Consider the following 72,089-nt stretch of genomic DNA (forward strand, 5'->3'; position numbering starts at 1 on the left):
TGTCATGCTGGTATCCTGGTATCTGGTGCACCAGGAGACATGTTCTTTAAACATTGGGTGGGGGAAAAGTAAAGTGTTTTCCCAATGTGCCATGATGGCATTCGCAAAGCTCCCGCCACATGGGGAGCCCATAGCTATGCCAGATTTTTGCAAATACAGATCTCCTTCAAACATCATAAAGTTGTTGGACAATACTACTTTGAGCAGTGTTTCAATTGGGTAAATAGTATTGTCCATTACCTTTTTGGAAATTAAGTAGTCTCTAATCCATTCCATACCTAAATGCTGGGGGATGACGGTATAGAGGTCCTTGACATCTATGGTTAAAAAGTGTGCCTCAGCATGGTATTCTACATTGTTAATGTTATGTAAGAAGCTCCATGAATCTTTGCAAATTTGCAATTCAGATTCAATAAGGGACTTCAACAAATTGTCTACTTGTTTGGCACATGCATATGTCACCGAACCTCTCCCATCAACTATTGGTCTAAATGGTGGATTACTGATGGATTTATGTAGTTTAGGAACCCCAAAAAGTGCTGGAACTCTAGGTGCTATCATTAATAAATATTGGTACAAGTCTAGATCTATGTATGCTTCTAAGAAGAGATCTTCTAGTATGTTCTTAATTCTTCTATAGGCTGTATTGAGCTCACTAACTGCTGCTTTTGTATAAACATCTGTGTTAAGATGACTAAGCATGGCTTTAACGTATGCCTCTTGGTTCATTAGAACTAACCCACCACCCTTATCTGGTTTCATTGCATGTATTTGACATATTTTCAAAAGGTTAATTATTTCATATTCTGATGTTTTAGTATTAGTATTGTTATCAAACTGGCTGTCGCTAGTTTTTTGCAAGTCCCTAAGGTCCATTTCACACATTCTTTTGAATAACCCAAGAGTGGGGTGCAATACAGGGTGAAATACACTAGAAACTCTTCTGAGTTAACTAAAAATGTGCTGTTACCTATTAAAACATCTAAATTAAGTTTGCAAACAAACAATTTTAAATCTATAATGGTTTTAACTAGGTCCATCTTTTTACTAGGAACAATGGATAGGCCTATGGAAACAAAGTCGACCCATTCTTGTTTGATGTTTAGTTCTGTAAAGTTATAGACACTAAAATCGCCACCTGTGCTTTTAAATATTAAGGGATGTACATTTGGCCTTAGTCCATTGATGATCTCCTCCTCTGTCTCCTCCTGTTCCTGGGTGGATATTGTCTCTTGTTCGACTGGTGGTTGTTCTGGGGACCATTGGAGTTCCTGTGAAAACCCTAAGTTGACCCATCAGTATTGTTGTTATAGTTATTGTTAGAACTTCCCTGTTGGTTGTTGTTGTTACCCATATTGTTGTTTCTGTTATTTTTGTTGCTGTTTAATCTTTCACTACGCCTCAGTTGTTGTGTTTGTGGCTCATCAGGGATGGGGTCGTTGTTAGTTCCATTGTCTATTGGTTCTGAATTGTTTTCACAAATTCACAAACTCTTTAGGCCCTCTGGCCACCTCCTGTTATCTTACTCCATAGCCAAACTTTGGAACTCCCTCACACCCTCCCTTCGAAGCACTGCAAATCCCATCAACTTCAAATCCCTCCTAAACTCACATCTATCCTGCAAGTGGATTTGCCCCTGCTCTTCACCTACGAGTTCACACTTTTTAATTTATCTTTCACATAACACACCACTCTTCTCTTGCATCCTCTATTCTACTAACATATTCTCTGTATAGACTATACTATGTTCACTCTGTATATAGAATGAATTTTCACTACCACTAGACCAATACTACTATTGACTTATGCTAAATTCACTAAGTTGTAATGTAATATGTACAAGTTGTAATGTAATATGTACTATATGTCTGTTGTTTTGAACAAATTGTCCTCTAAATGATGGATCTAACTTGCTTTGATAATATTTTGACATTTTTTAATTGCAATTTGTCTTGTTAGTGTAACTGTGTCATGGAGCTTATCTCCCCAGGCCTCCACTGCAAATGGGCCTTTCTAAGCCCAGTGGATTTCCCCGGACATCAAGTTGTAATAAATAAATAAATAAATCATTGAAGATTTATCATATGTTATCTATATACATGATAAAAACAAGAGAGACCAGCTCAGAAGAAAGGTTATTAATAAAGAAAGAATGAAAACTAGAAAGAGACCTAAGATACAGCTTTTGGGCACTCCAGTATCCCATTTTTATGAGGCAGAATCATTGGCATTAACTTGAAAAATTCCTTGTTAGAGGTATTATTGAAATCATTTGATTATGTTGTCTCCAAAATTGAACTTTAGTAACTTCCTGAATAGTATGTTATTGTTAATGATCTGTGATGCTCTAGTCACATACACAAACAAGCAGCAATGACAACTTTGTTAATTATTGTAAATTATATATGTAGCAGTCAGTAAGGCTTTCGGACTGCTGAAGTCTTATTAAAGAGAAGTTCTCAGTCAGAAATTAGGATGCATTTACATATGTGCTCAGATAACTTCTTCATGAACATTTTTTTAATCGATTTCTGGCAGGGCACAAATTGGAAATAGGCCTGAAATACTTGAGTTCATTGGTAGAGGGCACTTTTGGGGGTGGAATAATAATGCGGTATTTTGCTGAAGTGGCACTGTTCCACATGTAAGTGGCAAAATAAGAATATGTATAAGGGACTTAGTGCCTTTTTTCAGCTGTATTTCTAAAGTTGAATAAGATTTTAAGCTTTGAATTCAACTTTGTTTTTATGACAACAATTTCATAAAAAAAAAAAAAAAAACTAAAACCATGGAATATTCAGTATTCAGCCACTGTGCATAGCTGTGATGGAGTTTGTCTGGTCGGGCCATGTGTTTTAGAGGCGATAGCAAACTTTTCAATAGATTTTTGTATTGTAGAGATTAGAAAGAATGTCTTCTGTTAATATGTGCTTTTGCTCACAGGGCGTTTCTTTGGTAGTTAGAGTGAGATTTGTAATTTGCCTCCTCATTTGCTTTATTTCCTTCTAGAAACTTAGGTTTACTAGTGAAGGTAATTTGTATTTGTCTCAAGTATGTAGAAATAGTACTGCTGGTGGCTATCCTAGCTAGATTTCTATGCTCCCATACTTTCCATGGATTGTCTCTCTGCTTTATCACATGTTTAATATTGGTGGTAATCTAGGCAGAGAGATGATTCCCAAGCCTTTTGGGTATGAAGAGTGGAAGGTAATCGGGTACTGTGGTCAGGGTGGAGTCTAAGTTTGAAAGGGAAAGCATGGACTGGCAGAGTATAAAGGGGCCTGATGATGCCACTGAGGTGGGGATAAAGTACAGCTAGTTTTTATTGGGGTAAGTGGACTAACTGTAACAATTTTAGGAGGAGGTTTTATTTTTCTGAAGGACCATGACAATAGGGTAGGGGAGTGACTATTCAGGGAATCTGGAAGTATTTTGATGTGTACGCACCTATGCTTTATGTTGGTTATAGGAAGATACAAGGTAAAATATTTCACTGTTTGTGAATTTATTCTAGTGCGGACATTTACTAATTTCTTCAAGAATGAGCTGATATAATGTTTTGTGCAGTTTACTGGCATCTAGCCCTGTGTTACTGAAATTGAGCTCACCTGGTACAACTGCATGTTTGGAAAATATTTGGAGGTTATTTTGGATAGATGAGAGTAAAAAAAGAAGTGGTATATACTTCACTCCTATAAAAAAGACAAACATATCTAGCAATTGGCAAATGTCATAATGTCATACATGGAAATGGGATTTCTATTGTTTCCTCTATTTGCTTTGTAGGCATGAACCATGTTAACCAATACTTTGTTTTAGATTAGGAACAATGATCTACCACCACTTCTATTTTTTGCCTATGGTCACTAATCATACAATAGTATGTCATCTATAGATAGTGATTGGTAGAAGTCATCCTTCACCTAGGTTTCTGATATGGCTTTAATGTGAGGCTATTCATTGGATAGCCATGTTTCTATGGTTGTCTGTTATTTAAGCTGCAAGCACTATTGCAGGTTATTTTCACATCCTCATTTCTAATTCTAAGGCTTGTATTCTTTGGATTGTTACATATATTGTAGCTGGTTTAAAATGGATATTACTTAATCCAAGAACTTTATTCAGAAGTAGATATAGCTCAGACAAGAATGGGTTATAGGACTGCATGTGTCTTGTAGCACCATCCTTTGTGTTAGGTATCACTTCAATATGTCTGGTGGTACTTTTGCTATTGTAAACTGATGTTGGCATGCCTATGTGGAAGCTAAATGAAGTTATATTACTTAAATTGGTGTCATATGAACTAAAATGGTTATGGTGTCAGAGATCCAATGACAAGCTATAAAGATGGATAGACTGAGGAGAAGAGCTAGCAAAATCAAATATGAGACACACAGAGAAGGGTTACAGATAAAAAGGGGAAGCTAGATGGTAGAAAGAATAAAGCTTTGTTGTATAAAGAAAGTGAGATGCAATGGCGCAGGAGAGATATTTGAAGAAATAGCAAAGTGTGATAACCTTAAAATGAAAACTGAGGACCAACAATATGTACTCTGGTTTTTTGATTGTGTAAGAGGTTGTTATGAGCCATAATACAGGGATCAGAGGAATTGCAGAAATTTTCTTGTTTAAGCTTTTTATTAATATTTTAACAACAACAATAAATGGAAACAAAAACAAGATATTAAAGCATAACAACTATATAACTATGTACAGTAGTCCATATCAAGATTTTCCTTATAAATAATTTAACCGTTAATAGTTTTCAAGTATGTCACTTAATTTTTGCCAAGATATATATTGATGTATGACATTAGGGGCTCTCATCTTAATAGTCGGCAATTATTTTTTACAAACACTTTTAGCTAAATATATAGGATAGTTTTACTTTTACATTATTTGTGATTACTTTCTTTGCTATTGCTAAAATAGACCATATAAGAGGCACTTGCAATATTGGAATAAAGTCTAGAATTGGAGCATTAAATAAGATCAAATAATTCAAGATTATACATCTGTCTGACCAAAATGCTTGAGTGAAATTTTTAAATTCTGTCCATAAAGGAGATATTATTTTACACTCTAACACCATATGAATCCACTCCACATCCAATGTTTCATGACATCTCCAGCTACTGTTTGTTAATTTATATATAAATGCAACCTTATGAGGAGTTATAAAAGCTCTATATAAAAACTTCCAAGTGAATAGTTTCCATTAAAATTAAGATGTAGATTTACCTGCCAGTTTTAGTAATAACTTTTTATTTACATCTTAAAAATCTTCATTATTAAACTTTGAAGAATAATTCCAAAATGTCAGTTCAGAAAAAGAAAAATTGATTCTAATAATTGTATATATTCTAGATTAATATGACTTACTGCTTATTAAATTACTATTAATATTGAATAAAAACTCTAAAATTTTTGGAACAGATTTGATAAGGTAATCAAAGGATAGGTTTATTTTACCGCGTACAAATTCCTTGCAGATATGTAAAGTCAAACAATTGTTTTTTCCTTAATTATATCTAGCTAGCTGATTATCTGCTGAATGTATTTTATTGCCAATTAGAAACTGATGCCAAAAGATTAAACGATTATCTTTAAGATCTAACATTTTACTCAAATTATGTTTATTAACATTTATTTGCAAATGCTATTGAAAACAATAGAAATATAAGACTTTTAGCCTTATAATTAGTATTCATATATTTCTGAAATTTGAAAAGGATATACTTAAAAGGAATGGAATTAAAGTTATTAGTACTATTCACACAAAACTCATTTAGGATCCAATAAAATGTATTAATTACAATTTGAGTATGAGTCTCTACTGCCAATTTAATATTAGCAAGTAAAATTATTTCATTGGTCAATTTCTGTTTGGAATCATATGAAGAATTAAGCAATTGAGCTAAAAGTTTAATGATAACTGACTTAGCATATAATTCAATATTTGAAAAACCTATACCATCTTCATCAGGGCTTTTTCTGTGCCATTGAAAAGATATCCTTTGTGTATTAGGATACCATAGAAATTTAAGAAGAATAGAGTTTATTTCTTTTAAAAAATGGAAGGGGTTAAAATTAGTGACTGAATATTAAACAAGATTTTAGGTAGAATTACCATTTTAATTAACATAAGATGATATTCCCTAGCATAAAATAATGTATTCAATTTCTGGTTAATTCAGTAACTATAATAATTATATTTTTTATAATTTACTAACACTACATCTTTGCGATTAGACATTGTAATAATTTCAAGGTATTTGATTTGTCTATTATCCCATTTAAAATTAACACATCTTTTTAATGAAGAACTTCATTTCTTATTGATTAGCATGTATGAAGTATGAAGTATTTGTTTTACAATGATTAAATGTCAAGCTTGAAATCTTTTCAAAATATTTCATAGAAATAACTCTATGTTTTAAATGTGTTTCTATATTACCAATAATAAAAAGTTGCATTTTAGAGGTATATTTCTCATCACTTGAAAAACCCTTTATATTTTTATTTGATCTAATGTGATTAGCAAAGGCATCTATAGTTAATGCATATAACAAAGGAGACAGTGGACATCCTTGTTTTGTGCCTTTTTGGGTTTTAAATTATCTAGAAAGAAAAGATCCCATTTTGACAAATGAAAATGAGTTATTATAAAACTTTGTAAATAAATGTATAAACCCCAAGGACAGATTGTATTCTTTAAGGACTTTATATAAATAAATCAAATTCACTGAATCAAAAGCTTTATCTGTATCCAAACCTATGATTAAAAGTTCTTTTTGTTCTTATTTGCAAAACCTATTCTTATATTAAGTCTAATAATGTTATCTTGAACTCTTCTATTTAATATAAATCCAGTTTGATCATTTATTATTCCTGCCAAAATAATTTTAATCTGTTCACTAGAATAGACATAAATATTTTATAATCAACATTTAGAAGTAAAATAGGATGATACAAAGAACATAATTTACAGTCCTTATTTCATTTTAATATAGTTGCAACAAGAGACAATCTCCTAGATGGTGATATATTGGAAGGAGATTTAATTTCTTCAAATGCTTTTAACAAAATTGTTGTTACATTATCAGGAATTAACTTGTATTCTTTGGAATTATACAATATAAACCTGGAGCTTTGTTAGTTTTAAGATTTTAAATTTGAACTTTTAATTATTTAAATGAAAATGGTTTATAGATTATATTTATTTGTTCATTAATTACTTAAAGTGTATATTATCTTTTAAAATATTATCTTTAAAAATATCAACTAGGCTACTACTTACAAAAATGGCAACACATTCCAAATATTTAATTAACAGAGTGAACTGGCACCACACATGTGTGCCCTGTGCAATCACAGCCTCACCTCAGGCTTTGTCCATACCAAATGGCACACTGCTACAGTCATCCCTCTCCACAAAGGAGAAGTGACTACAGACCCTGGGAACTATCATCCCATTAGCATGACAAGTCCTATATGCAAAGCTATGGAACACATCATCATGGACCTAATAAACAAGGATATAGGGAATCTCCAAATTCTGGATCCCACATATTTAGTTTTGTGAAGGGTAGATCATGCCTGCTCAACCTGGTCGACTTCTTTGAGTCAGTCACCAGAGCTGTGCATAAAGGCAAATTGGTTCATAAAGCCTGCCTTGATCTGGCCAAGGCCTTTGATACCATTCCCCACTCAGGAATCATAGAGAAACTCACTAAGTTAGGCATCCACCCCATATCACGAGGTGGGTTGAAAACTGGCTCACAGATAGAACTCACAGTGTGAAAGTAACTGATGCCAAGTCAGACTGCTGACCAGTCACTAGTGGAGTCCCACAGGGTTTGGTCCTGGATCCTCTCCTGTTTGATATCTACTTCTTTGAAGTCCAGGCAAACACAAAGGGACTTTGGCTGAAAAAGTTGGCAGAAGATTGCAAGTTGGGAGCTATTATTATATCCCCAAGTGATATTGGCATCCTGCAGAAAGACCTCTCTGAGACCAATGACTCATATCAGAACCATGGCCTTGAGCTCAATGTCAAAAAAAGTGTCATCATCCCCTTTCGGAAAAACTCAGTTCTCATGAATTACCACATTGATGGTAGTCCATTGAACACAGAAGGCATTATATGAGATCTAGGAACACAGGTTGACAGCAACCTCTCTTTGACCCCCACATTGCCACTGTGGTCAGAAAGTCCTTCTATGTGGCACATCTCATTACTAAGGGTTTTACATTCAGGAAGAAAGCGGTCATTGTCTCCCTCTACTCTTCCCTCATTAGGCCAATCATCGAATACAATACCCTATTTGGCATGTACCTCACTAGACACCTCCAACAACTGGAAAGGCCACAAAAATACCTCACAAAGATGATCCTAGGCCTTAAACACTTGTCCTATATGGACAGACTTAAAAAACACCAGCTATTCTCTGTCTTATATCACCTATTTAGAAATTATCTCTGCTTGACTTACAAAGCTATGTCTGACCCAGCTCTGTTAGAAATGCTACATCTAAAGAAATCCCAATCCCTTTCCACCACACACTCTAGAAACCTCAACCTCATCACCACAATCAACAGAACATGCTGGAGGGACAGGTTCATAACCCAGAGACTGCCCATGCTATGCAATAAACTTAACATACATGTCAAACAGAGCACCTCACTAGCCCTCTTCAAGAGAAATCTTGATGAGTGGATGGGAAATAGAAAATTCAACCCAGGGATCACTCCAGTGGCTCTACTCAACAGAAGCACTGGGAACTAATGTTGGGTGGCATGATGCCAGGGTAATCCTATGGGCTAGGCTTGTAAAGGGTCCAGGTCCATTAGCCTAGTACACATCTATGAACATATGAACCTATAAATACTTCAAGTGAAATCTAAACAGCCTAATATTAAACCCCCTTGATAATGCAGCTCAGAAAATTGACCACATCCATCAATAATATGATGTCTTATGAATACAAAGTTTATGTACAGACCTAAACAAAAGTCCATTTAAATTACACCATAGCACAAATTTTAAAATAATAAATGTTAATCATGAAACAGTTTACATAAGTCCAGAAGCTGATATTTAAAATGTATATAAAATGAAGCCTTTAGGGGGAAAAACAACACTTATCTATTACTTTTTTATGTTAAACACATTTCCCTTTTGTTTTTATTATCTGTCTTAATTCCATCTCATTTGTGGTTTAGTGTCTATCTTTATTTCTTATGGAATACAGAGATTAAACTTCATTTAAACCATTTTAGATTTTTCCTCTCATTCTTCCTAAAACACGGAGACAATGCTTCATTTACCCTTGTTGATCTATCATTTTCATTATTCTCAAGATTCTATTTGAAACTCTTCTTATTTAATAAGATGTCAAAGGTCAAGCAACTCTTCTGCTAGCAGCTCTAAAATGTCGTTGATCTACTAGTGTAAGTAAAACTAGCTCATAAGAACTTTTAAGAGCAATTTTTGTATCAAACATGCTTTGAGAGTGAAAATACCTCTGATAACACACATTTTAAGAGAAGGAAGTTTGTGACCACACTGGGTGAGCAGTATTAAAAAAAACAACGTTTACTTCATTATAGAGAAAACAAACTTATATCTACAAATTAAAAGAAATAGCAATGCAGTAATGGGCACACAATATTTAAACCCAGCAAGAACCCCAGCCAATAACCGAATCAAACTAATTTTTGTTGAAAGAGTCAGATAAAAAGAACAGCTATCATCTAACACAACAACTTAATAGATGTTTTGATTCTATTAAACATCCCATTTTTTTGCAATAGCTATCCTGTAATGAATTTTTCTAATAACATATTATTAACTCTTGAAGCAGTGAAGTTAAAGCAACTAATGTTCAAAAAAAAAAATATATATATATATATATATATATATATATATATATATATATATATCCATAATGAAAAGAAAGCCAATAAAATAAAATAAATAAAGATGTTTACCTTATAGTGGATGACACTCACATGAATATATTAAGTAAAACAGCTGTATAATTACAAGCGTACTAGTCCTCAGATATAAATATTCACTTGTCTCTGAGTTTTTTTACTATTTTATTTCCTTTATAGTCCATCTACTGTTAATGGCTTGTCTCTTCAAATTAGTGAAGAAACAGTCCATTTCTTCAGGTTTTCCAAAAGTTTGCTCTTATGGGTGAATTCCAAGGCATCTTCTAAGGTGTTAACAGTTTTTTGTCCATCAGATAAAAAAAATCGTAATTTTTGTCAGAAAAAACAAGTTGAGACTTAATGTTCACTTCCATTATACTGTTTTATAAATGGGATATAAACCTTTCTTTTTGTCATAGTAGATGCAATATAGTCATTATTAAATCTAATGGTATTTTATCTTATTATTATAACAGAATTTGCCCATGCTGTCTTCAAAACCTAATCCTATCCTATCTGGAAAGAAATTTAACAATTAATGGCCTTGGAAATGGTGGATTTTTTTAAAGAAGTGTTCAAAAGGGATATATGAGCTGTCCCTGTAGCAAAAGATAAAGCTTCAGGTAACTTCAAAGTCTTAGGCAACCAGTTATTTAAACTCAGTATCATATTGCCTCCTTCTGTTTTCTCTAGAATTGCATATATCCTGATGTTATTTCTTCTAGACCTACTCTCAAAATCTTATATTTTATCTAGAAGTAAAGTATTTTGTTATGAACAAATTAAATATGGTTTTCATTTTCTGCCATTCTACCATCCATTTCATTAACTGATTCTTATATTGTTGAAATCTGTATCAACTGTTGTTTAATACCACCATTCAACAAGTCCATTTGTTTCTTGCATTCATCTTTTACATTGCCTATTTTATTTCTCATCTATCCATTTTCAACAGAAGATCCTGAATGCTACTTAAAATAGACTGCAATTCTTTCTTTCTTGTGTTTTTCTGTGAACATCCTTTACAGTAGGGCATTTTAACAAAGAAACTAGATGGTCTTCTGACAGGAAAAAGACACAAAAAATTACAACTTGATTTTTCTAAAATATACTTTTGTAAAAATGCTTAAATATTAGAACTATCACTCATAAAAGACTATTACTTGAATTTTAGATATAAAATCTTGTTAGAATGTTTGAAAAGAAGCAGAGCAAAAATTCAGTGCTGCCAACTGCTCACCATCTTAGCCACGCTTTCTTAAAGAAATTTTCAATATGTGTTTTGATCTGCATTTGAGAGAGAAAGAGCTTATCTGCCACTACAATCAATTCAGTATAAAAAAATGGAGTTGGTACTGTAAAGTTGCTATTAAATAACCATTAGGTATGCCATGATAATGTAGTTCAAGTTTTAAGGACAGTTTCTTCTGTGGGAATTGGTTTATGTACTTATTATCTTGATATTTCCATAATCTCGATAGCAAGAATGTAAAGCTGCACCACTGAGGCCCCACCTTATTCAGAGTCAAAAGATTATAGGTTGGAATGTTTTAATCAAACTTCATATTAAATATTCAAGTTAGGGTTAGTATAGATGGACAAAGTCACCTTTACAGAGTGTAATTAATTCACGTTGATGTGTAATTTGCAGTAAGATTAATCAATGAGGCTAAATGCTGTTTTCCCTTTGTTAGTTATTTAAACATTAACAAAGTTGGAGCATAAAATTTAAAATTTAGGATTCATAACAAAGTACATTTTAGGAATATTGACTAATTAAATTAAAGACAAAATCAGTCACTAATATTGTCTAGATAAGCAATCATGATTCATACTTCATGCATAATGATTCTTGACGCTTCAATTTGATTAACTATTGAACTGTTTTTCATTGTGAAAATAAACCCCTTGATAGAAAACTATATATATTTTAATTAAAATGCATGTATTAACAAAGTTATAACTTCCTGACAAAATATAAGAATCATGTATTCTAGGTTGCATGTTGTACTGGTTAAAGCCAACTGTAGGAAGTATTGGTTTCTGTTCACCTTTTGACATTATACTCAATAAATTTAGGTATGATCTCAACCAAATGTAACATATATCCTTTATTTTTTAGATTGGACTGCATAAATTACCTTCTGAAGAGATGATAGCAAGTTGCAGTGTATATCCTGCACAAGAAACCTAATAGAAAATATATCAGCCTGTTCGCTAAGGCTGGCTGGGGACTAACTCTGGATACTAGCATCAAAAAATGTTCCAAGATCACTATTTATTGCTTTTGTCCAATGACACACTGTTATATTATTTTTATTAATGCTGACTTTGCTACTTTGTTAGTCACCCAGCTACAATATCCCTTGCCTGTCATCATTCTCAGTCAGTCGCAATTATAGTTTATCAAGTGTCGACCAAACATTCACAGAAGTAGTACAAAGTTAAAAACAGTATATATATATATATATATATATATATATATATATATTTTTTTTTTTTAATATAAAGTATGGTAGCAAACAATGCTTTGCAGTAGTCAACCTCCCTGATAGCAGTGAGTGAATCCACAATGATATGACCATATGGTTCTTAGCCTGAAGTCACTTTTGGAAAAACTGCCAATGACTAGAAAATCTCCAAACTATTGCTCTACAAAATGTAGCATTCTGAATCAGCAGTATTGTGAACATCCTTTCACTGACTGAGGTGGACAGCACTGGGGCAATGAAAAATCAGGGTTTATTTAGGTTCAAAGGTTCAAATGTAGGTACTAGGTTATCGGCTCGAGGGCCTTCTTAAGCCTAGCCAACTAGGTTCCCTGGCTTATGCCACCCAAGAAAGTTATTTTCCTGTGCTACTGTCGAGCAGACACAGAAGTGATCCCCAGGGTGTATTTCCTATTTCCCATCCACTCGTCAAGATTTTTCTTGAAGAGTGCTAATGAAGAACTTTGCTTGACATAGATGGATAGCCTGTTCCAGAGTATGGGAAGTCTGTGGGACAGAAGTCTATCCCTCCAGCATGTCCTGTTTATTGTGGCAACAAGGTGTAGGTCCCTAGACCATGTAGCTTGGAGGGATTGGGATTTCTTTAGGTGTAGCATGTCCAACAGCTCTGGGTTTGACATAGCTTTATATGTTAGGCAGAGATCACCTCAGAGTAGGTGATATGCTACGGAGTAAAGCTGGATTTTTTTGAGACGGTCAGTGTATGGCATCTGTTTGAGGTCAGTAATCCTCTTTGCGAGGTACTTCTGTGGCCTTTCCAGCTGCTGCAGATGTCTTGTGAGGTACATTCCAAAAGGGGCATTGTACTCTATAATGGGTCTAATGAGTGTCGAGTAGAGGGGAACAATGACCTCTTTTTTCCTGGAGGAGAACACTTTTATGATGAGGTGTGCCATGTAGAAGGACTTCCTGACTACTGTGGTGATGTGACTATCAAAGGACAGACTACTGTCCACCTGGTTCCCAAGGTCTCTTATCACACATTTGGTGTTAAGTCAACTGTTGTCTATGTAGTAGTTCATGGATACAGAGTTTTTACCAAAGGGGATGACAATGCCCTTATTGGCATTGAGCTTGAGGCCATGGCTCTGACACCAGGCATATGCCTCAGCGAGGCTCTTCTGTAGGATTTTCACATCATTTGGGGACTCCACTATGGTTCCTAGTTTGCAGTCATCTGCAAACTTTGTTAGCCAGTGACCTTCTGTGTTAGCTTGTACTTCAGAGAAGTAGATACCAAACAGGAGAGGACCCAGGACTGGACCCTGTGGCACTCCACTTGTCACTGGTTTGAGGTCAGATTTGGAGTGTGCAACTTTTACAGTGTGGGTTCTGCCAGTAAGCCAGCTGGCAACCCATCTTGTGATTTAGCGATTTATATCTAGTTTAGTGAGTTTAGCTATAATTCCAGAATGGGGAATGGTGTTGAAAGCCTTGGTGAGGTCAACATAGGCTGCGTGAACCACCTTACCCTCATCTACGGCTTTGGTGACTGCCTCAAAGAAGTCGATCAGGTTCAGGAGGCATGATCTGCCTTTCACAAACCCGAACTGGGTGGGATCTAGAGTTTGGAGGTTACCAATGTCTTTGTTTATGAGTTCCATGATGATACGTTCCATGGCCTTGCAGACCAGGCTCGTCAGGCTAATAGGTCGATAGTTCCAGGGATCAGTGGTGGCTCCCCCTTTGTGGAGTGGGATAAGTGTTGCTGTATGCCATTCAGTAGGCACAATTCCTGATCTGAGGCTATGATTGAACATGGTGCTTAGGTGGGGAGTCAGTTAATTCTGAAGTTCATGTAAAATGCAGCCTGAGATGTTGTCCGGTCCCATGGATGCTGTGTTTTTGGCTTTAGAGAGCGCAGCTTTTACCTGCATAGTTGTGATTACAGGGACTCTGCGGTCTTCTTGTACAGATATGGGCCCTTTAGGGTGTGGGGGGTAAAGTTAGCATGGAACCTATCTGCCAGGATGTTGGCAATATCAGTTGGTTCTGTAATTTTCGTGTTGTTGTGCTGTAACTCAGATCAGATCTGGGTGTGGCCATTGAGATTCTTGACATAGCTATAGAATGCTTTGTGGTTGTACTTGGAATTAGTGGCCATTTTGTTTTCATAGCTAGCTTTGGAGGATCTTATAAGGGATCTCAGCTTCTTACTGAGGCTGACCAGGGAGCTCCACCGCTCATGGGATTTTACTCTCTTTTGCATTAATTTCTTCCTTCTGTTAGCAAACTGAAAGTGCTCTTCTCAAGGGCTGTGTCACCACAGAGTTAGTATATATAAGATCAAGGAGCATTAATGCTAAAATCCCAAAGCAGTGATTAGTCACTTTGTTGATGTTAGAGTTAGTTGTAGTTGCATTCATTGATATAACTCCCCATGATCCATTCATACTATTGCCGTTATACTGTTGTTGTTCTTCTACTGCTTGACTGACGTTAGTGGGAAAGGTGCATTTGACTGTTTTACATGGAATTACACAAAGTGACTGCATGAAAAGTCTACAGAATCAATCTGTCTAATCCTAACACAATGATGCCATCACTTTGTGGAATGGGAACGTCAGTGTAGTATATACACAATGACAAGTAGCTGTCATTCAAGCAATGGGCATAGACAGGCATGCACTGACAAGGGTACAGCAGTAGTCAGTGCTGTACTACACTGCCCACAACCTCATTCTCGCATTTAGTCATGTGTCTCTTAACGCATGGGAGTATTTAAGGGTGCAGTGTTATATAGAAGGGGACATGGAAGGGGACTTTTTGTAGTACACAGCTTATAGAGTGCATCACAGTTTGTAGTGCTGCACTGATGCTCAGAGAAAAATGGATTCCTTGCCAAATACGCACTACAGTTTTATGCAGTGGATAACTTTATTTAAACATAACCAAAAACATTGATATTTATATAGTGTGATCTGAGAGAAGCTACTTAGCTATGTTCAAACAGAATATACATATAGTATAACTACAGGTGCTTATACAAAATGCATTTTATACAGCTATCATAAAACAAGCTTCTGTGAGCAGTCAGGAATCTTTTTATCTAACTTCAAGGTTTCAAATAACAGTTTCCATAATTTGTCATGTATATAAATTAGGCAAGCTAGGTAAAAATCTATCTACTACCTACAAAGCTATTCCTGTGCATTTCTGTAGTTCTGTTCACAGCAGATTCACAGGGATACAGGTGATATAAACATGAGCTGTTACCACCTTACCTCTCAAACTCTTAGTGTAAGAAATGTAGTCAAAGTCTAAAATAATGGGGGAGGACAAAGGGCCAAAAATAGTGACAGATTTTTAAATATTGCTCTTAAAAACTTAAGTTGTTAGAATGACTGGATGCATATTATCATACATCTCTTGAAGGGTATGAAGTCTGGAACTCAAACGTATGTCATAATTTAGAGACTTCAGTCCTCAGTGATTTGCCAGAAAACCACAAATTGTATGAGAAACAAAACAAAAATATGAGGCAAAAATCTGGACAGTTGAGAGTTATGGTTACCACCATGCTAAAAATAGACTGTATCTGCAAACCACACATAAGCTGTGCTACATGATTCTCTTTTCATGGTCTTATGCATGCATGTCTATGTACTCCTGTCTAGTGCAATTTTGTAAACCGGCAATAAAATCTGTTGGACTCTAGAAAACAAGATGAATAGGCTATGAGTGTTACTGATAATATAGCTGTTGAGTTTAGGTGTCTCAGGTTCAGTAGGCTATGACAAAAAAATTGTAAGATTGTACTAAGAGAAGGCTGTGCATGATTTTATCCCACCATGTCAGACGTTCATAGCTCAAAAGAGGTTACTAGGCTAATGGCCAGCCCTAGGGGCTTTACAAGCCTAGCCATGTAATAACCATGTTCCCTACTTGACCATTGTTAGATGGCTGTTGTTTGCAAAGTGAATCTATGATCAGCACTGGCTGCCCCTGTCCATGACGGACACAGATTCTACCACAGGGATGAATTTACAGACTCCCAGGTTGTGCTTAATAGGGTCATGTCATTGAGGAGCAATGCTTCATGTGAATTGGGAGTTTATTCTAGAAATTTGGCAGTTTGTGGGATATATATATATATATATATATATATATATATATATATATTTATCTATCTTTCCAGCATGTTCAAGTTACAGGACAGGTTGAGATCTCTTGAGTGGGTGACTCTTGTCCTGTTTGATTTGCAGACGTTCAGCATTTCCATTAGGGCAGGGTCAGAGACTGCTCTGTAGGCCAGGCACAGGTCAACTCCCAGCAGCCTATAGGACACAGAGTACAGTGACAGGCCTTTAAGTGTTCCCATGTAGGTCATGTTTTGAAGTCCCTGAATTCTCTTTGTTAGAAACCTCTGTGGCCTCTTTGGCTGCTGCAGGTGTCTGATGAGGTATATGCAAAAGGAGGCATTGTACTCTTTTAGTAGTCTGACGAGGGTGGGGTACAGAGGAATTTTAACACCCTTGATCTTGGATGTGATGCCCTTACTTATGAGGTGGGTAATGTAAAATGCTTTCCTTATCACTGTGGACACATGGAGATTGAAGTTTAGATTATTATCAACTTGTTTTCTCCAGTCGCATACCACTGGGTTTGAGCTTAGGGGGATGCTCTCGATATTGTAATTCGCAGGGGGGCTACCTCTTTGCTGAAGAGGACAGTGATGCACTTTTTTGCGTTTATCTTTAGTCCGTGGCTTTGGCACCAATCATTTTGTCTGTGTTAACCCCTCTTGTAATAAGCTGATATTCTTAGGAGACTAACAGAAATACAGCCACCTATTAAACAAGCCCTGCTAAACACCAGTTTATAGAACCACAACTTTTTTTTTTTTTCAACTGTTTGCCTGGTCGTTGTCCATTCTTAGGAGACTCAATGACTGCATCAAGTTTGCAGTCATCAGAAAACTTAGCAAGCCACAGGCATCTACTTTTGCCTGGACTTGCAAGAAATATATTCCAAACAATAGAGAGCCAAGCACAGATCCCTGTGGTACCTCACTGGTAACCAGTCTACTGGTGGAGGTCAAATCCCCAACTTTGACAGTATGGGGTCTGCTGGTGAGCCAGTTAGCTATCCATCTCATGATGGATGGGTTAATCCCCAGTTGGGAGAATTTCTGAATGGTGCCTGACTGGGGGATTGTGTCAAAAGCATTGGATAAGTCAAGATTGGTGGTATGCACTGCTTTGCCCTCATCCAGGACTTTGATGACATTCTCAAAGAAGTCCACCAGGTTTAATATGCATGATCTACACTGAGGTTCATAGGTTCATAGATAGGTATTAGGCTATCTGCCCAAAGGTATTTATAAGCCTAGCCGGAATGTGTTGGCTTTCACCACTCCCTTAGATTAGTTCCCTGTGCCTCTGTCCAGCAGAGCCACTGAAGTGATCCCTGGGGTAAACTTCCTGTTCCCATCCACTCATCAAGGTTTCTCTTGAAGAATGTTAGTAAGGAGCTGCCTAATGTAGATTGGAATCTTGTTCAAGAGTACGGGAAGTCTCTGGGACAGGAATCTATCACTCCAGCATGTCCTATTTATTGTTGTGGTGAGGTTTAGATCCCTAGAGCATGTGACTCGAGGGGATATGGTTTTCTTTAGATGGAGCATGTCCATCAATTCTGAGTTGGACATGGCCTTGTATGTCAGGTAGAGATTACCTCTGAGTAGGCGGTATGCAACCAAGTACAGCTGGAGTTTCTTCAGTCGAGCTGCATAGGGCATCTGTTTGAGGCCAGTGGTCCTCTTGGTGAGGTACTTCTATGGTCTTTCCAGCTGTTGCAGGTATCTTGTAAGGTATACCCCTAATGGGGTGTTGTACTCTATGATGTGTCTGATGAGTGATGCGTAGAGGGGCACAATAACCTCTTTTGATCTGGATGCAAACCCTTTTGTGATTAGGTGGGCCACATAGAAGGATTTTCTAACCACTTTGGCAATGTGATTATCAAAGGAGAGATTACTATCTACTTGGGTCCCCAGATCCCTTATTTCCTCTTCCAAATTTAGGGGGCTACCACCTTGGTTGTAATTTGTGGGTACATTGTTTTTTTCAAACGGGGATGACTATGCACTTTTTGGCATTTAGCTTGAGGCCATGGTTTTGACACCAGGTATCTGTCTCAATGAGATCCTTTTGGAGGATGTCTGTGTCAACCGGAGAGTCAATTATAGCCCCTAGTTTGCAGTCATCTGCAAACTTGGTCAGCCAAATCCTCCTGTGCTTGCCTGTACCTTTGAGAAGTATATGCTGAACAGGAGGGTCCTAGGACTGAGCCCTACGGAACACCATTTGTAACTGGTTTAGAAACAGACCTAGCTCGCGCAACTCTTACCATGTGGGTTCTGTCCGTGAGCCAGTTGGCAACCTATCCAATGATGTAGGGGTTTATGTTCAGGCTGGTGAGCTTGTCTATAATACCAGAATGGGGAATGGTCTGGATAAGGTATGACAAACTGCAAAAAAATGAAACAAATGGAAGAAACACCAAACTGGAAACTCAGAAAACAGTATAATAGTAAGCGCTTTTGTTTACTAAAATAAGCAAACTTCTTCAAACAGTTTTAAAAAGAAAATAAAGGCACTTAAATACAATTATTTGTCATGACATCATTTCCTTAGTAAAAAACCAAGCCTCTATTTAAAGTGCCAAAGCACTTTCAACAAAAGGTAACCCACATCAAAAATAAAACACGTACACATAAAAAAAATTTCCCTATATACAGATAGCTCTATATATTATGCTACAAAATCAAAGATAAATATAGATCTATCTAACTAAAGCTTTTAATTTCAGAACACTTTTAATAGAAACTAAGTCATTTAAACCTGGAGTAACCAAGGCATTTAATTTCAACTGCCAAACAAGTTCCTTCTCCTCCAATTTCAGGTCCATTGGTCCACCCCTAATATTATTAGAAATGTTTTCAATGACCAAAAATTTAAAATCATGCTTAGGAAACAACAAAATGTGCCTTGCCAATGTATTATTTAAATTTATTTTGTCAATGGCATACAGGTGCTCATATATTCTATTTTTAAGAGGCCTTTCCGTTTTGCCCACGTAAAAAACGGCGCATTTGGAACATGAGCTCAAGTAAACCACCCCCTAGTATTACAATTGAATTTATCATTAATGTGATACTTTTTACCATTTATTGTAAAAAAGGTTGTCACATCAATATGCTTACACCAACGGCAGGCCTCACATTTAAACATCCCACAGTGTGGAGGGTAACATTTCAAGTTACTGCATTCTAAGAGTGTTTTCAGGTTCCTGGCTTTCCTAAACACTACACAAGGAAAGTCCCCCACATGTTTGTTGATCGAGTGGTCATCAAGTAAAAAATACCAGTTTTTAAAAATAATGGATTTCAAAAGGGGGGCATCAATTGAAAATGTGGTTATAAAACTCAACCTTGCTACATCAACATCAGAAGGCCCAAACGATTGTGTAAGATCAACGTTACCAATAACAGGGTCAAATGTTGGTTCACTAAGAGTAACCTCTAAGCCGTTCAACCCATGATAACCCAAACTGACAATACCATTACTAACCTTAATGTTCAATAATGGTTTAAATAAACCACAAGACCTTTAAAAAGAGACCTCATCAATAAGGTTCTCCACTAATTTACTGGGATACCCACGTTTAATGAACATTTCCTTCAATAAATATCATTCATCCATAAATTAATTCTCCAAACTAACCATCCTTGCAGCCCGGACCAATTGACCCTTGACAATTCCTCTCTTTTGATGGAAAGGATGGCAACTGGAAAAGTGTAAGAATGCATTTGAGTATGTTGGTTTCCTATAAATGTTTGAAGTAAACCCATTAAGTGAAGGACATTTAACCAATTCAACATCAAGGAAGCAGATACGATCAGTTTGGAATTCCCATGTAAATTCAAGAAAATTAGTGAATTTGGTAATGTGTTTAGCAAATACTGCAGCAGAGATTTTAGCACCCTGCCAAAGAATGAAAATATCATTCAAATAACGGGTGTACCATGCGGCCTTTTCTTGAAAAACAGAATGCTTAAAAATAAATTGTTTTTCCCAGTGTGCCATCACTGTGTTTGCAAAATTGGCCCCACACGGAGACCCCATGGCTACACCCATTTTCTGTAGATAAAATTCTTTGTGAAAAACAATTTCTTTTTTGGCACTTTAAATTGAGGCTTGGACTTTACTAAGGAAATGATGTCATGACAAATAATTGTATTTAAGTGCCTTTATTTTCTTTTTAAAACTGTCTGAAGAAGTTTGCTTATTTTAGTAAACGGAAGCGCTTACTATTATACTTTTTTCTGAGTTTCCAGTGTGGTGTTTCTTCCATTTGTTTTATTTTTTTGCAGAATGGGGAATGGTGTCAAAGGCCTTTGCAAGGTCTAGGTAGGATGTGTGGACCACCTTTCCCTCATCTATAGCCTTGGTAACTGTCTCAAAGAAGTCCACCAGGTTTAGGAGGCATGATCTGCCCTTAACAAAGCTGAAATGGGTATGGTCCAGTGTTTGGAGGTTCCCTATGTCTCTGTTAATGAGATCCATGATGATGCGCTCCATAGCCTTGCAGACCAAGCAAGTCAGGCTTATAGGTTGATAGTTCCCGGGGTCTGTTGTGGCTCCACTTATGTGGAGTGGAATAACTGTTGCTGTGTGCCACTCTATGTGCACGTAGCCTGTGGAGAGTTAGTTCATCTTTGAGGTCATGTAGGATGCAGCCTGGGTCACCGTCCGGTCCCATTCATGCTGTGTTTTTGGCTTTGGAAAGGGCTGTTTTAACCTGAGTGTCTGTGATTTCTGGGGCACTACATTCTTCTGGTATGGTTATGGGCCCTTTTGGGGATGAGAGGGAGGTGAAGTTTGCACTGAACCTGTCTGCCAGGATGTTGACGATACCGGTCAGTTAAGTGTATTTTGTGCCATTCTGCACTAACTCCGAGCAGATCTGGGAATTGCCACTTAGATTCTTGACATAGCTAAAGAATGCCTTGTGGTTATCTTTGGAGTCCTTGACAATTTTTCTTTCGAAGTTAGCCTTGGATGATTTTATGAGGTATCGTAGTTTCTTGCTTATACTGATCAGGGATGTCTTCCCCTCTTGGGATTTTCCTCTTTTCTGTACTAGTTTCCTCCTTCTATTCTATAGCTTGTTTATGGCAGGGGTCCACCAGACTGCTTTCCTTTTCTTAGAAGAGTGAGTCTTAGTTTTGCTTGGGATAGCATGAACCATGCATTCTTGTAGGTGCCCATAGAGTGCATTAGTAAAGGATTTTGCAGCTTGGGCAGTGTTATCCTTTAGCATGGGGGATTTGAAACTTTCCACCTCGGTATTAAGTAACGTGAAGTTTGCTTTTAAAAAGTTTTTCATGGTGGTTTCTTTGACCGGGGGTGGGGGCGGAATGTGGATATCCAGAGTGATTAGTTTACAGTCAGATCTAACCAACGACGGGTTGACCTCTGGTGTGGAACACCGGTCGTCCATGTTGGTGATGACCGGGTCCAATATGTTGCCACCTCTGGTGGGGGTGTTGAACAGCTGATCCAGAGTGTTTGAGTTTATAAATTCTAGGAAATATTGGCAAGGGAGTTAGTACTTGAGTAGTTCTCCCATTTAATGTTTGGGTAATTAAAATCATCCAGTATTAGGGTGTTTGGTAAGATCTTTATGTTTCATAGTGTTTCCAGAAATGCGGAATCGAGGGTCCTGGGACATGGTGGGTGATCTGTAGCAAGCTACAATTTGAATTGCAGTTCTGCCCATTGTTAGTTGCACGTGGATGATCTCTGAAGCATCGTGCTGTGCCACTACCCTGGAGGTGTGGTTATATTGATGAATATGGATACGCCCCTGGCTTTTGTGTTTCGGTCCAGGTTTTGTGGCCAAAATGTATGGTATGAATTGTAGCCTGGTAGTGTTGAGGTGCTGTCTGGAGCCTTAGACCAGGTTTCGCTTACTGCACATATATTGATTTTCTCCATACTGAGGAGTGCCTCGAGTGCATGCATTTTGAAGTTTAGACTTCTGGCATTGAGTAGCATTATCCTCAGTTTTTTCTTACTTGTGCTAATTACAGCAGTGGGTTTGTCTTTTGAGTCTTGCCTAAAAAAGGCACTATGGGGGTGGCAAGAGCCTTGACTAGTATTCGAAAGCCTAAGGGTGACAGGTGCAAGCCATCTCTAGCAAAGCAGCATGGCTTGTCGAGCATGTCATCCCAGGCTGACAGACACTGGATCCCCTTTGAATGACAGAAGATGCTTAGCCAGTTATTGAAATTGATAATTTTTTCTTTATACCATGGTGTCATTCTTGGTGAGGGCAGGATGCTACTCAGGGTCAGGGTCATACTGGCCTGGGCTATGTGATCAGAGAGCTCTTCCATATCTCTTTTCATGTAGTCCAGGGAGGTATGGCTCAGGTCATTCACACCAACATGGACAATGAAAGAGTCATATTTGTACTTGTTCTGGAGTGACCTGAGTGCTTTTGTTATGTGGCAGATCCTGGCACCTGACAAGCAGCTAACAGTAACCTTCTCCTTGTTCAGCCTAGTGAGTGGGACGTCAGTGTGCCTGACTATAGAGTCACCTATTACTAGTGTGTTGTGTATGTTATTTGGCTTTAAGGGCTGTGATTGCATGGCACACTGGTTTTGTGAAGTATGTGTTTCATGGTTTGTGTTGGGAGGTGGAGGTTGCTTGGATGTCTGCTTTGGAGGTCTCTGTTACTTTTGCAGATTTTTATTTAGAGTCTCCGAGTATGTTTTTGTGTATTTATGTGTGTTTTTGCCGGTGCTGGTTTCATAGGTCTATGTGAGACTGGTGATGTGATGCAAGTAATTCCCATCTCCTCTTGACTGTCTGGTCCAGTCTTGGTTTGAGAGAGATTAGCCTCCAGTTTGGCTGTATAATTGCATCTCTCACATGTATTAGTGTTTGGTGGTAGGAGGAGAGGGTTGTCTGTGTACATGAGGCAGTTGTAACATTGCCTCAAAATGCCCAGATTCACCAGTTGGACTGGAGAGTACACCTGAAACTGCCCTTTGGACATGCCTGGATAGGTACAGTGAACTGTTTTACTGAATGGCTGTTAAGGTTGAATAGAGAGCCTTGTCCTACTCTACAGTATGGGGAGGGGGTCAAGTGCTAAGGTTTATTAGTACTTTCTTTGAGTTTTGAGCAAGTGCCGGGCTGAGACTTAACAAAGCCATATTGGGTTGAGTCAAGAGTTTGAAGGTTGCTTGTATCCTTGTTGATAAGGTCCATGATGATTTTTTCCATGGCCTTGTGGGTTAGGCTTGTCAGGCATATAGGTCTATAGTTCCCAGAATTGGTCGATGGACCCCTTTCGTGCAAGGGGATTACTGTTGCTGTTCTCCATTCTGTTGGCACAAAGCCAGTGTTCAGGTTAAGGATAAAGATATTGTGAAGTGGATCCACTAAGTCATGTTTTAGGTTGTTTAGTAAGCAGCATGGGATCATCTGGTCCCATAGTGGCTTTGATTTTGGCCTTGAAGAGAACAGATAGGACCTGCACATTGAAGATACTAAGAAGAGGGCTGCTGTCAGGTATGCTATGGGGAATGGTTAGTGGGGCTGAGGGAGGGGTTGTCCAAAACCTGTCATCTAACAGGTTGGCAATTTCCTCATGTCAGTGTGAGGGGTACCATTCATCATGAAGTCAGCACATAGCTGGGTATTCCCTTTAGATTTTGAACATAGCTAAAAAATGCCTTATGACTGTCTTTAGCTAGGGAAGCTAATTTAACTGCATAATTAGCTTTAGAGAACTTTATCAGATATCTCATTTGCTTGATCAAATTGTGGAGTATATTCTTTCTCTGGTGACGAAGTTCCCTTTTAGATATCAGTTTCTTCCTTTTGTTACATAATCTGTTAATAGTCGAGGTCCACCAGGATGGCTTGTTTTTATGGGAGGACTTGTTTTTGATGCTGATAGGTACAGCTAAGTCAACACAGTTATATAACTGGTTATATAGGGTGTTTGTGTACTCCCCTGCAAAGGAGTCATTGTTGGCTGCGTTAGCAGGGTGTTTGAAATGTTTCAACCCATCGCTTAGTAGGCTATAGTTTGCTTTGGAGAAGCTTCTCATTTTTATTGCTCCTATGGGGGTATCAGGTCAGATCATAACTTTAAACAAGACAGATTTATGGACTGAGCTTACTAGGAATGACAGAACAAAGGGGGGTAGTGCAGTGACCCCCCCCCATGTTGGTGAGTATTAAGTCCAGAAAATTTGAGCCCCTTGTGGGGGTGTGGACTAACTGTTCCAGAGCATTTTTATTAACACCATCCAGGAACATCTCTGTGATCATGCTTGTACTAGTGTACATTGCCCAGTCAATAGAGAGATAGTTGAAGTCTCCCATGGCCAGAGTGTTTGGCTGTATGATAAGTGACTCAAATAAGTCCAAGTAGGTCATGTGGTTATCCTGGTTCATGGTCAGGGACATGTAGCTAGCAATAATGTGTTAGGGCATTTTACCTATAGTTATTTGGACCTGGAGTAGCTCAAGAAAGTTGTACAGTTTAGCCAGTCTTGAGGTGTATTTGGATTTAATGAAGATGGATGCAACCCCACCTTTGGTTCTTTCATGCTTGTCTTGAGGTATGAACTTGCGGATATCAGTGTAGGCTTGCACTGGCAGCATGCTCTCTGCTGCCCTGAACCAAGTCTCGGTGACTGCAAAGACATCAGCATCTTTCAAGGAAAGGAAAGTTCCTTGGGAGTGTAATTTCCCTGTTTAGACTCCTAGCATTAAGCAGCATAACCTTAAGATTGTCTCCAGTGGATATTTTTTACGTTGGAAATTTTGTTGTTTTGGTATTGCTTAAAAATGGCACTATGGGAGAGCCATGCATCTTTGCACATATTCTAAAGTCTAGAGGAGACAGGTGAAAACCATCTTTGGCAAAGTATCGTGGGCTGTCAACCATGTGTTCCAAGGCTGACAGATACTGGATCCCCCCTGGATTGACACCAGAAGCTAAGCCAATTGTTGAAGCCAATCATTTTTTTGTTTATATTGTGATGGCATCCTGGGTGAAGTTAGAATGCTGTTTAGGGCAAGGGACATACCTGCTTGGCATACATAATTGGAAAGTTCAGTCATGTCCCTCTTTATATAGACCAAGAAGGTACATCTTAAGTCATTAACCCCAACATGTACTATGACAGAGTCATAACATTAATTGCTTCTTGAGTGACTAAATGCGTGCATTATTTGACAGATCCTGGCACCTGACAGGCAGCTGACCGTGACGTTCTACTTGTCCAGCCTGATGAGGGGGAGAACTGTGTGTCTCACTGTAGAATCTCCTATTAACAGGAAATTTGGTTTTGAGTTATTTGCATTAGAGGCTTATTAGCTACGACACTGCTATGTGTGTTATTATGTGTAGTAGATTCAGTTCGTGTTCTAGTATGTGTGAGTTGTTTGCTCATCGGAAGTCTTTGGTCTTTTGGTAGACTCTTAGTGAGTACCTCCACGTATGTGGGCTTTTGTGACATGACTTTATCTTGTGTGAGAGGAGAGGTATGTGTGCTGACAACCTGTTTGATGTCTTGTGTATCGTTACGTGAGGGAATTAATTTTAATTCCGTACTATAGCTACATCTCTTGCTTGAATTTTTTGCTGTAGGAGAAAATGGATGTCATGGGTACATTAGGCAATTACTAGATTGCCTCAGGATACCCATGTCAATCAAGCTGGCTGGAGAAATGTTGGCCAAGTTTCTGTCCATTTTAGCAGGTTAAACGATAAGAACTGTTAGGGGTGGGCAAGTTAGATCAGCTTTTGCTCAAGGGTTAAAAAGGTTACTTATTCTATTAAGGATTAGGGATGACAAAAGTGTGTCAATGATGCTCAGTGTTTGGCTGAGTTGCCCGCAGTGCAGGAGGGGAGCTTGGAAGGATCCCACTGACTGTTGATTAGGGAAAAAGTTGATTCTAGGCATTCACATCTATACAGGGCAGTTCTAAACCCATTGTGAAGTGCGTAGCAATGAGCAAATGCAAGGCTTAAATACAAGTGAATTTAAACAGTTTTAACACAATCTATCAACAGGAAATCCCCCACACAGAGCCTTATTCTAGCAATCCCCAACTCAAATGGGTTCTAGGCTACAAGGGTGTAGGGAGGCCCTCTTAATGTAAGATGGCTGGTTTTATTGCTAGATACCAAAACGTCCAGATTCAGCAAATCTGTCTCTAGTCTATACTATATAAGGCAGTAGTAATAGAAAATTTCAAGTGCAGAGTAAAACAGTTACAACAGCAAAAACAGCAGAAATGAAGCAGGAAATTAAATAAATACAGTACATAAAGTACAAAGCAGGCTTAAAATGTACTTATTTTTTCAGTAGAATGCAGTGGATGCATTGGATTTCTTTTTAGAGGCACTCTAGGTCTCTGGCTAAAGTTGCCAAACTCAGGGCAGCTCCAGTAAACTGAGCTTCAGGCCTTCCCTTCTAATCACAGATTAAGGCAACCATGAAAACTCCTCATAAAATGGACACGTATGCAGAACAAACAAAGCCCGATAAACCAAAGTAACCAGTTGTATCCCCCATTTAAACAGTTTCTGTAGCAGAGACAAATTATTTACACAACTTGTGAACCTGGGTTCATTTACTGATTTATACACAAAAGGCTTGAAAAGGAAAAAGAGTAGGTATTCTGTGGTCAGCTCATTTGCTTGGTATGTGTGTTTGGGGGGGCTGCTACAACAGAATCCCCTGATGTAGGTCAGCGGGGATGCCGAGGTAATAATGTGAATGACTAAATGCTGTCATAATTAGCAACTTGCTAACAATGGCATTTAATGTCCTTATATCCAATGTTTGAGGCCTGGTTGTGATTGTCCCAACACTTCATAAATGATCCATTTGTCACCCAAATGATTTCCGAATCTTGCTTTAACACATTTAATGTGTATTTTTAGGGGGCTTTTCATTCTTGCACACCACACCATGATTATCTCTGCCCATTACACATTTGGTATTTATGTATGCAAACTCCTGAGATCACTATACTTTGAAGTATGGAGTATATTGTGAAATACAACAGTGCGGGATTGCATACTTCTTTTTGGCATCATCAGATCTTATCTTAGTGAAAGTTTTAAAACATGAAGAAAATAAGTCTAAGATTACATCTTTTCTTAGGTTAACAGAAGGCCTTAGGAAAGGAGAAGGCATTGAACCAGATGTGGACAAAATCCATTTAGGAGGAGATAGTGCAAAAAAGCAAACAAAAGAGTATTAAGGAAGTGATCACGACCAAGGAAATGAGAAACGAAAGTCACAATTATAACAGTACGTACATGGAAGTACTGGAAGAGCCATGTTTGGTCAAAAGTTGAGGTACATTGGCTAAGGTGAGGTGAATTTAAACCAAAAGATGAAAGGTTAATATTGGCAATTGAAGAAATCAAACTACATGGTAGATGGTTCACAAAATCCACCGAAAGGGTAGGACATACATGCAAATTTAAATTTAAGTAGTACAGAAATAGAAAGAGTTATAGAAAACAATGTGGAAAGGTTGGCTTGGAGATTGTGCAAACATTATTACAAGCAGGGAGAGGCATTGAACAACAATATATTATTGCAAATGATGATGTGGTAATCACATGGGGTCATCCCATACCAGCAACTAATAATGTAGAAGCAAATAAACTGAATAGTTAAACAGAAAAAGACAAAAACAGCATTGATTACTGAAATTGCTATACCTGGCAACTACAGCATTTTATAAAGTGAAACACAAAAATTTGTAAAATATCAAGACATACATGCAGAAATGAGGGCAATGCAGAAAAAAAATGCACACATAGCTCTAATTGTATATGGCACTATTGGGCTATTAAAAATTAAAAGAAAATCGTCAAACATATTTACAGATGCTACAAGAAAAAGTAACTCCTTATGAAGTGCAGAAAGGGACAATTCTAGATCCATTGCAGGTGATATGAAGAGCATCTTGGTGAACATCAAAACTGCCCTGGTATAGGAATGAGTTCTATTCCCATCAAGCAGAAATTAAGCAAAATCAAACATGCTATATTTCACCCAATTTCACAGTTTTGGTTCCCATATTCTAACAATGCCATTTTACGCCCTTTGAATTTCAACAAGTTCTCCATTAAACAGCATTCTTGAGTATGGTAACATGGAAAAGTGTTACACTGACTGACTCCACAACTACATCAGATCTCTTACATGTACCGATTTCTGAAAAGCGTCCAGATTTTTGCATCATATTTTTGGTCTGTCCCTCATAAAATTTGTAGTTTTATGGGAAATCACTCAGGACTAATGTCACTAAATAATGACATAAATTTGAGTTTCGGACTTCATAGCCTTCAGAACATACATTTGTTTATTTATTTTTCATTTCTTTACTGGGAGAGCCCGACTGGGCCGCAATCCCATTTTCAGTGGAGGACCGAGGCGAAAAGCTCTGCAATGGGTAGTACAGAATATACAATATACAGGTTGTTAAAGTACAATAGAAATAAAGAAGGAGGTCTATTACAACAAGTAAACATAAAAGGGTATACAATGTGAAGAATAAACAGTATAGCAGTAGGACATAACATACAGTATTACGGTTACATTCAAATTCTGGTAAATTAAAAAAGCAGATATTCTTAAGTACAGTCCATAGAAACAAGCTGTTGTGAGCTTTCACAGTAAGAGCAATATAGTTTCTAGTGCTTTATAGAAATATGTTCTATTTTGATATTCTATTTTGATAATGCAAATCTAAGCAATTTCCTAAGATTACAAGATATAAGTGTTATTGTTCTTCTTGTATAATCTTAGGAAATTGACGGATGTGAAGGTAGCAATCCTGCTTAATGATACCACACCAAAGGTTCGAGAAACAGAATACAAGATATAAGTGTAGTATCAAAACGCGTGGAACCATCCAAAAATACAGCAATTCTGTTGAATACCAAGCGAGACACACTAACAGCACTTGTAGAGGACAAATCTTTTATTTGGAGACAAAAATGAGCGCTTTCGCGTGGACACCCACGCTTCATCAGATGTTATAGTTTTTTTATGAGGTATATATGAAAGTCATACACATGATATTATGCTATATTTATGCATCTAAGTTCATATTTGGCATATGAAATTATTGTTTTTGTGCCCTATGAATTATGTTTAAAATGTCACATCCATAATACTTGCTGCTATCATTACTTATTATTTATTGTCATTAGAGTATTAAACATATTTATTTATTTATATGGGTGCTAGAAATGATAAAGTCATGTCTTAATGAGTTAGCTCTATATTTTAATCAGCATGTTATAAGGATTTTAACACATTTTTAGTGTTGTTGTTTTAAAGGGCATAAGAACCAGGAAGTATCGTTCTCATGCTAGCTTTGTTCCAGCTTGAACGTAGCCCTTTTAAATAGTGACAAGGTTTTGTTTTGATTTGTTTGGGTTAATTATTAATTGTGACTAATTGTTTAATGAGCATTTTCCCACCCTCTGAATTCTTATTTAAGCTAAGAAGGCACATTCATTATAACATCTGATGAAGCGTGGGTGTCCACGCGAAAGCGCTCATTTTTGTCTCCAAATAAAAGATTTGTCCTCTACAAGTGCTGTTAGTGTGTCTCACTTGGTATTCAACAGAATTGCTGTATTTTTGGATGGTTCCACGCGTTTTGATACTACACTTATATCTTGTATTCTGTTTCTCGAACCTTTGGTGTGGTATCATTAAGCAGGATTGCTACCTTCACATCCGTCAATTTCCTAAGATTATACAAGAAGAACAATAACACACTGGTGAAGCAAGGCAAACGGGTTCAACAGAAGCACACCAGACGTACAAATTCCTTAACACAAATTTATTTTAGTACAGGTTAAGACAGCGTTTTCGCTACTCAAAAATGGTAGCTTCTTCAGAGTGAATGAGTAAAAAGAAAAAACACACTTTATAAAAAGCAGCGGAGTGTTTCGCTGATTACATCACTTCCTAACTGCATTCAATTTACTTTTAAAGCGCTAGTGTCACCACAAAAGCTCAGACATGCGCTCTACTAATTTAAAGACAACATCTCAAGTTAAAAGCACACTAAAAAATTACAGCCCACCTTAAATATAGATCCTATTTAAGGTAATGTACCGGTGGATTATTGGGTATTTTATGTCATCCCATTCTTATGCTGGCTCATTTGTCCTACTCTTTTAGTACACCTTTATCGTAGAGATTATTATTTGCTTGTACAATGTATTGTCTACAATATTGCATTTTAATTTGTCTCCCAAGAATTGTGTACTTTGACTATTTACATTTTTTTAAATGGTATATTCCACCTTCATTGGTGGAAATCTATGTTCTATACCTATTAGGGTCTATGCCTGCCTACATGTATTTCATTAATATGTAAACTCATTTGTATGGGTTTACTTAGCTCAAGTTGTCTAGTTCGCTTGAGCAAAATACATACTTGTAGTTCGATTCATTCAACTAACTTTTATACAATATGTGTTTTGCATCAGTTGAAATTAACATATTTTTATTGTAATGGCACTTACCAACTTGGTTAAATACTTGGCGCAGCACACTGACTTTCTCGAGCCAAGTATTTACAAGTATTTGCAACTTTTTAGTGTGCTTTTAACTTGAGATGTTGCCTTTAAATTAGTAGAGCGCATGTCTGAGCTTTTGTGGTGACATTAGCGCTTTAAAATTAAATTGAATGCAGCTAGGAAGTGATGTAATCAGCGAAACACTCCGCTGCTTTTTATAAAGTGTGTTTTATCTTTTTACTCATTCACTCTGAAGAAGCTACCATTTTTGAGTAGCGAAAACGCTGTCTTAACCTGTACTAAAATAAATTTGCGTTAAGGAATTTGTACGTCTGGTGTGCTTCTGTTGAACCCGTTTGCCTTGCTTCACCAGAAGATTATACAAGAAATATTTAAAATGTGTCCCTATTTTTGTGCTTTTGTCCCCTCATTACTCTAAACTTTGTCCAGGTTTCTTGTGCTAGGAAGTTGAGAGGTATGAGCCACATGTAGATATTAAGCACAATAATTAAACATTCTGTCCTTTTTGTTAAAGGGTTTATCCATGCAACTGCCAGATTCCTTGCTATATTGTTCAGCCATCCAACAAAGAACAGTTAAGTTTTTCTCTGTGTTATAATATACCAAATCATTTCCAATTGGTTGCATAGAATCTTCATCAATGTTTGGTGAATGAAAAGGCTACAATGATAGCCATTGCCTGTGCAATGGTTAAGATAAGTTGATAGAATGGAACCGATAGACTTTAAAGGTTGCATCCCTTGTTGTTGTTGTTAAGTCTTTAGTCAAGTCTGATGCTTTGAGATCTCAAGGACTTAAGTACACCAGGCATGCCTATCACCTGCTTCTTCTTTAAGGTCTTTCAAAATCACGTTCATTAAATAAGAAATCCTGTTTATCTACTTTAGCCTCTGCCAGGCCTTTTTCTTTTGCCTTTGATGTTTCTCAGTATCACTGCCTTCTCTAGTAAACCCTGCCTTCACATTATGTGTCTAAACATTTAGTTTTTATTTTATTTTATTTTATTTACTATTTGTTCACCAGAAAGTGAACTGATCCTTTGACCCTTTTTAGACACAACTTGATCAAAAGGAGCAGAAAATACACCATGAGCTTTCTAATCAAAATTACGTACAGAATGTTTTCACAGAAAAGAAAACTTAGAACTTAATAAGATTCAATGCAAATAGGTAAGAGTAAAATATAAAGTCAGAGTGCATTGAGAGAAAATTATGTACAAAATGCAAGCTAAGAAATGCATAAAATACAGTGCAATTAAACATGTAAGACAAAATATACACATGAATTATATGAGTATAAGAGGACACAGTAAGAGGCTGAGAAAAGTTTCTTAAATGAGATACATTATTCATGGCATAGGATGGCAAGCTAATTAACCATTTTCCTGGTAGCAGTTGCAGGCAGATTCAGTAAAGAGATGCTTTTTAAGTGAATCTTTGAAGCTTTTAATAGCTCCTAGATTTTTGATATCAGTAAACAGGTGGTTTCAGGTAGCATGACCCAGTCTAGAAAAGGCTGCCCCACCTATTGCAGTTTTAAATGTAGGGCATACTAGAGAGTGATTGTTGTCCTGTGTGCTTCTGAGTACATAAGGGATGTCTGTAAGGGTAATTCCAAGGGGGTTAGAAGCAGACCAGGCACATAACTGAGTGAAATTGTCCTGTAACTTGGTTTGCAAGTCAGGGTGGTTAGTACTGGATTGCGGGAGCAGTGTATCATCTGCAAGCATTATTAATTTAAGATGTATTAATTTTAGGGAGAGATCATTAATAAACAGAGAGACGAAATGAGGACCTAGCACAAAACCTTATGGCAAACCTGTATTAAGTTTATCAGCAGTAGAGGATGAAACATTACTATGAACCTGGAAGGTTCTGTCTTTAAGATAGCACAGAAACCAACAAATAGTATTATCTCAAAACACAAGTCTTTTGAGTTTGTAGAGAAGAAGAATGCGGTTGTCTGATTCAAAAGCCATTGTCATGTCAACAGAGATCTACAGTAATAAGTCCCTTATGAAAGTTACAATAACTGGTATCAGTGGCTGTTGGTATCAGTGGCTATTACCAGGGCAGTAAAGGTACTGACAGCATTGTAAAAGTCATTCTGTATATCACATAACAGGCTATAGCTGTTAATGTGTTTAGGTAGTTGCTTGCATAAATGTTTTTCAGATATTTTGGTAATATGACACAGGGTAGAAATAGGCCTATAATCCTTCAACTCATTAGAAGAAGTGATTATAGTTAGACTATAGTTAGAGGGATTACAACTGCATGCTAGTATGCTGGTGCGACAGTGCCTGAGGAGAGAAAAAATGTTACAGATTTGAGTAAGGGGTTTCATGATTTTATTTATTTCCTGCAAGTTTTAGGAAGGTAGAATGAAGTTTACTGGATTTAAATCTGGAATTGCCGAGCTTGCGAAGTAAGGTCTTTGTCTGCTTAATTGAAATTTCAGAGAAGTGAAAGCTGCTGTATAACACGATAAGGGAATAGACCAGGTGATGAAAGGTGTTCTTCTTTGTTGGTGGGGCGTACATTGTCAGGCAGGCTTTAGTTAAGTCAGTTATAGAGGACTGCAAAAAGTGAGCATCATCATGAGTAAAGGTGGAGTGACTCAATCTTATTGGTTCATATTTGGTAGCTGAGCAGACATTTTATGTTATACAGGTATAGTTTTACTACCAAACTTTGCACTGACTGGATTGGTCATCTTCTTGTACACAGAATTCTCAAAAGTTTTATTCAATACCATAGTTCAAAAAGCATTGATTTTTCTCTTACATCCCAGCTCTCAAAGGTTTACATGGAAAAACAAAGATTTGTCTACATGGACCTTTTTTGACTATGTGATGTCTTTACTTTTTAAAATCTTAGCCTGAATTGCCACTGATTTCTTTTAAAGGTGAAAGCATACCTTAATTCCATGAATACACTCACTATCTGCAGAGATCTTTAAGCTCAGGAAGATAAAATATCACTTTCTACACTACTTCTTTCATCTAACTGGGAAGAGTCAATAAGGTTAGATGGCATGATTTTAAATTTTGCACTTTCTACGTTCACCTTCATCAACAGGATTTTTCACATGTTCAGCCATACAAGTGGTGCCCTCTGCATATCTCTGCATTTGGGATTGTTGTTGCTGTATTTCCCCCAGCAGTTATGATTCCAGCTTCTAATTTGCCTGATAAATAAGTACACAATTGGGCTGGATTGCACACCTAGGCTTATAAAGGCCCTGGCGTTCGTTAGCCTAGTAAATAACTGTAAACCTATGAACCTATGAGACTTCCATTTTACATGATATAGTCAGAAAACAAATTAAAAAAAAGTAGGGTGTCAAACCCCTTTCTCTGTCTTGTACGAGTCAGTTATTCTTCATTTGTTTAAACTGTTGTTTCTTGTTCTGAATGCAAATTCCTTAGGATGAAAAGAAGGTGACATGGTATCCATATTTCTATAAGAATTTGCCACCAGTTGTTATGATCCATATAGTCAAAGCATTTAGAAAAGTCAATAAATCAGTATTAAATATATTCTGGAATGCCTCTGCTCTCAATATCCTGCAATGTCATCTCTAATGCTTTTCCTTCTTCATAAATTGTTCTATACATGTGGTATTTATCTGTCCATGTATTGCTGGACGATAGATTCATAGTTTAGTAATCTTGGATTTGTCTCTTAATGGTCATCATAGAATTTAGACTCCAACAGAGAAACTGAAAAGCTTCATGGCCACCCCCAAGACTCTAATTGTCTTTTAACGTTATAATGTTGCAGTAACAAATTTTAAAAGGTAGTTTGATCAAGCAATGAGGGAGGTGGGGAATCAAGAATCTTCTTCCCTTAGGTGATCTAAATTGGACAATTTTAAAACTCAGGCTGTTGTTTGTTCAGTTCCTAATGTCTTGAGGAGGTTTTAAACAATTGCTATACTGTGTTTCTGCCCTGAGGTATCAGCTTCATTAATTCTGGTATGTATTCAGGCATCAAAAGATCACACTATGTGTATGAACAGTACATAATATTGTACTACATGACTGGTAGAAAGTAATAGGTGAATAAATAAATCATAGTGTGGTTGAACATCTAATGGAAAAAAGATTGAAGATAAGAGTCGACATTCTTGAAACATATAGTTTGTCATTGTAACATGAGGCTATTGTTTATGTATATACCCAGATCTTTAGAAATCTCGAAAACATCAATAACTTTGTTATCTAACAAAATAGGTGGTGAGAACTTTGTGGGGCCAAAATAAATATGTTTACTTTTCCTGGAGTTTTTCCTGAGACCATGCTTTTTTAGCCACCAATATATGGTCTACTCCAACTTTACCCCTCTCTCACAATCACACTTCCCTGAAGAAATACCATCAAATATAACTCTACCTGTTGTTTCTAGGGAACTGGTCCTTAATGCCCTCTCTAAGGTAAGGAACACTGCATCAATGGGTCCTCACAATATCCAGGATTCCTTCTAAATAGCATGAAACATGACCTATCAGGCCCTCTGGAATTGCTATTTAGCTGTAGACTCCAAACAGGTTTTATGCCTCATGAGTGGGGAACAGCAACAGTCATCGCTCTGCACAAAGGTAGACCATCTACAGACCCTGGAAACTACAGAACTAGAAGTCTCATGTGTGTTATATGCAACGCCAATGAAAGAATTATGATGTAAATGATCAATTAATGATATATTAAACCTTCACACACTGGACACAACTCGGTTTGCTTTCATCAAAGTCAGGTCATGTCCAATCTACCTGCTGGACTTCTTTGAGAAGGTCACCAAAGCAATGGATGAGGGCAAAATGGTTCACAGTGCCTATCTTGACCTGGCCAATGCATTTGACATAATACCTCATCAAAGCATTGTTGACAAACTCAAGAGGTCAGGTAAAAAGCCATATGTCACCCTGTGGATAGCCAACTGGCTCACAAACTGGACCCAGGAAGTTAAAACTGGGAAGTCCATCAGATGCCAGTCACAAGTGGAGTCCCCTCAGGGGTCAGTCCTTGGACCACTCTTTTTTGGCATTTACTTCTCTGAAGTCAAGGCGAATCTCAATGGTCTCTGGCTGACTAAATTTGCAGATGATTGCAAATTATGAGCTCTCATTGAATCTCACATCAAAACAAATGTTCTCCAGGAAGGGCTGACACAGGCAAACAACTGGTGTCAGAGCCATGGACTAAAACTAAATGCCAAGAAATGTATAATAGTATCCTTTGGAAAGTCATCCACCCCTGGTAAATATTATATTGACAACATACCCCTCAGAGTTGAACCAGTAGTCAAAGACTTACGGACACACATAGATAGTGATCTAGCCTTTGACTATCATGTATCTACAGTGGTGAGGAAATCATTCTATGTTGCACAACTTATAAGCAAAGGTATGGCATCTGAGTCCAAGGAAGTCATTGTCCCACTGTATTCGACATTCATCAGACTTATCATTGAGTACAATGCCCCCTTTGGTATGTAACTAACCAGGCATATCCAACAATTGGAACATTCACAGGGGTTTCTCACTAAAAGAATACAGGGTGTAAGTAACATGTCCTATGCAGACCGCCTCAAGGTCGTATCCCTGTATTCTGTTTCCTACAGGCTGTTGAGGGGAGATCTATGCTTGGCATACAGGACATTGTCAGACTCCACTCTGCTGGACCTCCTAAATATCAGCCAGACAAACAGCACTAGAATTACCCATTCCAAAGACTCAAACCTTACCTGGGATATATATATATATATATATATATATATATATATATATATATATATATATATATAGGACCTGCTGGAGAGACAGGTATGTATCCTAGAGACTACCCCGTCTCTGGAACAGGTTCCTCATCCATGTGAAGCAGAGCTCTTCTGTAACCAAATTCCTAATCCAATTCAAGTGTAACTAGGACAATTGGATGGGGAACAGGAAATTCATCCCTGGCTTGGCATTTATGTCTCTAATGGACACAGGCAACCTGTAAATGGTTCCTCTCCCAGGCCCCTGCTTGGAAATGTTTCATCTTCCAAGCCCCTGCTTACACTCATCAAGGGTACAAGAACATGTCAGAGATTAGGGATGCATGATTAGACATAAAAAGGTCCTTGCAGTTGTTAGCCTAGCAAACACCTTTGAACCTATGAACAAGGAGTTCTTCAATAGTGCAAAAAATTCTTTCAGGTTTAAGGAATCTTATTTTTATGCCATCTGCCTATTTTGAAATATAATGTTTATTACATTCGGTGGGGGGGGGGTGAAAAGGTCAAATTAAACACAACTAGTCCCAGTACAGAGACTTCAGGAACTCTTTTACTCACTGAGTCCCATTCAGAATAATTGCCTAAAATAGTGATTCTTTCTTTCTTTCTTTCTTCCAGACAGCAGTGACTTACAATTCATGCAGATGGTACAACCCACAAACAAAACACAAGTGTTAATTCTTTAGTGGTCTGTGAAAACTGAAGTAAAATACTACTAGAATATTCCTTTTCAACAAGCTATGTGCAGTTGCTATGATACATGCTTTTTTCTAAAACAAATATATCAAAATATCATATTTTAACCATACCCCTATGCATGCCCTTGTTTGCCAAGTGTATATTCTATTATTAGCTAGACCCATGCTCAAGCTTACAGTCTCAGAGAATTAAAAATCATAGATTTGGCCTCGTAAATTAGTAGTTTCTTGATTTACTAGACTCCATAACAATGTACTCTTAATACTGTATATGTGGTCTTGTGCAGTTCTAATATGATTTAGAAAATCAATACTCTAAAAAAGCAAGGCTGAATAGAATAGGCGAAAGATAAAGTTGTCATTTAGTTCAGTAATAAAGTAGTTTCCATTTATATGCATTGGTATTCATTTCCTTCCAATTTTCCATCACGAGAATGTGAGACAAACATGCAAAGTACTTTCAATACCAATTTTTCTCATGAAATGTAATTCATTTTAACCCTATGAAATTTCAAAAGAAACATTATCATTGTGAAAAATACAGATATACAAATGTTTGAATTTATGAAACAATATGATTGCACTCAAATTGAATAATGTATAGGTAGCAATGAGTTTAAAACACACTTGAAAATGTTTACTAACTTATTAACACCTTTTGGTTACCATTATTTGCAAGAGAAACAGTTTCCATAAAGGTATTTATAATCACTTTAGTGATAGTTTCCTGACACAATTTTAGACAAAAATGCTACTGGCTGAATCTTAGTGTATAGTACAAGTATGACATTAATACTGACTCGCGAGCCGGAGTCAAAAATTAAATGCCCTTATTAACATAGCTAATCTTATTCCTCTGCATTGCCATCTTAACAAACACTTGATACTTTGTATTTCTCAGTGTAGAAATGTCTCAAGTTCCTTTATTTACTTTTGTACGTCTCATATTATCAGCAAATATCAGGAATATACTCTTTCTTTTAAACTTGGTTTAGATCATAAGTAGTTGTTCTGTTAATCATGGGGTGTTTCCTTAGTCAGAGCTATGAATGGGCTAAAAAGAGTATGCACATATTTTCTTCATCCCATTTAGGGCTGCTAGTCTCCTGATCCTGTTTTATCAGAGAATTATTCAGAAACTACTTAATTAAATTTAGCTAAGGCATTTCAATGTACTGTTTTATGTTTACTCTAGTTAGCTACCTTACAAAAATATCAGTATATTACTGAATTTTGATGCATAAACAAATCATCCTCTTTCCTGATTTCAACTAATACAGCACATAGGATATACTGTATTACAAGCTTACTGAATATACTCAGTATCTCTTTTGGCTGTAGTGGATGTGCAACATACATTGCAAAATATTGTTTAGTTGTATGAATACTTGATGTACAAAAAGGGCTTGTTTCTTTATGTTGCAACCTTTCTCAAAAAGTAAATGCAGACCATGTATTTTAAATGTTAGTAACAGTTCATACTAGGTCAGAGTACTACATTCCATATGGTGCTTAACTTATCACCCCAATCAAGTAGTTTACATTTAAAAATCAGTGCCTTGATTTCACTTTGTTTAAATATAGCATGTAAGTTGTCATCAATGCTACAAGATCATACTGCCAAATGCAGACTGAAAATGTAACTATAATATATAAAAGTCAGTTTTTTTTCTTCACGTTCAGATCTGAATATTTTCAACATTTTTTAATTGTATGAAATATGTGATTTGTGCAAAACTGAAGAAGAATATGTCACAGTGTATTTAACCCCCCCCCCCCACCTTCACCCTGAGTTCAACATATATGACAAACTGTGTGGGTCATTTCTTTAATTATACTTCTGAAATAGGTCTCAGTAATTACACTGTCACTGAATACAGCTGTATACAAACTACTGTATTAGATCTTCAACACTCAACAATAAATGCATTAGTCAAGATATAAGGCTTTAGATTTTTTATTTTAAAGTTGATTAAATGTTCTTATCCATCAGAATATAACATACAACTTTGTCTAAAGAAAAAAAATATAAACTGATAAATTTCTGTACTTCTGCCACAGCGTGATTTGTAAGGGTTAGTTTAGAACAGGTTTTCGTCCTCTTAAGTTGTTAATTGTTTCTTTTATACTGTGCAATGAGGAACTCATTTTGCTGTATTTTTGCTCTTGTTTAAACAACACAATACTATATTCAATGTTTTAAGACCCATAATACTTTATTAATCCAGAATCAATAGTTTGTAAATTCATATTGACACATTCAACTTGCGTGCGCACACACACACACACACACACACACACACACACATATATATATATATATATATATATATATATATATATATATATATATATATATACACACACACACACACACACACACACACACACACACACACACATATATATATATATATATATATATATATATATATACACACACACACACACACACACACACACACACACATACACACACACACACACACACACACACACACACACACACACACACACACACACACACATAGATAGAGAGCGAGATTTATATGTAGCTAGATCCTATGTTGGAAGAGTGATACAAATGGTATACTCAGAATAAAACATGAAATCATATCACTTAACATCTGCTATACTTTTTTCACTTTGCACTCAATAAGCTATCTATGGTTAAAAATTGCCTCTCGCATCATTTTTTTTTTCTTTCACTGCTAACTTCTCTTCTCATATGCTTCTGCAGACCAGGGTTATTGTGGCTTTTCAAAAACACCTTATACACTTCTTTCTTTCACTTAACTTCATAGGTTCCCTGTCAGACTATGCCCCATCCTCTATATCTTCAGTCATATCTGTCCCATCCACATATATAGGTACATTTGATTCAATAAGTCTTTGTTGCATCTAACATATTTATAACAAAAACAATGAACCCTCTAGTATACTCCCAAGAAAGCTTTTTATTTCTAACAACATTAGTCTTAACTTCAACCATGCCACAATCACTTTCTTGTTTTTAATCAAATTCTTAACCCTGACAGTTTTTCTATGTGCTGGACTTGTGTTACACAACCAAAGGCTTTACAAAATTTAAGGTAAACTTTATTAATTAAAATAAACCTAGCAAGTTGCTTATTCACCTATTCATAAAACTAAGTCAAATTTTAAACATAATTAATTTTGAATTGATGGTAACTTCTGTCATAAGGAATACTGCATTTTGAAAAAGAAATGAATCTTGCTGTAAGGAATTTCACTGACTTTCTTGACCATCATAAGAAGAGGCAGTCTGGATGAAGCAGTAAGCTCAGCAAGAAAAGGAGAGTAGTATTGCTAGAACTGAATTTATCCTTAAGTCTCGGTGGGCCCTGCTTTTATGAAATCTCACAAATATGACACTGATATATAGACTGTATTTTATATATCACGGAGAGAAGAAAGTTAAAAAAAAATATTAAAGGAAAAAGGAAACTGGATACACAGGTCCTTGGACTAAAAAGTTCCCAATCCTAGTATATACACTGTGCAACAGACAAATTAAAGGCAGTGTGGAAACCACGAGACATTGAAACATTCCTTCCATAGGGTTAGGCCATGCTCAGGGGAAGTGTGCTCCCTGTGGTAAAAGGAAGAAGTAATCCTTAAAAAACAAAAAACTGACAGGCCAAGAAAGTGGCATAGAGATGAAAAAGTGGACTGTTGAGGATAAGGAAGAAGTTATGTTTTGTTAATTTTGAGCGTGAAGCCCAGAATTTCCACACAGAATATATTTAGAAAGATGAAATAAATTAGAGGAAAGAAAACCAATATATATAGCCCCATATGAACAACAGAAAGAGGTAATTCTGAGCACAATGCAGTTCTGAGCTCTCATAGCTAACATCAAAGGCTGAAATAATATTCATTCCATGAAGTCTAACCATACCCTGACTTAGGAATGGGGTTCATTCCTGTCTTTGTATTAGTAACCCAAAATATTTGTGGAAGTTAAACCTTCACAAAAACTAAAGGGTGTAGTTTCTAGGATTTTCTCTATACTTCCACTCCTTTACAGAAAGGTACTATACTCCTTGCCATTTTACCCTTTGGGACTTCTCCGCTTCACATTATTCTGCTGAAAATATCTAAAGGCATTCTTTAGTTCCTTAGGCGGTAGCCAGTCTGGACCTTGAGCCTTGTCTTTTTCAGAAGGCAATAGTTCTCTGTCTACTTCCATTCAATAAATCATTTCAGTCCTTTTAATCCACATACTGCTTTAGTAATTTAAATTAGCACCTTCCCAGCATATCATCTTCCTTTTATCTTTCTGTTTTAACACTGCCACGTAGTATCCATTCAATACCTCTAATTTCTCCTTCATTGTTAAGTTCTCTTTCTTCCTGAATGAAACCAAGATATTTCATTTCTTCCCACTTCCAACAATATACTACTATATTCCCTTTCTTAGCTGCATTTCATCTTATATCTTTGCTTCCTTCATGTCCTTTTCTGTAGACCTGTATGATAACTTGTAGTGCTGTATCTCTTCATCTACCATCCATGACTTTCACTTCCTCTATGCTTTTTCTTTTTAGAATAACTAAATAGTGTTCTTCTCTTTATTTTCCTTTCATTTGCTATCTTTCTTTTGTACCTATGAAATCCATCACTAACCCATTGCCTTTGTTGTCATTAATACGCCTCTAGTATTCTAATTAGTCAGTATCTCACTCCATCCAGGCTATATCATTGACCTACTCTGGTAACACAGAGGGGTAAAACCCATGATTAAGGCCTTGTGACCTGAGTTTCCTTACTAGCTGGGGTGTTTGGCATTGGGAGGGAGGATGGGTGAACGCATCCTGTTGTGGTGGGCATGCATACCTGAGCATGACTCCACAGCTAAACCCGGATGGATGCTGGGGAATAATGGTGGATATTGACTGGGGGCAATGTCCTATCAGTGCCACAAACACAAATGTATAAATGATACACTTCTAGTTAATTGCATGACATTTTCTTAGATGGCATGAGAACTCGCAGGTGGGAAGAGACTTTAGAAGAGCAAACTGTTTCAGCAGTAATATGATACTACCCCACATTGACCCAATCTGATCTCAGGTCTCAAACATGGTCTGTGTTTGTTCACTTTAGGTGAAATCAGGTGTGGCAGATGTTGGATGAGAAGGGGTAGTGTAATCAACAGGTGGCCAGCTATGATGCAGACAAGAAATCTGTCAACTTTCCATAAAAAAATTCTATACCACCATCATGCTGATGACTCAACAATTCCCTCCTTTAAACCAAGCAGTAACATGAGAGCTTTAAGATTAAAACACTGTATACTGTCCCTTAAATGATGGTGTGTTTATTTTATTCTATGATTTACAACATCTAAACTATAGACTATACCTTTCCATTTTTAATTATGCAACATTAGATACACTTTCGTACATAAATCACTTCTGCTCCTCAAGATCTCCTATTCTACCTTTACAACATAATTGTTATCTTGTTGGTTCAAGGCTTCCTCCTCGAGCACAACTTTGGTCCGTATTATCATTATCTTCCACATCCAAGTGCGTTACTGCCTGTACTGTAACCATCGTCACTTCAAAATGACTCCATTATACTATGAAACTTGCCAGTCATACTTTGCTCCGTCCACTCCCTCATATGACTTGCTTGAATACCTTCTCATTTCTGCTGTATCTGCAACACCTCAAATTCCCTTCCATTTTGGTGTAAAGACATGGCCCTTGATGCATGTATCTTGAAGTAAAAATGGACACTCAGTCCATGATATACATCTGATCTTCTTGTCAGCATCTCATCTCCACTCATATTATGCCAAAACCTAGCTGGCATGTCTGCAGTCTAAGCCATTCATTAAGTCTCTAATTATTTCCATTTTTAATACATGCCCAATTGAAAATTCAACACTTAAGGACAATGTCATTTCTCAACAACAGCATGGACATCTCACTGCTGCCTCTCAAACCCAGTTGTTTATCATATCCGCTATTTCTTTAAGCAGGTTATTAGGACATCAGACATGCACACATCCTGCTCTTTGACACTACCATCCTCAATTTATCCCAGTTGCATAAGGCATCAAACTGATTTCATTATGTTATCTTCCTTGTTATCCTTTGAAAGTATTTTATCATCTTTTTTGAATCAATTACTAAGCATTTTTTGTCTTTTTATATCTATTAGTTTTTTTCTCATTTCTTCTTTGTGTTGTTCCCCATTTGACTGTTTCCCATTATATAAAACTTTGTTTTTTTAATCTCACCAAACTCTATGATGTTTACTGTACATTTTGCTTTTATGACTGTCTGTGCATTAATTGATATATCACTAAATCATTTATTGTATTCTTTATGCCTGCTCCCTTCTATTAAACTAGCCATACATTTTGCTCGGTTTTAATTTGTCCAGGTTTGCTAAATAACAACAAAGCCAGGATGAGACAATAGGAAAAAGCAATACAAAGGAGGAAAAGTGCCCAAACAGTATTTGTCCTTTAAAAAATCAACAGTTAAGAAGAAACAGTTATGTGAATGATTTCAGAGGTGCTTCCTTTAGTGTGTTTCTCATTCTGGTACAGTTTGACAATGCAAGACATCTGCCTTTCTTAATTGTATTTTTCTATTTATTTATTTTATTTAACATTTACTTACAGGTAAAATCTGACTGAGATAATTTCCATTTTTTTGGCTGAGGCCCAGGGTGAAAAGAGCCACACTGACATGTCTAAGAACAAGAAGGACCTGGCTCAGCAGTGGAAGAATTCCCTCTACAGCCTAAACAAACAAATAAGAAATATTGTCAAGTCCTCCAAAGTTAATTACAAAGTAAAAATAGCAACCCCTAGCTAAGGATAATCACAAGGCATTCTTTAACTACATCTGAAATCTGAAAGGGAATGGCCAACTATGTGGACGGCACCACTATACTCAAACCACCCCCTGTCACCACTAGTCATTCCCCAAAGTATACCTGCTACGATTCCTCAGCATATTATCTCAAGAGAACAGATCATCTCTGTGGTCTCCAAGACCAAAAGCATAGCTTCAATGAGACCAGACATACTCTACTGGAGGAAATAGCCAACCTGCTAGCTGACAGATTTGGTGCAAACTTCACACCCCTGTCACCACCAGTCATTCTGAAAAGTGTACCCATGCCATTCTCTAGCCTATTATCTCAAGAGAACAAGTCATCTCTGCACTCTCCAAGACCAAAAACAGCTTGTTTTGACTTCTTCAAGAAAGTCACCAAAGCCCTGCATGAGGGAAAGATAGTGCATACCACCAACCTTGACATAGATAAGGCATTTGATACAATCCCCCACTCAGGTATTACAGAGAAACTCTCCCACTGAGAATTAACCCTTACATCACTAGATGGGTAGCCAACTGGCTCACTGACAGGACACATACTGTCAAAGCAGGTGACTTCACCTTTAGCAGAAGACCAGTCACCAGTGGCATACCACAGAGTTTGTGTTAGGTCCTTCACTGTTTGGAAATTATTTCTCAGAATTCTAGAAAAATGTGGAGAGCCTTTGGCTGACCATGTTCACTGATGATTGCAAGTTGGGTCCAACCACTGAGTCCCCCAACGATGTTAACATACCGAAGAAAGGGTTAATGCATACAAATGATTGGGGCTAAAGCCAAGGATTAAAACTAAATAAAAAATGCATTATTATTTCCTTTGGAAAAGCTGACTTCCCTGCTAATTACATTATAGACAGCACCCACCTAAGTATAGACCCAGTTCTACGTGATCTGGGTACACTGGTTGATAGCAATCTGAACCTCGACCACCAAGTTTATAAAGTGGTAAGGAAATACTTCTTTGTAACACATCTCATAAGTAAAAGCATCACATCTAGATTGAAGGATGTTATAATTCCATTATATTTGGCCCTCATCAGACCAGTAATTGATTACAATGATCCCTTTTACATGTTCCTCATCAGACACTTGTAACAGCTGGAAAGACCCCAGAGGATTCTCACCAAGAAAATTCATCGCACACAAAACAAGACCTAAGCAGAAAGATCAAAAGCCCTGTCACTCTAGTCCGTCTCCTACAAGCTGTTAAGAGATGACGTGTGCCTTGCCAACATGGCAGTCTCGACCCTGCCATGATGGCGATGCTACATTCACAAAGCAAATTGGCTGAGGGTCACTCGCTCCAGAGATCTTAACATATCCTGTGACATGAACAGATCATGTTGGAGAGATGCATACATCTCCCGGAGACTGACACTTCTCTGGAACAAGCTTCCAGTTCATGTGAAACAGAGCTCCTCCCTGACCCTCTTCAAATGCAGCATAGATCAATGGGTGGGTTACCATAAATCACTCCTGGGTGGGACCCGTCCCTCATGGACAGAGTCAGTCAGTATTAAATACATAGACTCTTATCTCTGTGAACATTGCTCCCCTAACCACTGACAATCCGGGCAACTTGAGATAAATATGGCTTGGCTTGTAAGGGCTCTAGGGCCATTAGCCTAGTAACCATCTATGAACCTAGGAACCTATGAATATGATTGCAGTTTAATAACAAAGGTATTACAAAAACTAATTCAGAAGAACAACTTAAAAAAAATCACAGCTTCAGTTCATACAGTGTGAACTTATACATACAGATTGCAAATATTTGTGCAGAAATAAGTTGATAAATGAACATTGTCAATAGTTAAAGAACTCACAAGCTGCAGTTCATAGAGATGCTATTATACACACTGAATATTCACATTGGAACAAAGATGGCTAGATAACATATCCTAGGCAAAATTATATTTGCCCTTTATCTAAGAAATAGACTGACTATGTTTAGAGAGAAGGAATTAGTAAGAAGTATGCTGGGGGATTAGTTCAGATTTGGGTAATGCAGGAACAGAGGTAAGTCTTATTTACGTGGTCTTTTAGTAATTGTTTGAAGTTGGAAATTCTAGAGGCAAATCTAATTTGCAGATGGGTAGAATTCCATTTTTTAATGACTGAGTATTAGTAAAGAATTTGGTCAAAGTTTTTGTGGAGTTTATATATAATAATAAGACGTTTTTATTAGATCAAGGCAGTCTGTTAGGGTGTCAGGAATGGGTAATATGACTAAAAGTAGGGAAAACATCAGCTTTGAAAATAATGTTATGTGTGGAGATAAGCTGTATGTGACTGAAATGGTGAGGCAATTTGAGCTAATTCAATGCCTTAAGGGCAGTACAGAGATGGATGTGGTTTTGTTTGCAGGTTACGGATTTTGCAGCCTTATTTCAGCATGCTTATTTTTATCTGTAGTCTGAAGGTTGGTTGGGATTGATGCACAGTTTAATTTTAATTAATTAATTAACTAATGAATTAATAGGCATTTGGTTACTGGGTTCTGACTGAGTAAAGAAGTTACCCCTTTTTAGTAGAGACCCATGGATAAAATCTCCATAAACATTTTAACTGGATTACAGTTAACTTGATTACTATATCATTCAAAGTTATCACAAAAATTTACAAAACAATTATTTTACATACAATGGTATCTACACAGCATTAAAACCAGATAGTAGGATTACCAATTATGAGGGCAGGTTTATAATAATAATAATAGTGCACAAAGTAGAAAGAGTTGCTTATTTATGGGAAAATAATGAAGAAAAAGGAGATTTAATTGAGACAGGAAAAGAAAGTAAAAGTAAATTAAGTGAAGTCAGTAAGCAGGATGCAGCTGATAGATGTAAACAAGTGTCTTTTAGGCAAGAGTAAGAGAAAAAAACATATCCTCTTATTTCTGAGATGGAGTCTGAGCTTTTCCCTGAAGGTTTTGCCTTTGTTGAAGTCTTTGATTTCAAGTGGTAATGTGCTCTATAGCTTAGAGATATCTGAAGAATAAAGACAGTCACCAGTGTAGTTAATGGATATAGTTCTTACAAGTAAAAGCCTTGTATTATTTGTGGAAGTGATTTTTTTATATGTTTTCATCGGAGGTGTTTTGCTTGGAGCTAAATATTTTTTTTTTATTAGGATTAAGAAAGAGTTGCGAGTTTGCTAACCAAGATTAAAAAGAAGCAATAGATTCTTTGGAGGCATAACAAATTAGTGTTGAGTTCTCATTAAATTTGATTTTTTTTTTTTGTTGTGTGGAGATTATTTTAAAGATTTTGAATAGTAAAGGGTCCAAGTTGACCATGAGTAGCCCTACTGTGCCAGGAAGAGAGGTAGAGTTGTTATTAAGCCATTTGACTGCTGGGATCTGTTGGACAGGTAACTCTGAAACCCAGGGTCCCAGTTTAGACAGACTTTTTAGGAGGACAGGGTGAGAAACAGTATCATATACTTTTGAGTGGTCTGTAAAAACAGCATAAATGAGGTTTCCTTCATTTTTATTTTGGTTTATCGTTGTGGTAAAGTGTAAGAGTGATGAAACAGTGCTATAGTGAGGTCAAAAGCCACATGTCAAGGTTGTTAGTAGATTGTTTTCAGTAATGTACTCAATTATGTTAGCTAAAGGAGACAGGCTAGTGATAGACCTATAGCTAGAGAGATCTGTGGAGTTACCATCTTTGTGGAGTGGGGGGATAAATTATTTTTTTCTATTGAAAGGATACTTGGCTTTCTCTTAATGAGCAATTAATAAGAATGGATGTAGGACAGGCCAAGGCATCAAAGGCGAGTTTTATGTATTCAGATGATAATTTAGCAAGGTTTAAACTTGGAAAGGAGTTTTGTGATATAAGAGGTAGGGGTTAGTATGAAATTTAACTTAGATGTGGAGTTGGGATAGGGTTTTTTTTGGTGGGGGGTAAAAGAAGAGGTTGAATGTTTGAAAAGGAAGGCTATAGTATGTATGAAGTGAGAGTTAAACAGAGTGACTATATATGTAGTGTCAGGGGCAGTAGCAGGTCTAGGTGGGGAAGCTATAGATTGCAGAGCAAAAAAGATTAGGATCCTGTTTGTTAGTGAATTGGTGGGTTATGAAGTATTTTTTATCATTCTTAATTTTGGATTTAGTCATATTCCTGAGGTGTCTGCAATTTTACATGTTAGGGACTGTTTTTTTTTTTTTTAATCAGGTGTCCAGGCTTCATTCATCTGGTTCATAAGTTGTTTTGTTTCTTCAGATAGCCAGGGGTCTGGTTTTGTTTTAGTAATTCTTATGTGGAAAGGGACTTGAGCATTAAGGATGAAAGATGAGTTGAAAAATAATATAGTCTCTTCTAGGGGGAGAGACTGTAATAGTTTCCAGTTTAACATTTTAAGTGTGGAGATAAAAGTCTCTTTGCCAAAGGATAAAAGATTTTGCACTTGTTTTTGAATTTGCTGTTTATAAATACGTGTCCTGTCTCAGAAAATGTAAGTAGGTGAGTGTCCACTCAGGGAGTTACAGTGTGAGCTAGTTGTTATGATTTTCTCTGGATAGTTTGTGAGCATCAAATCTAAGGTTACATGTGTATGGGAGGGTTTATTGAGCCTGTTTGGAGTGGATATTAGTTGGGTAAAACCATACATAAAGATTTGTGGTACTGGTGGTTGTCTCATTATTGCTAATTATCAACTCTATGTTCACATGATCTAGAATAAGTAGTTCTGTTGATGCCCAGTTAAACTTTTCTTCTACAATAGAGATGTTATTGCCAGGGGAATATACAGTCGATATAAAAAGTTTACACACTCCTGTTAAAATGCCAGGTTTTTGTGATATAAAAAATAAGGCCACAATAAATCATTTCAAAACTTTTCCCACCTTTAATGTGTCCTATAACCTGTGCAATTCAATTGAAAAACAAACAAATCTGTTACAAGAAAAATATAAAAAGTAAAAAACGTACAATACGCTGGTTGCATGTGTGCACTCCCTTAAACTAATACTTTGTTGTATGTGCACATCCTTAAACTAATCCTTTGCTGAAGAACCTTTTGATTTAATTACAACATTCAGTCTTCTTGGGTAGGAGTGTATCAGCATAGCACATCTTGACTTGACAATATTTGCCCACTCTTCCTTGCAAAAGTGCTCCAAATCTGTCAGATTGCAAGGGCATCTCTTGTGCACAGCCCTCTTCAAGTCATCCTAGATTCTCTATTGGATTTAGGTCTGGGCTCTGGCTGGGCCATTCCAAAACTTTAATTTTCTTCTGGTGAAGTAATTTTTTTGTTGATTTGGACGTATGTTTGGGGTCATTGTTGTGTTGAAAGGTGAAAGCAGATGCCTGAAAGTTTTGGGGCAAAAGTGACTGGTATTTGGAACTGTTCATAATTCCCCCTCCACATTGACTAAAGCCCCAGTTCTAGCTGAAGAAAAGCAACCCCAAAGCATGATACTGCCACCACCATGCTTCACCGTGGGGATGGTATTCTTTTGGTGATGCAAAGTGTTGTTTTTCCACCAAACGTACCTTTTGGAATTGTGGCCAAAAAGTTCAACCTTGGTCTCATCAGAACATAACACATTTTCCCACATGCATTTGGCAGATGATGTATTGTTTTGCAAATTTTAGCTGGGCCTGGATGTTTTTCTGGTTAAGAAAAGGCTTCCGTCTTGCAACCCTACCCCATAGTCCAGAAATATGGAGAATACGGGAGATTGTTGTCACATGTAATACACAACCAGTACTTACCAGAAATTCCTGTAGCTCCTTCAGTGTTGCTGTAGGTCTCCTGGCAGCCTCCCTGACCAATTTTTGTCTTGTCTTTTCATCAATTTTGGAGTGCCGTCCAATTCTTTCTAAAGTCACTGTTGTCCCATATTTTATCCACTTTTTGACAACTGTCTTCACTGTGTTCATTGGTATATCTAATACTGTGGCAATTTTTTTGTACAATGAGATCCCTTTGATGCTTTGTAAGCTCTCTGTGAACCAGGCAACTGAGTAAATGTCAGCAAAATCCTATTAGGACAGCTGAACTTTATTTGGGAACAATCAGAGTCTCTTTAATTGATGGCAGGTGTGTACCCAAGTAGGCTGAATGCTGTAATTAAATCAAAAGGTGCTTCAACAAAGTATTAGTTTAAGGGTGTGCACACACAACAAAGTATTAGTTTAAGGGTATGCACACTTATGCAACCAGTGTATTGTACATTTTTTTATATTTTCCCCTAACAGATTTGTTTTTCAATTGAATTGTACAGGTTATAGGTCACATTAAAGGTGGGAAAAGTTTTGAAGTGATTTATTGTGGTCTCATTTTTTTATATCACAAAAACCTGGAATTTTAACAGGGGTGAGTAAACTTTGTATATCCACTCTAGGTAGCTATTATGCTTATTTTTTATGATGATTAAGTTTGAGAGATGATACCAGTGTCTCAGGGTGGAGGGTTTGTGGGGTGAAAAAGAGAGCTAGAGGGTGTTTAGAAAAAGTATGTCCATACCTTCATCTCTCTTTTTTTCCTGTCTTGTGTCAGTATATTATAGCCATGTAGGAGGATTTCTTTGTTTCTAGTGTCCTGTTTTAACTGGGGTTTTCTAATAATAACTATGTTGAGAAAGAGCTGGTCCAGCCATGCATGAAAGACATGAAGTTTATTATAGATTCTATTAAGGTTCATATTATACAGACTAAGATTAGATGAGAAAAAATATCCTGGGTATGTTGATGGGGGGGGGGGGGTAGAAGGCTAGAAGCAGTTTTTGTTTGCTAGTGGATTGGGGTTGGGGGCCCTGGTTTGGGATGAATGTCTCCACATACTATCAGGCACTATTGATACTGTGGAAATTAGGCTTGTAGTAATGTTTGTTTTCAAAGGCATTTACTAGCTAATGACCCTAAAGGCCTTTTTAAGCCTAGCCATGCAGCCCAAATTTCTGACAAGTTTTCATACCCTTGATAAGTATAAGCAGGGGCTTAGGAGATGAAACATTTACAAGCAGGGGCCTCAGAGGTTCACCATTTACAGCTGCCTGTATCCATTAGGGACATAGGTGCCAAACTAGAGATGAATATCCTGTTCCCCATCCAATTGTCCATGTTATATTTGAATTGTTAGAGAGGAACTCTGCTTTGCATGGATGGGGAGCCTGTTCCAGACAAGGTGTAGTCTCTGGGATACATGCCTGTCTCTCCAGAATGTCCTATTTTTTATCTCAGACAAAGTTTAAGTCTTTAGAATGGGTAATTCTGGTGCTGTTTATTTTGCAGATATGCAGGAGGTCCATCAAAGTGAGGTCTGATATTGCCTTATATGCCAGGCATAGATCTCCCCTCAACAGGCTGTAGGAGACAGAATACAGAAAGAGGGCCTTCAGGTAATCTGCACAGGACATGTTACTTACACCCTGTATTCTTTTAGTGTGGAACCCCTTTGGACATTCCAATGTTTGGATATGTTTGATTAGGTAACATACCAAAGGGGGCATTGTACTCAGTGATAGACTTGATCAATGTGGAATACAGTGGAACAATTACTTCTTGGACTTTGAAACCATACCACTGCTTATAAGTTGCACAACAAAGAATGATTTCCTTACTACTGTAAACACATGATTGTCAAAGGCTAGATTACTGTTTATGTCTGCACCAAGTCCCTGATTACTGGGTCAGCTCTTAGGGGTGTGTTTTCAATATGATAGTTACCACGGGTGGATGACTTACCAAAGGATACTATTATGCTTTTCTTGGCATTTAGTTTTAGTCCATGGCTCTGACACCAGTTATTTGCCTGTGTCATTTCTTCCTGGAGAACATTTATGTCAGTGGGGAATTCAATGACAGCTCCTAATTTGCAGTCAGCTGCAGATTTAGTTTGCCAGATGCCTTTGACATTGGCCTTGACTCCAGGGAAGTAAATGCCAAAAAGGGACTCTGCTTGTGACTGGCATCTTTGTAGAGGTGGACTCCCCAGTTTAAACTTCCTGGGTCCTGTCTGTAAGCCAGCTGGCTATCTACTGGGTGACATAAGGGTTTGTCCCTAACTTATGAGTTTGTCAACAATGCCCAAGTCAGGGTATTGTGTCAAATGCCTTGGCCAGGTCAAGGTAGACAATGTAAACCATGTTGCTCTCATCCATTGTTTTGTTGACCTTCTCAAAGAAGTCTGTCAGGCTGAGTAGGCATCACCTGCCCTTGATGAAACCAGTTTGGGTTGGCTCTTGGGTATGGAGTCTTCCTATGTCATTATTGATCATTTCCATGATGATCCTTTCCATGACTTTGCATTTGAGGCCAGTGAGACTTATTGGACTGTAGTCTCCTGGGTTTGTAGATGGCCCAAGTTTGTGCAGGGGGGATGACTGTTGTCGTTGTTCATTCATTTGAGGCAAGAAACCTGTTTGGTGACTACAGTTAAATAGCAATTCTAGAGGTGCTGATAGGTCATGTTTCATGCTATATAGAAGATATCCTGAGGTATTGTTGGGGCCCAGAGATACAGTGTTCTTAGTCTTAGAGAATGCATTAAGGACCTGTTCCCTAGTGATAGCTGGGGAAGTTATATTTGATGGTAGCTCCTGAGGGAAGGTTGAATGGGAAGGTGGGGTAAAGTTGGAGCTGAAATTGTTTGCCAGTAGATTTGGTATATTTTCTGCCTCATTATAGGTAGTTCAATTAACAATGAGTGCTGTACATAACTGAAACAAAACAGAAGTCAGTCCTGTTATTTGTGAGTGTCATGGTTTAAAGATTTTTAATTGTAGCCAAGAAACCATGCACAAAGAGCATTTCAACCTATTTAGCAAGGGATTTAAATTCATTCATAAATTTAATATTGATATAGCTGATGTATTAGTAGATCTGAAGTTATATATGAGTAAACTGACTTTGAATGTTTTGTTTCATGAGCATTCTAATTCATTGATTAAAGGCAATAAATGTGTTAGAGCCAGCACTTTCAATCCACCATTACTCCCAGTTTGCAATTATTTGAAAAGTTGTGTGAAAAGGAAATAAGAAACCTGGCCCAACAGCAATGTGGCCCTACAGCAATTTATTTGAGAAGAGAAGAGGTCTACTTAATGAGTGATTTAACCAAATAAATGTGATGTTAGAATCATGAAAACTAATAAAAGGGGTGGAGTAATTTTAATAGATACTATTGACTATTTAGCTATAATATATAATCTTCTTAATAATGAGTCTGAATATACTAAAGTATCCAAGAATGAGGTCAACATTTTTTATCATGGGATGGATTTATGTTTAAATGACCTTTTATGAAGTCCTGATGTTAAGAGCATTGAAAGCACTAAACCTTTGATGAATAAATTGTTTGCACAATATTACAAGGTTATTCCATGTGTTTAATTTGTGGAAAGACTGGCTTGGTACCTCAGACTCATTTGGTTAAGTGCTTGTACTATCAGAATGTTCTTTTTAATTTTTTTAATTATTTGCACAATTGTGTATTGCCTTTGAGTTTGTGGGCATAGCTAAGGAATACCTTGTGATTGTTCTTGGCCTGGGAGGCCAAATTTACCTCTTATTTGGCATTGGTAGACTACATTTGTCTTCTAACTTGTTTTTTTTTTTTTTTTAGTTTGATGAGAGTGCTTTTATGCTGCTGGGTGTTGTACCTCCTAATTTTTGTCAGGTTTTCTTCCTTCTGTTTACAACCTGTTGATGTTGTAATTCCATCAGGGTTTTTTGAGTTAATTGTGTACTTTCTGCTGCTAGGTAGAGCCACCACTATGCAGCTATTTACATGCTTGTATAGGGTTTCTATGAACAGTTGCCAGGCTATCATTTAATAGTAGGAAGATAGCGTTACAGTAGGTCCTGAATATTCCATGGTTAACTGGGTTTCCATGATTTATTTTTACCTTAAAGAAGTCCATTTTGTTCATAGGTTGGTACTAGGCTATCGGCCCTAGGGCCTATGCAAGCCTAGCCATAACAAATTCCTGGATATTTCTTCCCACAGTATTTACTTCTCTGGACCCCTGTCTAACAGGGTGACTGACATGATCCCTGGGGTGAATTTCCTATCTCTCATCCAATTATCAGGGTTCCTTTTGAAGAGGGCCAATGAGGCGCTCTGCTTGACATGTATGGGCAGTCTATTCCAGAGTATGGGGAGTCTCTGGGTCAGGAACCTATCCCTCCAGCATGTTTTGTTCATTGTGATGGCAAGGTTTAGATTCCTGGAGCATGTGGCTCTGAGGGATTGGGATTTCTTTAAGTGGAGCATGTCCAACAGCTCAGGGTTTGACATGGCCTTGTATGTTAAGCAGAGATCGCCTCTGAGTAGACGATATGCCACAGAGTATAGCTGGTGTTTTTTTAGATGATCAGCATAGGGCATCTGCTTTAGGCCTGTGATTCTATTAGTGAGGTATTTCTGTGGCCTTTCCAGCTGTTGCAGATGTCTTGTGAGGTATATACCAAACGGGGCATTATACTCTATAATGGGCCTAATGAGGGATGAGTACAGTGGGACAATGACCTCCTTTTTTCTGGATGAAAAGCCCTTAATGATGAGGTATGCCACATAGAAGGATTTCCTGACTGTTGTGGTGATGTGGTTATCGAAAGTGAGACCACTGTCCACCTGTGTCCCTAAGTCTCTCACCACACTTTCAATGTTTAGTGTAATGCCACCTATGTGGTAATTCATGGGTACATGTTTTTTTCCAAAGGGGATAATTATACATTTCTTGGCATTAAGCTTGAGACCATGGCTCTGGAACCAGTCATCTATTTCTGTAAGGCCATTTTGTAGAATATCCACATCACTTGTGGATTCAATAATGGCTCCCAGTCTGCAGTTATCTGCGAACTTTGTTAGCCAGAGTCCCTTAGTATTGGCCTGTACTTCAGAAAAGTAGATGCCCTACAAAAGTGGTCCCAGGACTGAACCCTGAGGTACTCTACTTGTCACTTGTCTGGAGCTGGATTTGGAGTCGGCTACTTTTACAGTCTGGGTTCTGTCAGTAAGCCAGTTGGCAACCCATTGAGTGAGGTAGGGATTTATGCCCAGCTTAGTAAGTTTATCTATGATTCCAGAGTGGGGGATGGTGTTGAAGGCCTTGGCGAGGTCCAGATAGGATGTGTGGACCGCCTTACCCTCATCCACAGCTCTGGAGACTGATTCAAAGAAGTCAATCAGATTCAGGAGACAAGATCGGCCCATCACAAACCCAAATTGGGTGGGGTCCAGTGTTTGAAGGTTGTCAATGTCTTTGTGTATAAGTTCAATGATAATGCGTTCCATGCCCTTGCAGATCAGGCTTGTCAGACTGATGGGACAGTAGTTCCCGGGATCCAAGACGGATCCTCCCTTGTGGAGCGGGATAACTGTAGCTGAGTGCCACTCAGTGGGCACAAAGCCTGAGGTGAGGCTATGATTAAACATGACACTTAGGTGAGGAGCCAGTTAATTTTTTAGTTCATGTAGTACACAGCCTGGGATGTCATCTGGTCCCATGGATGCTGTATTCTTAGCTTTGGAGAGTGCGGTTTCTACCTGTGTGGCCGTGATTATCAGAATTTGGCAATCTTTTGGTATTGAGATGAGCCCTTTAGGGGGTGAGAGGGGGGTGATGTTTGCACTAAATCGATCTGCCAGGATATTGGCAATATCCGTGGGATCAGTATATTTAATGCCATTCTGTTGTAGCTCAGAGCAGATCTGAGCATTGCCATTTAGATTCTTGACATAACTATAGAATGCCTTGTGGCTGTCTTTGGAATCTTTGGCAATTTTATTTTCGTAACTAGCTTTTGAGAATTTTATGAGAGATCTCAGCTTCTTACTGAGGCTGGTGAGGGAGTTTTTTGCATCCTGGGATTTTCCTCTTTTCTGCAACAATTTCTTCCTTCTGTTGTATAGTTTGTTTATAGCAGGAGACCACCAGATTGGCTTCCTTTTTTTGGAGAAGAGCATCTTGGTTCTATTTGGGATGGCATGATTCATGCATGAGTGGATGTACTTGTACAGTGCCTTAGTGTAGGATTCTGCAGTCGAACTTCCAGATCCTGTCTGCATGGGTGTTGTGAAGTTTGTCACTTCTGACTTCAGTAGCATGAAGTTGGCTTTGGAGAAGTTTTTAAGGAGGTTTCCTTACTGGGGGGGTGGGGGTGGGATGTGGATGTCAAAGGTGATTTGCTTATGGTCAGACCTGACCAATAAGGGGGTGACCACTGGTGTGGAGCATCTATCTCCCATATTGGTAATGACCAGGTCTAGGATATTGGAGCCCCTGGTGGGACAATGGATTAGTTGATCCAGGGCATTGGAATTTATGAATTCCAGGAACTGTTGGGAAAAGGAGTTGGTACCCGAGTAGTTTTCCCATTTAATGGCAGGGTAGTTGAAATCACCCAGTATTAGGGTGTTTGGTTGTATCTTAATATTTTCCAGTATGTTTAGAAAGGTGCAGTGAGAATCTTGGGGCATGGCGGGGGATCTGCAGCAAGCTACAATTTGGATTGCAGTCTTACCTAGTGTTAGTTGCACCTTGCGAATTTCAGATGCATTGTGTTGAGCAACTAGCCTGGAATTGTGAATATCCTTGGTGAATATGGACACTCCTCCACCTTTAGTGTTTCGGTCTTGGTTTTTTGGCCGAAAAGTGTGGTAAGAATTGTAGCCTGGTATTACAGGGGTGCTCTCTGGAGCCTTGAACCAAGTCTCAGTTACTGCACAGATATTGATGTTCTCCATTTTTAGGAGTGCCTCGAGAGAGTGCATTTTGAGGTTTAGACTTCTAGTATTGAGTAGCATTACCTTCAGATTTTGCATGCTTGTATCTGTTACAGTGGTAGTTTTATCCTTTGAACCTTGCCTAAAAAAGGCACTATAGGGGTGGCAAGAGCTTTAGCCAGTAACCTGAATCCCAGGGGTGACAGGTGCAGACCATCTCTGGCAAAGCATTGTGATTTGTCGATCATGTCTTCCCAGGCAGACAAATACTGGATCCCCTTTGAATGGCACCAGAAGCTTAGCCAATTGTTGAAGTCAATCATTTTGTCCTTATACTGTGGTATCATTCTGGGGGAAGGCAGGATGCTACTCAGGGCTAGGGTCATACCTGCCTGGGTCACATGATCCAAGAGCTCTTCCATGTCTCTTTTCATGTAGTCCAGGGAGGTATGTCTCAAGTCATTCACTCCAGCATGGACAATGACAGAGTCGTATTTGTACTTGTTGTGGAGTGACTTGAGTGCATGTGTTATGTGGTGGATCCTGGCACCTGACAGGCAGCTGACTGTAATTTTCTCCTTGTTCAGCCTTGTGAGTGGGACATCAGTGTGCCTGACTATAGATTCACCTATGACTAAAGTGTTGGGTACATTGTCTTGCCTTAGGGGCTGTTATTGGGTGGCACACTGGTGCTGTGAGCTATGCGTCACTTTGGTTGTAACTGGTGTTTGTTTGCATTTCGGCTTCGGAGATCCTTGTTGCTTGGGCAGGTTAATGTTAAGGGCATCCGCATATGTGGGTTTAGTGTTGCTATGTGTGAGTGTTGATGGTGTGGGTTTTGAAGGGCTATGAGTTGCTTGAGGTGTAATGCAGGTGTTATGGTGCTGTGATCTGATCTTGCCAGATAAGACATTACAGTGGGGGTTGTTCACTGTCCCTTATTAGTGAGGACCAGAGCCAGTATAGTTGTACCCCTGGTTGGTGTATTTACAATCTGGTCCAGGGAATTAGTGTTTACAAAATCCAGGAATCTCTGTGCCTGTACATTTAGTGTTGTATAGGATTCCCAGTTAATAGTGGGGTAATCAAAGTTGCCCATGAGTATGGTATTTGTTGGATAGTGAGTGTTTCCAATAGAATACATGGCATGGGTCATAGAGAGGGATCTATATCTTATGAGGAAGTGGTAAGGGATTTTGCCTAGGATGATTTTAACATGGAGAAGCTCAAGTACATTGTCCTGTTCGACGAGACTTGAGCTGCTTTTATTTTTGATGTAAACTGAGACACCTCCACCTTTAGTCCCTATCTGCGTAGCTACTGGTCTAAATGTGTAGAAGACATTATAACCATGAAATGTTAGTGTGCTCTTTGCAGCTTTAAACCATGTCTCATTGACCATACAGATGGCAGCATTCTCTAGGGTGAAGAAAGCTGGAGAGTGGGGTTTTCGGTTTAGACTTTCAGCATTGAACAGTAACACCTTTAAATGTTCTTTGTTTTGATTTGCTATGCCAGAATTTCTTTCAGTTTGGCATTGCTTAAAAAAGGCACTATGGGGGGACAATGTCTCAGCTAATATTTGAAAGCCTAGAGAGGAGAGGTACAGTCCATCACTGGCAAAGCAGTGTGGTCTGTTGACCATCTCTTTCTATGCTGACAAATATTGCACTCCCTTGGAGTGACACCAGAAACTAAGTCAGTTGCTAAAGTCAGTCATCCTTTGTTTGTACTGTGGCATCATCCTTGGAGACGGTAAAATGCTCCTCAGTGTTAGGCTCATACCAACCTGAGACACATATTCCCATAGCTCCATGATGTCACTTTTCCTATAGTCTTATGGGGGTATGTCTCAGGTCATTTACACCCACATGGACTATGACTGTGTCATACAGGTATCTGTGGTCCAATGACGTGAGTGTGTCTGTTACGTGCTGGAACCTGGTTACTGATAAGCAACTGACCATGACTTTCTCTTTACTCAGTCTGGTGAGAGGGAGGGACATCAGTGTGTCTCACAATGGAGTCTCCAATTTTCTGTTTAATATATGCAGGAGGTTTTGGTGTTGTGTGAGGCAAAGTGATATTCTTTTCTACAGCTAGATGTATGTATGTTGAATATGTGATCAGGTACAGGATATTTGTGATGACTGTTGTTTAGAACATTTGTCACTTTGTTGGGGATGGGAAGTAAACAGGAAGTATTGAGAACTGTAGTGATGCAGAGTTTGCTAAGATGGATATAGATGTAGATATAGATATAGATATAGATGTAGACATAGATATAGATATTGATAGGAGGAGATGACAGATGAGCATGTTGGAAAGGTGGGTTATTTGCTAGAAGTATAATGTGGATAGAGAAAGAGTAACAGGATAAAGTGCCTGTTTTTGAGTGAGGTAATAAAAGAAGTAGTAGGAGGTTGTGATGTCAATATTTGGGGGTAGGGTTAGGGAGTAGAATGACCCTGAGTGAAACAAGGCAAACAGAGAGAGCAGACACACACAGCAAGAAGAGCAAACTTTAGGTTAAAAAAAGGTATCTGTTATAACGGGTCTATATTAGAAGACCGACTGTTTAGGTGATCAAACACATAAACATAGATCTTCTAATATCGAACCGCGCAATGTCGAACATCACAGGGAAACACGTCACTTGGCCACAACACAAAAAAAAATTACTTTACATCTAAATTATCTAGATTATCATCTAAATAAATATACCAACTCCAAGATCGCTCAACAGTACGGAAATAGCAAATTCTGGTGAACGGCCAAGGGAAATCTTTCCCTGTGTTTAATTGGCTGTTCACCATTTTTTGCTTTCGATATTAGAAGATCGATGTTTAGGTGTTCAATCACCTAAACAGTCGGTCTTCTAATATAGACCCATTATAACAGCTCATCAGGTAGGAATGTTTGAAAAATAAATAAGGTACTTCACAGTGATTTACGGTTCAGGGTGCTAACAGACACTGAAAATTTGTAGAGATGGATATAGTAGGGTACCTAGTAGTTGATGTTAATTTGAAGGACTGTTTCAAGAGTTTCGATCTATTTAGCCATGGTGACAAAAAATGTCAAGATGCCAGCTCAGTTCTGAAGAGCTTTTAATTCTCTAACAAGATTATCATATATAAAATGGAATGACAGGCAAAATAGTTTAAAATATACACAGTATTTACACTTTGGGCAGGATCAGGTATTTCAAGCATTCACAGCAGGATATGTACATCCTTCAAAGTATAGTTTTCTTGATTTTTGAAAGGGTGGAAAGTTAAGGAAGTGTTTTGTTTTTCTGTAGAAGTTTGAGTGCCAAACTGTATTCAAGCTTTGAACAGGAGATCAAGATATTCAAGCATCCACATTTGAATATACATGTCCTTCAAAGTAATGTTTTTTTTTATTTGAGAGGGGGCAGGAGTGGCTTTCTTGGTGATGCTAAGGAAGTGTTTATGCCTGTAGAGCATTCAGAAATTTTGGTGAGTCTTTTTCATGTTATTTTGAACATGCAGATCATATTAAACACTATTATCTATCACTATTCCAAGAAGTTGTGTATGAGTTTTGTAAGTATTTTGAACATGCTGAACAGATTAAACATTATCATCTATAATCCAAGAAGTTTTGCATGAGTTTTGTATGGGAGACTATTTCAATCTCAGTTTTGTTTAGTGAAAAGATTTTGTCAGGAATGTGTGATTTGGAGAATTTTTTTAAGGGTTGACTAGTAGTTAGACATTATGAAGCTATTTCTCAATTGAGGGCAAACCTTTTTTGTACAATAGGGAGGAGATGAGTCAGGTAAACATAGAAACAATGAATCATTATTATTTTGAGACTGGGCCTGCAGAGTTATAGAGGTCATTTGTAAAGATATTAAAGAAGAGGAGTTAAACAACAGAGCCTTTAGACAGGTCAGACTACAAGGGGGAAACAAGTTTGCCTGTGTCCTTGTATTTGGTTATGGTGTCAGCAAATGGTGGCAAAGCAGTAGTTGCACTATGTACTAGGTGGAAGCCATGTTGGCTGGATGTTGAGTCATTCTTGAAAAAGAGAAAAGAGGAGTTATTTATGAATACATCTTTAAAAACATTTTGAGAGAGGTGATAATATAGCAATAGGTCAGAAGTTGAAGACATCAGCAAAAATGACACCTTTGTGAAAAGGGATAATATATGATTTTTTTTCCATAAAGTGTATGCATAGGACTCAGCTATTGATCTAATGATAAGGATAATATGCTAAGGCACTGGCAGCCATCCTTAGGTATTCCACTGGGAGGCTGTGAGCTGCAGTGGAGTATTGTTTGAATTTAAGTAGAATTTTTTTTTTTATCATTAATGTAGAAACAAGTGCTATGTTGAAGATGCTAGGAATAGATATAGAGGGTGAATTAGATTTATATGTGGAAGTTGTATGTGTGTATGTAGGGGGAGGGGACTAAAGGAAATGATAATGTGGAGAGTGTACAGTGAATGCTGGTTTTGGTCTAACCTGTTGAGCCTATAAAACAAGCCAGAGCAAAACAATATAAATGAATTAAAATCAGCACAGCAAAACTTTCAGGTTTTCTCAATGCTTACTAAGAAATGGTCTCATACCCCTTTAAAGTATTCACATGATTACAACAACCAGTCAAGTATTGTGCCTGAAATAAGAGGGGTGATATTGTACTTGAAACAGAAAGGTAGAGCACAATTGCATTATTAGGTTAAATGTTGACAAAAGAAAGGGGTTTAAATTCTGTCAGCATAAAACCATTACTTAAAAAAACAAACAAATGAATTTATAAAAAAATATTATGTTTATTCTGGCTGCATTTTAATATGCTTTAATATATATTAAGCCATTATAGTTAATATATTATTGTGTATAATATAGTATAGTAGTATAATGTTGTAATAATTAATGTTATTATTATGTGCATAGCCTTAAAAGTATATGTACTTTAGAAAGGACAAATTCAGATTGTTGATTAGTTGTTGCAATCATATTTTAAATGTGTATAAGACTGTTTTTTAGTAAACATTGAGAAAGGGTTTTAACCTGTAAGCTTTGCTGCGCTGATTCATTCTACTAATTTTAATACATTTATTTTGTTTGGTGTTTGGAACTCTAGCTTGGTTTATTGGATTCTCTTAGGTGGGTCCTGTTGAGCTCCTGCATACAACCTCACTCTGTTGTTGTTGTTCTAACCTGTTGATCACAGAAATACTAGGGTTGGATATAATTGGTTTTTTTTTTTTTTTTTGGGTGGGGGGTATAGAATGCTCTGGATGGGAGTGTAGAGTTGTTAGATAGGGAGGCAATGCTTTCCATGAAGTAGGTATTGAATAAAATAGCAATTTCTGCAATGTACCAACAAAACTAAGAAAAGCATTGCTTTCTCTTCTGAAATTGACCACCTTGTTTTAATATACTGTTGTTAATTACTTATACTTCCTTATCTGGTTTGTCTCACTAGGACATTGACCTCTTTCCATGGTAGACTCAAGATGATATTCTTACTGCCTGGGGAAATTTGAGCAAGACAACACTCACCTGAGCTAACACTAACTCAGGCAGAGTGGACCTTGGTTTAATATTTCATCTAGTGAATGGCAAACTAAAGAGTGCAGCACCCGCCCCCCCCCTACACACACACACAGACACACACACAGACACACGCACACACACACACACACACACACACACACACACACACACACACACACACACACACACACACACACACACACACACACACACACAGACACACACGCACACACACACACACACACACACACACACACACACACACACACACACATGCTGCAGAGCAGTATCAGCACTGGAAAATGAATCCAAGCACCAGGTGTGGGAATTGAACATACAGTCTTTTGACTTTCCAGCAACAAAGGTGGTACACATTCATAAGCAGCAGGATACACTATCTGTCAACAGCTGTGGGAATCTATCATAAATTAATATTTTTGTTAGTGCTGAAAACCTGGAATTTGAGATATGTATAGTTTAAAAATGAAATTTAGTTATCTAAAATTAGGACTTGTACTTCACTGCCAAGATGTTTTAATAAAAGAAAAGTAGAAAATAATTTATAAAAGAAGAGACTGTTGTTTTTTGTGATAAAACCAGACTTACAAATACAGGTTTGGCAGACAAAGCTAGAACATCAGTATAATTTCTTGCAGAGATAATATTCTGAAGCAGATTTAGCCTTATTTTGTATGAATGACTTCTTTGTATGCTGAGCTTGTGACTGCATACCTTAAACTGAATGACAAAGAAAAAGTAATGTTGCTTTTTTGCAGTAAGAGACAAGTTACTTGTCAAGTTTTGGGGCTTAATAGTTGCTTAGAAATAACAGATCTGATAAAAAAAAAGTCTTAACAGTTATAAATAAATGCAATCTGAGGGTCATGCTGCTCAATGCTAGAAGTATAAATCTCAAGATGCACTCGCTAGAAGCATTCCTCAAAATGGAAAACATCGTCATTTGTGCTGTAACGGAGACCTGGTTTAAAAAGGCAGAAAACACCCCTGCACTACCAGGCTATAACTCATTCCACACCTTTTAGCCTCGAAACATGAACTGAAGCTCCAAAGGTGGTGGTGTCTCCATATTCATAAAGGATATGCACACCTCCAGACTTTTAGACCAGCATAATGCATCTGAGATACTTCAGGTACAACTAACACTGGGTAAGATAGTGATCCAGGTCATAGCCTGCTATAGGTCTCCAACCATGTCCCTAGACTCTCACTCCATGTTCCTAAACTCCCTGGAATCTATCAAGGTCCAACTCTACATTCACATACTAGGAGACTTCAACTATCCCTACATCAACTGGGAAAGCTACTCAAGTACCAATACACTGGCCCAACAGTTCCTGGAATTCATCAGTTTCAATGCCCTGGACCAGCTCATTCTGACCCCGACAAGAGGAAGCAACATCCCTGACCTGGTTATTACTAACATAGGCGACCATTGCTCTACACCAATAGTCAATCCCTTCCTGGTCAGATCCGACCATAAACTAATCACCATGGAAATCCACATCTTACCCACACCCCCCACACAGGTAACCACCTTGAAAAACTTCTCCACAGCTGACTTTGGGCTGCTAAAAACAGAGGTGGCTAACTTCATGGCACCCATGCCAATGGAAAATAGCTGCATGACTGCTGAATCATACAGCAATGCACTGTACAAATATGTACATAAATGCATGGAACTATCTATACCCAACAGAACTAAGACACTCTCCTCCAAAAAAAAGAAGCCAATCTGGTGGTCTTCTGCCATTATAAGTTCTCCAACAGAAGAAATAAACCATTGAAGAAAAAGATGAAGTCCCAAGACTGGAAAAACTCCTTTATTAGCCTCAACAAAAAGTTGAGATCCCTCATCGTATCCTCCAAAGACAGCTATGAAGAAAGAATTGTGGCAGACACTAAAAACAATCACAAAGCCATCAATAGTTATATCAAGAACTTTTACGGCAATACCCAGATTTGCTCTGAGTTACTGCACAATGGTACCTCCTATACTGAGCCAACAGATATTGCCAACATACTGGCCAACAGATTCAGTGCCAACTTTTACCCCCCCCCCCCCAAGGATCAATCAGAATACCGGAAGAATCCCAGGCACCCAGCATTACTGCAGCGCAGGTTAAATCTGTATTGTCCAAGGCCAAGAATACAGCTTCCATGGGACCCATTAATATTCCTGGCTGTGTTCTACATGAACTACAAAGTGAACTGGCACCACATCTGTGTGCACTGTTCAGCCACAGCCTCACTTCAGGCTTTATCCCTACTAAATGGCGTACTGCTACAGCCATCCCTCTCCATAAAGGGGGGGTGACTTCAGACCATGGGAATTATTGCCCCATTAGCCTGACGAGTCTGATATGTAAAGCAATGGAGTGCTTCATCATGGACCTGATTAACAAAGATATAGGAAATCACCATACTCTAGACCCCACGCAATTTGGCTTTGTGAAAGGGAGATCATTCCTGCTCAACCTGGTTGACTTCTTTGAGTCAGTCACCAGGGCTGTGGATGAAGGTAAGGCAGTGCATACAACCTACCTCGATCTGGTCAAGGCCTTTGATACCATTCTTCACTTGGGAATTATTGATAAACTCACCAAACTAGGCGTCAACCCCTATATAACTAGGTGGGTTGCAAAATGACTCACAGATAGAACACACAGTGTGAACCTAGAGGACTCCAAGTCAGACTGCTGACCAGTCATGCGTGGAGTCCCACAGGGATTGGCCCTGGGTCCTCTCCTGTTTGGTATCTACTTTTCAAAACCCAGGTCAACACAAAGGGACTCTGGCTGACCAAGTTCACAGATGACTATAAGCTGGGAGACATTATTAACTCCCTAAGTGATGCAGACATCCTACAGGCCTCACTGAGACCAATGACTGGTGTTGGAACCATGGCCTTAAGCTTAATGCCAAAAAATATGTCATAATTCCCTTTGGTAAAACCTCAGTTCCCACAAATTATCACATCGATGGAAGCCCACTGAACACTGAAGGCATTATAAGAGATCTAGGGATGCAGGTTGACAGCAACCTGTCCTTCAACCACCACATTGCCACTGTGGTCAGAAAGTCCTTCTATGTGACACATCTCATTATCAAGGGTTTTGCATCCAGGAAGAAAGAGGTCATCATCTCTCTCTAGTTTTCCCTCATTAGGCCAATAATTGAATATAATTACCCATTTGGCATGTGCCTCAGTAGACACCTGCAGCAGCTGGAGAGGCCACAGAAATACCTTACAAAGAGGATCCTAGGCATTAAACACATGTCCTACATGGACAGACTCAAAAGACTCCAGCTATTCTCTGTCTTATATCACCTACTTAGAGGCAATCTCTGCTTGACTTACAAAGCCATGTCTGACTCAGCTCTGTTGGCAATGCTACAGCTAAAGAAATCCCAATTCCTCTGCACCTCATGCTCTAGAGACCACAACCTCATTACCACAATCAACAGAACATGCTGATGGGACAGGTTCCTCACCCAGAGACTGCCCATGCTCTGGAATAGACTTCCCATACATGTCAAGCAGAGCACCTCATTGTCCCTCTTCAAGAGAAATCTTGATGAGTGGATGGGTAATAGAAAGTTCACCCCAGTATCACTCCAGTGGCTCTACTTGATAGAGGCACTGGGAACTAATGTCAGGTAGCACGATGCCAGGGCACTTCTATGGACTAGGCTTGTAAAGGCTCCAGGGCTATTAGCCTTTTACACACCTATGAACCTATGAACCTATGAGACTCACAAACACCAAAAAATTTCATCTTGTACTTTGTAACTCGTGTAAGACTGTTTAATATATTTATTCTGAATTGGCTTCTAGACAATTGTTTACTTGTGTTTTGCAAAATGAGATTGCATTCATAATAACTTTATTTATTGTTCTTTTGTTTTGATGCATAATATTAGGAATATTATTAATCAAATTGAATAATGTAACATTTACTTCTGGTAAATCTGGAAAAGTGGAGTTTACTCTTTTGTGTGATTTACAAATAGAAGTCATAAATACTTTTTTTTTTACATTCAGTCTTTGCTATCTCATCTTTTTTTGACTATACCTCAACTTATTTCTAGTGAAAAAGACTACTTGTCTATGATAATAAGAAGCAACATCTGAAAATTTCCTGGTCCTGTTTGTGTCTTTGTAAATTACAGTTATGTAAAAAATATGATTCAGAGGTATAATTGGAATATATTCTCACTATCTGTAGCTAGAACATAAGAAATATTGACTTCCTGACCTAGGATTCTGCCTGCCTATACTAAACAAAAATCTACAATACTTATCTGCTCAGTAACCTCTTAAGGAGAAGTTGCTTGTTATAAATTTAAGAACCTATTTTAATTTGTTTTTGTTATGCCATTAATTTTTCTTATTTCTAAAATTAGCCGAAGAGGGGAGTGGGTATTCCAGTTTGCTGTCTAGCTTTAGATAGGTGTGGTTGTTTCAATCACACCACTGAAGAATATGTTTTTTTAATATAAATGGGCCTAATCATGATGTTTAAAGAAACAGTGTGTTGACATTATTTACAACATTATTCATCACCTAAAAGCAAGTACAAGAAAATTAGTTACCAAGCGAAAAATGCAAACTATTAGAAATCAAAAATAACTTTGTTTTGTTTATATTCATTTAGATATTAAATTAGTTGTTGTCACCATCCTACTTCTTGTATATGACACTAAGGTAATGCTTAGCTAGACACTCTAACATATTATGCTGCTTATTGGCCAGTTCTCCAATAGTAACATGATCAATAGCATCATTTATGCCAATTGTTTCAAGTTATTTTCACATTTATAACATATTACTCCACAAGACATAGGTAAATTGAACTGAACATCTACTATATTAATAGCTATATTCAAGCCTATATAAAACTGCAATATTGATAAATTAAATCGTACTCCAATGTCATATAGTACTAAATATACAATATACCTCATCAATGTATAAATGTGTATGGCCTGGTAGATAGATGTTAGTGGAATTCCATACAGACATATTTCATCCACTTAGATTTAAAAATTATGCAGTTATCTACAACTGATTTTGTTTTCTAGACCATTAATGTACTCTTAAATTGTTAAAAAAAATATCCTACCTAGGATGTTATGAATGTTTCCGTGTATAGTGGTATATACAGGTTCACAGCTTCCAACAAGATTAGTCAACCACTTCTACAAATCATTTGACTAAATGCCCTATCACCTGCCCATTTATTTACAAGTTTATTGAATGTTGTATTATTAGTTGCCTGTCTAATATCTAAAAGCATAGGGTTTATCAAACATTCCCCTCGACTGAGAAGTTGTTAGCCTTAGCACTATTTTCCTTCCTGGGTATTCTAACCATATATCTCCTGTTCCTTATTTAAGTCATGAGATGTAAAAGTAATACCACAGAAGCTGCTAGATGGAAATTCTTTAAGCTCTTAAGCATCATTATGAGAACACCCATTAAAGACTAGTAAATTATGACAAAAGATGTCAGTGTTTGAATTATTTTTGGTATATATCTGATATTCCATTGGTCTGCTACACTCCTAGTAATATGTATTTATTTATTCAGTAATTTATAACATTTAAACCTAGTCTAGGGCCTGGCTTCATACTGATCTGCAATATTCAGTGAGTGGTTTGATATATACATTATACAATGGGATCAGGACCTCCTTCTGCATTATTGTTAATTGAGCACTAATGCTTACAGTTCACTGTTCTGGAAGAATTAATAAATTAAATATAATTTCTATGCAAACACATTTGATAAATTCAAATAATTTTTAATCCAACTTCCTATTTATTAGAACTAAATGGGGACAAGTCAAAGGATGTCTCAATAAATATGAATCTCTTAAACCACTTATTTCTTTTGTTCTGTATTCTTGGTATAGTTTAAGTAGGGCAGCAGTACATTCATCGCTGGGAGGCCTACCTACTTTGGAAAAATGTTTAACAGTAAATTTTCATAAATGCATGCATGCAAAATGCAATAGCTAGACCATTAAACACATTTCATACAGTTAATCAACAATATTTATTGCAAATTCTAATGTTAATACATATACCAAAATAAGTTTATAATATCGCAGAGACCTTATTTGAAAATACTATTAACAGTTAGAAGGTAATAAGAATGGGCCCAATTCCAAAAAACTTGCTGTCAGCATAAGTGACAACTTAAACTGAGAGCAGGATGAGAACAGTTGTTTTGGAAACTGGTTACCACAGTAAACCTATTTATTTTTAGGCCTTACACTGAAATAAGTCACTTACACCAAGGACAAGTATTTTAAAAGCAGGACAGACTTACAGTGAGGCCAACTCTTTTGTAAACTGACCCAATATGTCAGGGTTATGTTGGCAATTAAGGAAGGGGTGTGATAAGGCTGACTTTGTCTCTCTCCCTCTTCTTATTAGCTATAGACCCAATACTCAAATCTATAGAATCAGATTTATCTATTATCCCAATAAATCATCTAATTATTCTATAAAATATATAACTTGCATGGTTAACATAATTGTGCCAGCAGTATTAGACTTAGAACAGGCTATGCAATTAATTCTTCAAAACTTAAATCATTTTATTTAAACTGCAGACAGCTTGATTTTGCATTTATTACTCAAAGAACAATTAAATAAATTTGGGATGGTATTTTGCTCATAAAAAATACATATCTGAAGTTCAGGCTAAATACATATTTGAAAGCATATCAGCTATGTTAAAAATGAAAAATATTAAGATCTCGTTGCAGGAAGGACTGATTTTTGTAAGCTTAACATTTGGTTGCCGTGGCCTTTCTACAGTAAAGGCTTATTTATACCTCCCTCTTTACAAAGTCCAATAAAAGTAAAAGGATTTGTGGAAAATAATTTGAAGATGCGGGCTCTCCAAGGATCACTTTGGATACTCTAGTAACCATATATTCAGATGGAGGCTATGCAGTTAACAATCTGCTTGATTTTAATCTTTTCTCAATATTTTTAACTGGTCTCAAATTAAGAAATTCAAATTTTGTAGAATATTTTCAAGTTAATGGCAAAATTTTCCATCCACTTTATTAGAAGGTACTCAAGCAAAGTCCTCAAAAGATGTATACTTTTTTCTATTAAAAATCTTATCTATACTCTTCTTTCAGTTTATTTCTCGTGGATATATATGCCTTTGAAAGTATGGATGCTTTTAAATATTAATGTTTTAGGAACATATGACAGCATATGGGATATTTTTCTACAGGGAGTTTAAAAACAGATGTAATTTTACATAATTTGATTTATTATACAGACATGTTTATTATAACAGCCATTAAAAGATGTAAAAACTGAAGCCTCTCTTCCAAATTCAGAATTATGATATTAAAATATCTATTCTGGTAAAAAAAGTTCTCACTAAAATAATACATTTGATAAGAACACCTAATTGTGTATGTTTACAATACATTGTTACTGACTGTAATAAGGACGTTTCAGTTTCTCTTCAATTATTGGATTTAAAGATGATGTGGAAAGATTATAAAATGTTGCTTTGTCCCTTTAGAGATTACATTATACAGTAAATGATATTTTAGAGGTTCTACTGGACTCCCTCTAAAATCAGATACAGTAATGGATAATCTACCTTTAATTCTCCTGTCGCAGAAATCTTATTAAATTGATTTTATTTATCACTTGTGACCACCAAACTCTATATTTAAGAAAAAATGGTACAAGACAGAACCAAAGAAAGAAGTTGCCCAAACAAATATCTTTGGCAAAAAAAAAGATTATTTTTCCCCAAAACCGATTGAAGATCACTACTTCACTGAAAGCTAAAAACCCATTACTTTTATTTTATTTTACTTATTTGTTAACCTGGAAATCCCACTGTCCACTCAGTCTAATTGCACTATGAAAAGAGTGATTTATTTTTCCATATCATTTTGCTATACTCCTGGATTTTAAAAATTTCTATATTGAGAAAACTGAACTCCCCTTAAAGAAATGAATATATGAATACTATTATGAATGATGAAAGTGAACAGCAACAAGGCTCATTACAAAAATATAAACAGTTGCCCTTATAAATGTGGTACCAAATAAAAATATGATGTTATTGATAAAGCTGACATTTCAGCTATTGGGGAGAGATTGGGAAACTATTTTGAAGTACAAAGAATTGGGATGGCAGCATTATTTGAATGCAACATTGAGGTCAGCATTGAATGAACAGATTTCAATTAACAGTGCTTTAAAGTTGAAGTCTGCTAAATTGTAAATTTATTTTTCCATTAGATGGTTTTCAAATCTTTTAAAATAATTAATAATTTTAAATTGGGGAAATGGACATTTGTGTCTAGTTCATGTTCTTTGGGAAATGTTTTTGTGGTATATTAATTTCACATTTGCTTAACTGGATTAATTTAGATAATTGGTTGAATTATTTAATTAGATCTTTTGAATAATTATAGTTGCTGCTATCACACCCATGCTCTGATGACATCCACTACTGGGGCAAAAAATGCTTAGCACAAATTATGGCATTTTATTATTAAAAACTTCACTTTTGAGTTCACCGATCTTTACTTTTAGAAATATTTTGTCAAACTCAAATTTTAGTTTATCTTTGAAAACCATAGATAACCAGTGCAATTTACATCTTCTGCCTCCTCTACACAGTGGCTCCTTTAATTCTTCTACCAACCAAGAGGAATTGTCCAATTCTCTGCGACAGGAAACATCTAATCATTCACTTCTGGGACTTGAGACTTCTTACAATAGGGTCTGAAAGGAGAGATGATAAAATCAGCAGAAGGTAAGAAGAATTGTTAGAAATGAATTCATCCTCAAGTCATGGTGAGTAACTTTATGAGGTGGACTCTGTTTTTCACAAAATCTCACCAAGATGACACTGATATATAGACTGTATTTTATATAGCATATATCATGGAGAGAGGTAGGTTACAAAACAAGGAAGATAGTTGAGTCCCAGGATAAAAAGTGCCCAAACCTGGTAGGCACACTGGTACCAGCACTGGAAAGAAATGACAGTGTAGAGTCCTCAAGACACAGAAACATTCTTACAATGGGGCTATGCCATTCTCAGGAGGAGGATGCCCCCCCCCCATTGTAGGACAAAGTAGCAGTCCATAAAAAAATCACAAAAACTGATAGGCCAAAAAAGATCCATACAGACAATAGAGTGGACTGTTGAGGATAAGAAAGAAATTATGTGTTGATACTATTATGCAAGAAACCCAGACCTTCCAGACAAAAGATATATGAAAAGGTTAAGAGAGAAATTAAAGGAAAGAAAATACTTTCACAAGAAAAACTGTCAGGAGCTTCAAATAAAAAAATGTGTTCATTAACACAACAGATCCACGAAAAACACTATATAGACCAAAAAAA

Source organism: Protopterus annectens, chromosome 4.part0 (genome assembly GCF_019279795.1).
Source record: "Protopterus annectens isolate FY-2018-M chromosome 4.part0, PAN1.0, whole genome shotgun sequence".
In the NCBI taxonomy this organism is placed as follows: Eukaryota; Metazoa; Chordata; order Ceratodontiformes; family Protopteridae; genus Protopterus; species Protopterus annectens.